Below are 70798 nucleotides of genomic sequence, written 5' to 3' on the forward strand. Positions count from 1 at the left end.
GAACCTGACCCTATGTGTCTGATTCTTGGACTGCCTGATAATAAGATAGTTAACAGAACCATAAACGTTTGTTTAATCATTTAACTTATGCTGCTAGGAAAAATATTGGATTAAAGAGAAACCACCAACAAAGAAAGATTGGCACAAAAACAACCATGCAGTGCATGCCGTTGCAATTCTTAACCTGCCTGCTACACTCCACAACAGATGCCTTCTATAAAATATGGGACCCATATTTGCGTTTTATTGGCCCTCAATTATCTACCATAGTCGGGGGCCCCGGTCCTTTTTTTCCCCCGGGGCCCCCAACTACCACCATAGGGTTCCTTGACAGAATTGATACCACTAACCTTGATGGATAGGATCAAACATTCCTTGTTTATTAACTTTATTTTAATGTACTTCTTTCTGCTGTGGGTATTAATACTATTACTGTCTTATTATCTTTATTTGTATTTAATTTTCTCTGGGTAGTTTAGATTGTCAAACACCATATGTTTATTTTATGGCCCGATGTAGGTATGTGTATCTGTGTACTTTGTTTCACAACATGTCTGAGCCAAGTTGCCTGTGTTTGTTTTGTCTAAAAAAAAAGCAAAGATATTATTGAAAAAAAAATACCTCACCTTTTCTCTCTGGCTTTTAATGTTATCTGATTTTAATTGTTTATGTATTGCTGTTGTCCATGTCTCATGTTTGTCTATATGCTATGTTCCTTGTTCTGCTTGGTGTAATTTGTTTTAACTTAAAAATGTTCCTGTAAAGTGCTTTGGTCAATTTTCTCTCTAGGTCGTCCTCCACCGTCGCTTCCAGTCATCCCGGTTATCCATACATCTGGGCAGCTCGTTGGTGCTTTGCGCTCCCACGTTGATCCTGAGTACATCCACATATGTTAATGTGGGACGTCCTCGTGACCGGTGCCCGTGTGTTGGTTCCCACAGCACTAGTTTGCTGGCTGGCAGCTCCTGGTGTCTTTGGCAGTGTCCTGCTAGTCTCATTCTCCTGGCTGCTATTTTCTTGCTCACCCTTGGCATCCCATCATACAGATTCTTGTTGGTAACATATGTACTATTGCTGATGTTAAGTACTGCACGCAACATTCTGGTGTAGCACCCGTCTAGAGACTTCTGCAGGGTTGGCTTCAGGGTCCAGCATTCACTGCTGTATAGGAGAGCAGACTCTCTACTGTTGCATAGAAGAAGCCGAGTTTGGTTTGACGGGGAGGTTGGAGTTCCATAAACTGACCATGCCGTTGCATTGAGCCGGAGGCCAACCTTGGTGTCGTCCGTGTAGTCCAGGTCTGTTAGGACTACTGCCGGGATGCCGTTTCGACCTCCTTGGTGTTATGGTGAGGCCAAGATCCTGCTCGCCTCCATCGATGGCCTTCCTTAACGCGTAGTCCAGGACTATGACGAAGAGGAAGGGGGCTAGGGTGATCCCTTGCAGTACCCCAGCCACGATGTCAAAATCCTCACTGTTGCCATCTGGGGTCACCACCTTGGCCCTTGTTCCTGCACATGGTCTCTATTGCCGGGAGTAAGTTGGGAGGGACACAGTAGGCCTCAGGATCTTCATAATCATGCCTCTGTGGATCGAATCAAATGCCTTTTTTGATTTTTTCACATTCAACACAAAATTGGTTGTGTTAAATGTGCTGTATAAATAAGGTTGATTTGATTTGATTTGATACTGCAGCACTTCTTGTCTTCTGAGAGCTCAAAGTGCTTTGCAAAGTATATTCCTCTCATTCACCCATTCAACACTGACACCAGAGGTAACTTTGGAAACTGTGACGCAATGCCAGGAGAACCGGGATCAAACCAGGAACGTTCGATTTCCAGATGTCAGTCTGTCCGTCCGTCCGTTGTCCGCCTGTCCGTCCGTCCGCCCGCCCGCCTGCGCACCTGTATCTGTCTGTTTTAGGGCTGCCACGATCATGACATTTTACGTGACAAATTGTCATCCACATAATTGCAATTAACAACATCTTTCATTGACTTATTATCTTTCATATGACAAATTAAGAAATGACCAAATCCAAAATCCATATTTAATTAGAGAACACGTCACTTCACTACATGTTAGCTTAGAGCACGATTGCGAGGATTACGCAAAATTGCTGAGATTATCTCAAATAATTGTGAGTAGGCAATTATGTAATAATTGTTCTGACAGGCCTATAGTCTGTATGTCTGTATGCGTCTATGTTGAAAGTCACAGGGGGAAATTGGTGGCAGCTCTGGCAGTGCCCCGGCCTTCCGACCAACGGTTCCAATGGCCATGTCAGGAGGACAGGATCACAGTGTGGGTCTGAGAGGAGAGGCAGCAGACGCCACAGACCTGAGAGCACAGATCCTTAGCCTACGTTGATTACCCTAAACACCAATTTGCACCGCTCTGGTTTCCGCCTCGCTTCAGTTGCAGTAGTTCTGCTGGCAACACGGGTGGGCATTATGCGCGCACGCACGCACGCACGCACGCACGCACGCACACACGCACACACACACACACACACACACACACACACACGCACACACACACTCAATGTGCTTATAATGGACCAATCAACAACACAGAATACAAAACTGCTTCAACTCGATATATCTAAATTGGAGGAAGTCAAAATAAACGAACCAGAAAAAGGCACAGCAGACGACAGCTTCAAGATAACTGATGTTTAATGCTGTTCTAAGTATAGGCTAGCATGGATTAGAGCTAAAAGTAAAACAAGTTCTGAAAAGAGCTCTTTCTTTAAAGCCATGCTCGATGTGGAAACAAGGCTTCTAAATGTAGGGCTCGGCAACATGTGTGTTCTTCTCAGATGATGTCTCTGTTATAAAATTCTTAACAGACAACATTGCTTGCTGAACCACAATAATTAAACACATAATATGTGGTGAAAGCACTTTCTTCAAAAAAAACTACTACTCTACATATTAACATAGCTCTGTATTCTCAGAGTTAATTAGTCCCTCATCTGCATCAAAGAACACAGTTACTCGTGTCCCCTGAAGCTGATTTCATAGTTTAGTTTGGGAACAGAGCACGCTTTTGCATTTTCCAGCCTTTCCCATACTGGAAATGGAACCGCAGGGCTGGGAGGAGGGCATAACCATAGCCATGCATAAGCACTTGCAACCAAATCAGAGCAAAACGCGAGTAAAGGACTTGAAAGTAAGAAAACCAGAATGTGATCCAAAGTGGCTTCATGACTGTGTCAGGTTAAAGCTTTGCACGACGAGGAAACGCTCACCAAAAATAACTGACATTCAACAGAAATGCAGAATCTAGGTAATGGCCGTGCAACACAAAACAAATCAACATACCCCGTCGTATATGTTAGGTCCACAAAATGCTTTGAATGCAACTTGAGAGGAAGTCAAGCTTTAATGTGAGAGGGTAATTATCTCCTGGAAGAAGGGAGGTATAATTCTGATTTGTTTGCTCTTTATTGGGCCTTCAGGCCTTTGGTCGCAGCATTCATGGTTAGTTTAATGGATCCTCCTCCCGCTGCTCTGACTTATTTTCACATGCTGTTATTTGCCGCGCAGAGTCAATTCATAATGTTCAAAACCCAAACAAAACAAATCCCTTGATTGATGAAAGCATTACAGTTAAATCCCCATCCCACCGCACCAAATTGCAGTTTTGTGGCTGTGCAGTGTGCATGTGATGTGTCTGGCTATGGTGGCATGTCAGATCTTTCACTCACAGAGCCATAGAGACTGTTTCCACCAATGAGCTCTTCACTAACTGAAAAGGATTTGTGATTCATTCAACAACGGATCCAAATCCGGGAGAAAATAAATTATTATATAGTCAAACTTCGTTAGTATTATTACAATTATTTCACTTTAGTTTATTACCAATTTATCAGTTCACACACACACACACACACACACACACACACACACACACACACACACACACACACACACACACACACACACACACACACACACACACACACACACACACACACACACACACACACACACACACACACACACACACACACACACACACACTCAATGGAGTTCAATGGAAATAAGCTCTAGAGCTTTGTTGTGTTTTGTCCTTTAGACAGATGTTCATATTATGCATTTTTGTCAACAAAAACGTCAATCAATCAATAAAAGCATATAGCAGAGAAACGGAAATGCAGGCTAGGTTGTCTACAGACAACTTGAGGGTTAGTCCTATTCAAGACTTTTCAAAAATGGCTGAGCTACAAGTCACATGGTGCGTTGTGAGCTTGTAAATGGGCTATTTTGGACAAATTTGTCTATAACAACCCAAAATGCGAGGTTGAAAGTGGTTTAAAGACAAGACTATTGTCAATTATACAACAGGTAATTTTGAGGAAGAAATCTGATTGGTTAAAACAGCTTTCTAATAGTGCTTAAACTACGATAATGGCACGGCTAATCAAAACAAAGAATTCACCCGTGCTTTTCTCTCAGAGCGCAGCAGACTCGGTGGCTAGGCTAGCTAGTTTCTTGGGACATTTGTGGTCGTAGTGGCTGTCATAACTGTATAATTACAATATTACACTTGAGTGTGTTCTTTATCGTCATTAATGCACTTCTGCGGTGCCGTAAGGAACTCACCAGCAATGGCGATAAAGAACACATTGGGTTCTCAACGTTTTTGGCTGGGGACCCCCAGAAATGCTTTGGCCATATCTCGTGACCCCTGCCCCCCCCCCCCCCCCTCCCTAAACTGACTGCAAAAATAACCTTAATAATAGAGAAAATACATCATAAATGAATAATGAAACCAGATATAATCATTAAGGACATTTATGCATGCACTATGTGTACTATATAAACTATAAATTCCCATTTGACAGCCATTCAGTTGCAAAGAAATATTTTTTTATATAATTTGGGGACCCCCCAAAATAATTTGGCGACCCCCTGTTGGGTCGCAACCCATGGGTTGAGAACCCCTGCTATAAGGTGTGGTCCATTAAAGCAACAGGAACTAGTAAGTAAACTATAACCTTACTAACTACTACTACAGCAGAAACAGTAATACAACAAATAATACAATACAAGTAATACAACAAACAAAACAAACACAAACAACTATTCCAAAATGCTAAATGTGGAATAAGATGATCTTAAACATCGCAAACAGTAAGATTTAACCTTACAGTAGATCGCCTCTTCCAAAGAAAAAGAAGCCTAGCTCTCTTTTACATACTCTCTTCGTCTCACTCTCTCCCTCTTTTCACCCACGCAGAGTCGCAGACACACAAACACGAGCACCATCTGCATCGGAGTGAGACCGGCGCCTTCCGCACGGCTGTGCCGGCTCCTCCAGGCAGTGTGATTATACTGTAGCGTAGCTGCATCCAGGTGAACCAGAGGTAAAACACCATCCATGCTCCCCTTATGTGTCATGTGAGATGAGTTGACAAATGACACAAAGCCCGGGGACTTCCTAGTCAAATTGTTACCCCACCCATAGCGTCATACAGTAATTAGCATTGGCACAGGTGAGAGACGTGTTGTGTTCATCAGGATGATTGACCTTCTTTCTTGTTTTTACACCTGAGACACTGGACTGGAGTGTCTCAGGTGTGTTTTGATGAGCTCCACTCATCAAAACAAATAAGAATGAAATGAATGTAAATTGAAATAGGCATAACATAATTTTATGGGCACGTTTAAATGAAAAAAGATACACTATTTTTACAGATATGTAGGGACATTTCAGCTACAAAACTGTATATTGATGTTTAAAGTTTCAATAAGAAATAATGCCAGATGTAAAATGGTGGTCTGATGAGCCCAAAAACATATGGTGCCCAGCTATGAAGAAATCACATTTACTTAAAGATTATTGCCACACACACACACACACACACACACACACACACACACACACACACACACACACACACACACACACACACACACACACACACACACACACACACACACACACACACACACACACACACACACACACACACACACACACACACACACACACACACACACACACACAAAATCAATGTCATGTTCTGCTGAAGTGAAACCGTTTAGGGGCGTCTAGAATTGAGTAACTAGTCCAAAGCGTGACATAGCATCACATTGTATTTCCTGTGTTTTTGTGCACTTGACACTATTTGTAAAGAGAGAGGCCGATTAGCCGAACTCTTTTGGAGCAGTTTGCTTGTGGTTTGAAAAAGGATTGGTGCCTATATTGACTCAATTAGGGCCAATGAAGGTGTGAGACAGCATTTGTTTTCCTGCAAGTCTCAACACCCCGGAGACCCTGAACTCTGCCAGGCCAAGAGAATAATTACAGGCTCATTTGGAGTTGGCACTGCTATCAAACAAGCACTAGGTGTAATTACTGTGCTGCGGTTAAGAGATCCAGAGTGTGCTTGTCTATTTCTCATATCTCCCTCTAATTCCCCCATGGAAAAAATAAATGTACGGGTAAAAGGTTGCTCTGTACAAACCACATTATTTTAATGGTCAAAAGAGACGTAGTACCGTGCTTGTTCCAGCAATGACACAAGACAAGACAATAGTAACTTTATGTATAATGACACTGTGTTTCCAGTTCACTTCAGAGCATCAATGGTTCAACAAATGAAAACTATAACTGATGACGTATACATCTGTTATGTATTTCTAAGGGATACATAGCCCTAATTATGATAATTTAGTATCCATATGATAAGTAGGAAAGGACTGTATAAAGGACTGTATAAACTAATAACCATCATTTTTAAACATACCCAATAGTATGGTAATACTAATAAATTGGTCAATTAGAGCTGTCTGGGCTAGGGTGACCATATTTGATTGACAAAAGGGGCCTGTATGCTCAAACTCAGAATGCAATATTTTGTTTTCAAGAGTGTTGCTGCGCATAAACGTCTGTAGCATTACAAATTAAATACAAAGAAAACCCTTACTATTAGATTACTTCCCATTATTTCCCATTCCAAGTGCATTTGTCCTATACTGTAGTATGTAATGCCAGCGCCGCTATGCTAAAGCCCCCTCAGGTACATTTTCAGTAATGGTGGGTAGATTTTGTTGAGCTGATCATTTTGAAAGTAGCTCTCACTTTTTAGCAAAAGGCCGATGCACACCTCAGAAGGCTAGTGACAGGTGCGTAGGGCAATAAAGCATACTTAAAAAGGTTATCTTTGAAAAACAAAGAAGGGTCCCGCACACTGCCAGAAACTTGCCAAAAATGTTGCTCTTTATTGGTCAACGTCCTGATGAAGGTCAAATAGACCGAAACGTTGACCAATAAAGAGCAACATTTTTGGCAAGTTTCTATCTTTTTTCAAAGATAACCTTTGAAAGTAGCTCTCACGTCATAAAAGTGTGGTCACCCCTGCTGTACACATTCATGTACACACACAGAACGGGCACCATAGGCATTTTGAACATGGAGGACAATTATAACTTTAAAACACACCTGTGACAGCATGTTCCAACAGAACAGAACATGATAAACGTAAACTGTACGTAAGAGAGCTGACAGCAGGGAAATTTGGTAGTGAATATTGAACATTTTGATATTTTAGTGCTCAACAGATATTTGTCGGTACTTGAGTGGGGACACCCAGATTGAAACTGTGCTGTACAGACCAATACTGCACTTGTAAATGTATACAAAATACAAGGACAACATAACTGACCAAAGGAATAAAGGCTGCCAGGTACCTCAAACAGTTGGTACAGTGACTGACCACACATGCTCCTTGTGAGTTGCAACTTGCGAGGACCTCAAATCAGACTCTCAGCATCATATAAATGTTTAAAAAAATCACACTCTCTCATTAGCAGGCAACAGTGCAGGACTCTCTCTCTCTCTGTTTCTGGCATAACAGCGCCCCTACTGGTAGTAATAGTCATACTGGTGCTCATTAACGTCACATACATAGGCGGACACATAGGTGAACCAACACATAGGTGAACACGGACATTGCTGTTCCTTGGAGTGGTTGCATGATTGCATCTCTCTCTCTCTCTCTCTCTCTCTCATTAGCAGGCAACAGTGCAGCACGTGCAGCACTATCTCTCTCTCTGTTTCTGGCACAACAGCGCCCCTACTGTTACTAATAGTCATACTGGTGCTCATTAACACATACATAGGCGGACACATAGGTGAACCAACACATAGGTGAACACGGACATTGCTGTTCCTTGGAGTGGTTGCACCACTCAAAAATCTAACTAATCTGTCACAATAAATCCTCTACCTGTGTCTATTGGGCTATTAACTGATACTTCTGTGATCACTCGATAGTACCAACACCTGGTGGTGCAGAGAGCTGCTTTCCAAGGAGCACTTTTTCTAGTTTTCTTTCATTTCACAGGCGGCATGGTTACGTTTGGGAACCCATGATCTAACACAATTTCATCCCAATGAGTCATCATAGCCAATGGACTATACACACCAGAGCCGGTACAGTCCTTTCATTCTCACTGTATTTTGTTCCTCCCTTTTAATGTTTCTCAGCTAAATGAACCCCCTGTCAATCAGTGATGTGAAATGGAACAGTGTACTACAATAAGCAGATTAGTATCAAATGGGTTAAGCTTATTAGACGTAAAACGACCCTGGCCCTTTAAACTTTACCTCACCTTCATCTGAATCCATGACAAATTCCACAACACAGCTTGCTATAATAGATCATGGGTCTTCAACAGGGGGTCCAGGACCCCTAGGAAGTCATCAGAGTTACTACAGAGGGGCCACAACATCTCTGTGTGAGAGGAACTTATTTTATTTAACTGCTTTAACCCTAGCATTCATATTCTGGGACTGGGAGGAACATTTGCATGCAAAATACCAGATCTACAAGCTCACAATGCGATGCATTGCTATCACACTTGTGTGAAGTGAGCGGTGCTCTTATCATCATACATCATCAAACATCACATTCCGTGATCATACGGTCAAACACTCAAACTGGCCATTCATTGTCAATGGCATTCGATGTTTTGTTAAAGGGGGGATGTCACGGCCCGAGATTAACATTGCTGATAAGGTACATCACGTGGTCTGAATGAAAACGATTTCAAACGGCACGTGACTATATCTCAGGCTCTGACGTGACCTAGCATCTAGGCAAGCTGAGTGGCTAGCGCACTAAAGGCTACTAGTTTTGAGGTAACCTTTTGCGCCATACTAGGTGAAAGTATCATAAAAAAATACATTTTTTCGCTCGGAAATCTTCGTTACAATGACATTGAGTTGACGTGTACGTTTTAGGGTAAACTGTTGCATAATCGCAATTTCGTGTGACGAGTTCCATGTTCTCCGTCCTCCCCCCGCTGACATGGCCTCAAACACGGCTAAGTGCTGAACAGGGCTCCGTGCTGGAGCCCTGGAGCTTCACAGGTTAGCGCCACAGCGCCGGGCTAACCTGAGCCCTCTCTCTCAAACACACCGATATGGGGGGGCGGTCTCTCTCTCTCTCACACACACGTCTTGCATCAGCGCTCTTCACCAAAAAACGAGGCAGAGGGCCTGACAGAAATGGTTATAAAACATTTTAGACTATAATGAGTAAAAGTCAAAGTATAACAGAGTTAACCAGAATACCTTAGAATGAATTTGACAGCACACAAGGAAGACAGCACACAAGCATATAACTTATAATTTTCCATCAGATATATTACCCATTATACCGGGAGAGAAGATGGTAGTCCGGACAGCGTTTCACAAAGATCTCTCACCATGTCCAAAATGAACATGGTTAATATAGCATATCGTAATCAATACACAGACAAACGTGTCGAACAACAAGGTCAAAAAACATATTTGTTTACAAACTACTTTTGGTCAAATTGTGCGATCCCGATCTGACGTCATAATCCAAGATGCTAATTTTAATAGCCTTATTACCTCCCGAGGGCCGTGTCATCCCCCCTTTAAGACAAATTATTGTTTGTGTTTACACAAACCCTCAAAGCTGGAGGCCCATAGGAGGGGATAGCGCCCCTCAAAAATTACGCAATTACTGTCGACCGCTACAAACTTTCAAATCTCAGCCTCTCTGTAAAACATTGAAATGAAATACTAAAGTCAGGTTATAACTGGCCGTCTATGGTGACGTAATTTTGATATGTTTCAATATTGGTTAGCTATAACAGGTAACGTATGTATAAGTTGTAGGTTGAAAAGTACTATACTCCTCTGCGTCATCAGTGCCCATACCCGAGGCGGGGGTTGGCGATAGGGCCTTTCTGTGTGGAGTTTGCATGTTCTCCCCGTGTCCCCTAGGGTAGATACCCTCACAAAAACATGCCGTAATCCTGGTCTCTAAAACTACCTCCCCCTGGCCAGCCGGGGCGCCTGATGGAGGGGAAAGGAACTGGTCGGAATAACGTGTCCCTTCCACGTGCTACGTCCGGCCGGGGAAACTCCCCTCTGTCAGGTGAAAAGAAGCAGCTTGGACTCCTCATGCATAGAAGGAGGCATGAGGTCAGTCCGCTGCCCCCCCAGCTTGCGCAAGTAATGAGGTAGAAACCGATAGCCATGGCCATGGACGGTCAACCACCTGACCACACTGATCTTCTGAACTAGGCCTACTCGGGAACCATGCAAATAGGGAATGCATGCCCTACCCTGTTGGGCAATACCTGTTGTACCCGTTGTAACCGACTCTCTGTCTGTGTCCCTTTTGTTCATATATATGGAGATCTCTATATCTGTTCCTTGTCCCTTTCATGCCCATATATGGATATCTCTATATCTGTCTGTCCTTGCGCATTATGTGGAGATCCCCGATGTTATCGGTGTATGGGCATTTATTATATTATGGGCATATGGGGGAGGTCGTCAGTTCTGGTCCTTGTGCAGTGGTAAACGTCTGTGGAGAATGTGTGGAGAATTTCTGAAGAGAGCAAACTGCGTCGGAACAGCAGGCTTCAGAATGCCACTGTGTAATCTGTACAGTATGTACAGAGATTCCCTGTATTCAGTCAAAGAGACCGCGATCCTTATAATACTGCTTGTGTGTGTGTGTGTGTGTGTGTGTGTGTGTGTGTGTGTGTTGCATAAAATGAAATATCACTTCCCATTATCACTGAATAGGAATGACTCAGGCAGTTGAAGAGTTGAAAAGTCACTCACTCATTCCTGCTCTGAACAAACAGGTGGTGGTTGGTGTGCTCAATCAAAAAAAAGAGTGCATAGCCCACACACATTCTCATCAAATTGTCCCACAGAGATCACATGATGCTAAGCAGGCCCTGTTTATCACACCACTCCAACCACAATAATACACAGGGATTTTGAGCCAATAATCACAATTCATCAGCATGCTACTGCCAGAGATATCAGCTTTTTAATCACAACTTGGGCAATTTTAACTCAATCAATTCCAGTTAGGAGTAAGACCAAGGTATAGCATTTTAGGGTTGTAATTGTAGTACCAGACTGTATGTAAGCATGTATACTGTATACTGTACACAGCGCAACCCAGCTCAGTCCAGTAATCAACACACAAACACACACAACATACACAACATTCACATGCATTTGAGTTGGCCTACCTATAGGTTCATAGAAGGAAAAAAAGGATTCCTCAGGGTATAACAGGACATTTTTGGGATGCAGATTTGTGTTCATTATTACTAAAGAATACTGCATTCTTTAACATTTTGACATCTTGATTCAAAAAATCTAATCAAATGCACCTCGAGTGGCATTATTAACTATACTTTGTGTTTTTTCTTTGGTAAATGTGTAAATCTAGAAAAACATAAAGGATTTCAGCCTGGCTGATCTACAAACTCACAACGTGTCACATGGAGATGCATTGTGAGTGAAGTTCTGTGACCATTATAATCATTGGATTTGAGTACGGTGAGAGCCTGCGACTGGGGCCTTTTCTGTACGCTTTGATTCACATCCTGTTTTCACTGATTGAAATGGAGTGCAAAACCAGTGTTCATATATTTGATGAAGCCTGAGTATTTAACATTTAAGGGCACTTTGTAGACCACAATAGACCATGACTCGTCAGTAATTCTGCATGCCATTTCGTTGCAACAAGAGAGTAACCATACTACTTAATCATGCCATTTTCCCTACATAGAAGTGGTCAAAAGCAAGCATGTTGTACAGTGTGCCTACACAGAAGCGCCGTGTTTCTTAATTTTACAGTAATTTACATCAGATCTGTGCTATTTTGGGTTCTTTCCAGAGTCTCTTAAGTGCTGTATACCTCTTTTATTTTTTGCTGACAACAGCGTTTTCAGAACAAGCCCTATAAAGCAAAACCGACTTGTTTCAGAAAGTGTCGCCATGCACAATATCCTGGGGCCCCTCCATGTAAACAATGCATTGAACCGCAGGTCAACAGGCTTGGCAGTGTGGTCGGGAGGTAGAGAGCTGCCACAGTCTGCCAGGCTCCCTCTCAGACCACAGCTCTGATTAAAAGGCCCGTTTAACTGCTAATCACCTCCTGAAGAGCCATTCATCTACAACACTGTAAAACAACTCGCATTAAACCGCCTGTTTACTGGTTCAAAACCATGGCAGTGGGATTTCACAATATTATATACTGTACTATATATACTGGGCGTCATGGCGACTAAACCAGATAGTACTGTTCGTACTTGAAGCACGTACAGATCTAATTACCTAATGGGACTAGTGGTGTACATCTGCACCACCTCTCTCCTGTAATATTTGTAATAATGCTGGAATTCAAATGCAAATCATATATAACGTCACCGTCTGGACGTGAAAATAGATGATCTACACGTTGTGAATTTGTAGATCTGCTATTTTCACTCTTGTACGGCAAAGATAATCTGCTTAGCGATATATATTTGTTGCGACCGAAAGTCGCAATTACTACAAAAACGTGCAATTCCCATCAGTGAATCACTCAAAATCCCCATACATGGGAAAGCCCCCATATATGGTGCCCAGGTCTCGTGACATCACTGTGACATCTGGGGCTGTATTTTGCGTGTTTCAAGTACCAGGTCTTATTACTTAACTTGAGTAAACTAAAGACCTGGAGGCGTGATCAATGCCATTTGGCTATTCTGAGTGGCCAAAGAGCATTGATCACGCCTCCAGGTCTTTAGTCAAGTTAAGTAATAAGACCTGGTTCTTAAGACACGCAAAATACAGCCCCAATCTGCTGTCGCAATTAAATCCATATGGAAGCCCATTATGGAATGTCAGAACAGGTTCTGACATTCTATATGTTGATCCTTCACCATCCGTCCTTCCTCTTTGATGTCTCCCTTTTGACTGATACCTGTCCATTCAAATTCTAGACGGGCCTGCCCCAAAGTTATTAGTGCAGCCGCTCCCGAAAACTAGAGTTCTCAACAGGCCCGGAAATTAAGGCCCGGGCCTTCATCAAACGCTGTACACTCAAGAGAATGTCCCCGCTACCACCCAAAGATCTCCATATATGGAGCTGACCTGTTCTGACATTCCATATGTTGATCTGACCTCATCAAACCATGTACACTCAAGACATGCTCCTTATATGTTGATCTCACCCCCCGTGCCAAAGTGGTGAAAGTGCCAGCGCTCGCCCAGCAGTCTGCCTTCAACAAGGCGGATGCGTGCATGCACGCACGCACGCTGGTATGTATGCATTTAATGTTCTTTTTTGTCACGTCAACTGTATTATGTGGTGCAGATGAGGCTGCTGTGTTGCGAGGCACATTTAAGTGATAACTGATAAAGTAATGCTGTATCAGATTACTATGTTGATGCAAATGCATCGCATAATGGCATTACTTTGTTAGAAATAGTTTGCGCAGTGCTCAAACAATAGTGAAGTTAGTCTATCATATTTAATCCAAGCTGGGAAAGGTGACCATTTTTTAAAACAGGCTGGGAAAACCCAGCTGTGCCATTTCTGTTGTTCATGAACCTTAAGAAAGCAATTAGTTTGAAAGCGCACCTTGTCATCAAACTTGTCCAAAATGACAGGCTGCAGGTACAGGTGAAACAGGTATGATTATAGGTATGTTAGTATGTGCTAGGTGAGGCGGCTCACACCTAATGAGGAAGATAATCACCTGGCTGACCAAGGCTAGGGCAAGGTAAAAACAACACCGCTTTCAACGTTTAGCAACCTGTTGGAACACTCAATACCAATTAAGGATATAGCAAGTTATATTCCGTGGTTAAATAAATATCTTCTGAAAGTGTTATAAATACAGTGTATGGGGTCAGTGTTAGGCTAACACTGCAAGCACTTTTTCAGCTTGTGTTGTTCTGATTAAGCAACAGTTGTGTTATGATCAGTGAGCTACAGGGTATCAAGGGTAAAGCAACTGGCCTCCAAACCAGAGGCAATGAAGCCAATCAATGAAAACAACCTGAAACTGCACAATAATTAACAAACTAAATTGTCCATGGTATAACAGCAATTATTTTACACTATAGCCACATGTTGTACCCAAGTTGTTAATACAAAAACCAGGGAGCTTCAAACCTCTGGAGAACCTTAGTGAACTTTTAGGCCAACAGAAATTATGTTTACCGATATATATGTTAGCTTCTCACAATTGGAAGATCTCGACTTTGCAGATGACTTGGCAGTTGCAAGAGAAAAATCGTCTGAACACTTTTGCAAAGCAAGTAGGTCTGAAGATCAACCAGAAGAAGACAGAACTGATGGTGCTCAACATCCCAAACCCCACACCAGTACACATAGAAGGAATAAACCACCCACAATAGAACATTTCACATACTTAGGCAGTGTAGTAAGTCATGATGGAGGCGCAGGTAGCGACATCACAAGCAGGATCAGCAAGGCCAGAAACACCTTACAGAGGCTTAACAACGTCTGGAAGTCGGCACAGTACAGCACCAACACCAACACCAAACTTAGACTGTACCAGAGCTGTGTCCTGTCTACCCTGCTATACGGTTCTGAATGTTGGAGAACGACAGAAAATGATCTACACAAACTGTCAACCTTCCACAACGCGTCTTCACAGTGCCCATACCCGAAGGCGGGGTTGGCATGTTCTCCCCGTGTCCCCTAGGGTAGGTACCCTCACAAAAAACATGCAGTAATCCTGGTCACTAAACTGCCTCCCCTTGGCCAGCCGAGGGCGCCTGATGGAGGGAAAAGGAACTGGTTGGAATAACGTGTTCCTTCCACGCTACATCCAACCAGGGAAACTCCCCCCTGTCAGGTGTAAAGGAGCAACTTGGACACTCAGGCATTCAAGTCTGTTGCTCTCCCCTTGTCCCCCATATATGTGGACTAGGTTGGTGGAGGGTGTGTAGAGCCCAGGATCACATTAGATGATTGACACAGGGGTGAAAAATGGGTTACAAAAATATATATATAAAAAAAAGACCCTGCATCACACCTGGGGATCTATAAAGACGCTGGCCCAGGACAGACTGAAGTGGGGATCCTTTGTTGCTGCCCTACATGCCAGCCGGCATAAAGGGCAGTAAGTAAGTAAGTAATGTCTTTAGTATCTAGCAGAATGCCTAGAGGCAATAACTCAATTCCTCTTGACTTGGTTTTGTTCCAGTTTTTTGTTGTTACTATAAAATCTACTACTGAAAATAACTGTTATGTAATATAATTAAGCAATATTACACTCGAGCTGGGTATTCTTTATAGTCATTAATGCACGCCTAAAGGTATCGCAGAAGTGCATTAATGACACCCTCGAGTGTAATATTGCAATTATACAACAGTTACCCTTAAAACAAAATAACAAAAATAATATGTATTGCCAGATGTAGCCACTATGACCACAATTGTCCCAAGAAACTAGCTAGCCTAGCCACGAGTCTGCTGCGCTCTGGGAGAAAAGTACGGCTGAATTCTTTGTTTTGATTAGCCGTTCCAATATTGTGGTTAAAGTTTGGCTAGAAAGCCGTTTCAACCAATCAGATTGCTTCCTCGAAATTAACTGTTGTATAATGTAGATTAAGGAGACCTCGACACATCATGGATTATCTGTGAGCAACATATACTTATTTCATATTGGAACTGAGATTAACTTTGGCTAAATGAAGTTACTTTCATTGTATGGCAATATTGTTTTATTTACACTATGCTACTACCCTCAGCACACTTCCAATGTGTGCAATAATTAATATATATGTATTTAACTACATGCATAGCTATGCCAGAATCCACAGTTTACTGTACATTGTATCTATACAATCTATAATTTTTTTGTTTGTTGTTGTAAACGGAGCTATTGAGTTACGAAACTCCCATAGACTAGCATTGTAAACAAAGAATATTCATTATATTAAATATTCAGTCATTTATTGCCAAAACCAATTTACATGGAATTTGTTTCAGTGTGCTCAGAGATAACAAAAAGAACAGGACAGAACAATGAGGAAGTAACGCTTAACATGGGTTGAAAAATAGTTCCAAACACTACTCTATAGTTCCATGTTGAATCCTCATGGGATCAATGGGTAATATTGGGTATTGATGAAGAACGTGCAAATCTCATGAATCTCTTTTTTCAGCGAGTCTGGTTGTAAATAACAGAAATGTTTCTAAACTGTTGCTTAGTGTACTGCACCAACCTCACGAATACAAATGCCATGCATAGGAAAACATACTGTACTGTAGTAGAAATAAGTCTGATTCTTCATAAAGATAGTCACAGAAGGAGAGGGGGGGGGGCATGACCATCATGTAGTAAGAGAAGATACATGATAATCTGTCTGTAGAAAGAAAAGATAGTCTATCTAGAGTGTAACCAAATGACAACCACCACAAGAAGTGTTGATAACAAAAGAGATGGTGCCCTCTGATGGACATAGATGGGAGGTTATTTTTTTTTCTCTTTCTCCAGAAAAAGGTAAGTCTTATTTTGTACGCAAACACTGAAAATCTTCATTTCTGTCCATGACATCAACAATGGTATCAACTATGTTGATTAAGAACAACGATTTGAAAATGTGTGTATAAATATATTGTGGACTCTGGTCCTAACACCATAACAACAATCACAGCTTTTGTTTAGTGTACAGACACATGGCCTACAATCAAGCAATTATTTGTGAGGTCTAAGCTGTGCGTGCTGGGCAAACCAAAACAAGAATAAACTTAACCCAAGCACTAATGTTAAATAATGTACTCCGTAACTTCATCCATCCTCATAAGGACAGGTAGAAATGAGGATGCGTTATCCACAGCAAGTCAGTCATTAAATCGGGTTACTGGCCTGCTTCAGCGAGGTCAGTCGCGCCCTGATACACCTGTTCTCCTGTAGCACCTTAGAGATGGTTTGAAGAACGGCAAGCTTGGCCTGTCCAAGATATGAGATGGAGAGATTGGGAGAGAGAGGGACAGAGAGGTATCGTTGGTACAGTAAACATATAATAAGAACAACAACAAGCTTTATTTATAGGGCACTTATCCAACATATAATTAACAAAATGTCTGTCTGTCTGTAAAACTGTCGCTGCTGGCTGGACCAATCGCTCTGAATTTTCACACAGGCATTGACCATTATGGAGGTCTTAAGGAGGTTGCACACTGGACATGTGTTTCGGAAAACCGACGGAGAAACGCAGCGAAAACGCGCTCGGTGTGTGGGGACCTTTAGCGAAGCCCTTTTTTCAATTTAACAAATGTAACACTGTTAAATGTATTAGTGAATTCAAATTTCCCATCGACTTATATGGGAAAATGTGAAAACTCACATTCAAGTATTTTTCTCTCAGAAACCGCAAGGGCTACAGTTACAACACTTGGAGGGGAGGTGGATCATCCTATTTTGTTACAGAAACATATTGGCTTGGATGAACTTCTCCATCAAATGGTTCTCAAATTACCTTTCAGGGAGAACACAGGCAGTTGTTGCGGATGGTTCTAAATCCAACTGCCTTGCAATTAGTAAAGGTGTAAGTAAAGGTCCATACTGGGTTAATTTTCTTTATATATTAATAATATGATTACTCCCTCACTGCACTGTGATGTTCACTACTATGCGGACAACACCACTTTATATAGCATAGGCACACCAATTGAACTGGCCATTGCAAACCTGCAGACTGCATTTGACATGTTCCAATTGTCTCTCTAACAACCCATAAGCTGATCCTTAACTCAAGCAAAACTAAATGTACGCTTTTTACAAGGTCCCCCATGAACCCTCTCATAGGTATTCAGACATCTAAAGTTGAACAAATCGAGTTTGTCACCTCCTATAAATATCTGGTTAGATGTAAAGCTCTGTGGAACATCTAACAAAGAAACTAAAGAGAAAATGTGGGTTTCCTTTATAGAAACAAGGCATGTTTCTCTTTCTCTAACAGAACAAAACATTGTTCAAGCTATAGTTATGTCTGTTTTTGATTATGGAGACGTGCTATACATGCTTACTTCATTATCCGTATTGAAGCTTATTTTCGATGCGAGGAAAACTTAAGGGTAGGCTACCACCACGGCACTGCTTACAGTACAGCGGCTGACCGGCAACAATTGCATGTTCTACCTGTGTCCCCTAGGGTAGGTACCCTCACAAAAACATGCAGTAATCCTGGTCTCTAAACTACCTCCCCCTGGCCAGCCGGGGCGCCTGATGGAGGAGAAAGGAACTGGTCGGAATAACGTGTTCCTTCCATGCACTCTCCCCTGTCAGGTGAAAAGAAGCAGCTTGGACTCCTTATGCATAGAAGGAAGCATGAGGTCAGTCCGCTGCCCCCCCCCCAGGTTGGCAGAGGAAGTGTAGCGCCCAGGATTACATTAGATAATTGACACTGGGTGAAAAAATGGGCTACAAAATTGTGGGATAAAAATGTATACAAAATTAAAAAAAGAAATACAATACATACATCAATAATATGATCTATTAAATCACATTACCCACACTGTACATAATTTGGTGTTCATATATTCGAACAGGTATTAAAGGTATATTCAGTGATTTCACTTAATTCAAATATCACTTATTTTTTGTTTTGTTGTGACAATCCTCCCTACTATAGAGTGTGCTGGCCATATAAGGAGTTCCTCCCTGTCCCCAGTTAACCCCTGGGGGTCAAAAAACCTTAGGTTTCGTTTTTGACTCTCTATCCTCATTGGACGAAAGGCTGGGTCCCACAGCCAAAAACGAAACCTAAGGTTTTTTGAGTGAAATCACTGAATATACCTTTAAAGGACTAGTCAAAACAAATTTACTAGAGATTAGCATACCGAACACCTGCTGTACATCGCACCGCCGATCCGACCATTATGTCCGAGCCATAGTGTCGGGGCTTTGTCAGAGTACCCGTTGTGCCTGTCTGTGTGTGTCCGTTTTGACTTGGGCTTTGACTTTTTACAGGGGCCAGTTCCGAATTGCAGCCACCTGTCAGTGATCTTTTGCGGTGTAGTGTATCTTGTAGGCCCATTGCACATCGCTGTACTCTATCCTCTACCCTGAGCCATCCCACCCTGGCAAAATGAGTTAGTGACTTAACAGTAGATGTAAGGTAAGGCCAAGCAGTAGCAGTAGCCGGCCCGCCTGTCGGCCAGTCCCCCCTTAAGACAATTTAAATACAGGATAGGATACTTTAAATAAAATGTGAAAAAAATTAAATAAGAATGAACAATAGAATTTCAATATCTAAATGACATAAAAAGGGCCTTCAACAAAACAAAAGCAAGCAATAAAGCAAACAATGTATGATGTACATGCGAATGATGCGACTGTATGTGTGTACCTTTTCGTGTTTCATTTTGTTTGATGGCGTGTCGCTGCTTCCCTGGGAGAACGTGTAGACATCATCAACCAGAGAGGTCGAACTGGAACCTGGAAATACAAGATGATTGATGCGTTTCAACTCTGGAGCATGAATATGTGGAGGTAACTCATATTAGGCAGTAGACTGCAATGGCCAGCCATACTGCCTCAGAGCCTTATAAAGCTGTTCTGATGGCTGCATTGGCCAGTGCCATGCAGCGTTTTCACCGTTCATACCATCAGACACCATCAGAGCTTCAGATGAACTGTACAGCAACACTGAGTTGGAAAATTCTATACTTTTGTTTTATTATTTTCTGTTCTGGCAACTGCTCACCTGTCATAGTTACACCACATGCATGCAAATGTTTGCTCGAATAAATCTGATCTGGGCACCTTACTATATAGGCAATTCCTATGTATTGTCTATAGACATCATAAATCCATATTTAGTGTCTATCCACACTTTTCATGGGCTGTGTGTGCTCCAGTTCCTGTTGATTTCATTGGATATCATTGGTCATCTGACCAGTTTCATTGGCTTTCATTGGATCAAATCGACAGGAACTGGAGCACACACAGCCCAGGAAAAGTGTGGATAATGTTCACAGGTTACTAAGTCTATTGTGTACTTCTTGTAATATATCAAGCTATGTCAGTAAGCCACTGGTCACAAGGTTCTGTTTAATAAAAAATAAAAAAATAATTCAAAATAAAAGTAAACTGATATTTTAAAAATAAGACAATCTTGGTAACACTTGATAACTTGGTAATTTGAGAGACAACTTGTTGTGAGTGTGACTGAGATGGGCATTGGGCATGTTTTGTTTTGGGGGGGGGGGGGGTTTGGGGGGGGGGGGGGGGTCAACTAGATCAACTATGATCTAGTAGCCTGCCTACATGCAGTTTGTAAATGTTGACACATGGAATTATAAATCTCCTGTTTTTTTTTTGTCATCATTGAATGACTGATATATTGACTGAAACAAAGAGAAGATTTATAGGGTAACAAAGAGCGACCTCTGCAGTCAGTTAGTCACATAGCTAGCTTGATAGGTCATCAATTCTGGTGGAGCACCACCAGGCAGCCACCACAGACTGTAAACTTGTCTAATCATCACTCACCCTGGCTGGAGCTGGACTGTGAAGTATTCTGTGACTGTGGTCCCGCTCCTCCGCCTCGACAGACAGACATCGTCTTCTTCTTCTCCCTTGTTGTCAGCACCGGACTTTTTTGTGTTTTGTCGTCATTTTTCCTTTTCTTGGGCGGTGGCTGAGTCGTTTTGACCCTTTGGTTTGACGAGCCTTTTCTAACTTCACCTTCACTTTGAGTTTGAAACTTCTCCGTCATTGTGACTTTCCTATATTTGCCGGTTGATGGCGGCAGTTCGATGACATACTCTTTGACAGGTGTACGGCAACTTTGGGACCCAAACCGTGGCACAAAAACCGCTTTGAGCTTAAGTTTGGAGTTAGACATTTTCTTCCCGTTGTACTGGTTGTCTTTTATTTTCAATGTCAATATCTGTTTCTTCTTTCTCATACAGCTGGAGCTGGTCCTTCTTGATTTTAGCTGCTAGGTGCTGACATGGGTGCTGCTGATGATTGATTGACGGAGGCAAATGAAAGCAGATCCCATCGCCTGGAGGGAAGACCATGCACGTGCGCAGTGATTTGCTGTAGTTTGACATGGATGACACCTGATTGGTGACCTTGCGTTGCTAGGGAACAGCTAGCTTGGGTCCACGTTATTTCCTTAATACTGAGTGATATTCACCAGAATGTTTATGTTGTAAAGTTAGCCTCAGATTTAGACTCTCGTAGATGTCGGAACTTCCGACAGAATCGGCCACAAACGGAATTCCACAGAGCCATAGATGGCTCATTGCACAAGCAAGCACCCAGGCCTCTCATCAGAATAAGCACCTTATATTTTGCATTTGTGTATGTTCGGAGAATCGGAGGCCTAGATAGGTCCCCAAATGGAAAACCCCCTTTAGAAAATGACCCTGGCTGTAGGCATTCTTGAGGAAAAGTACTTACTTATTTATTATAAATCCAGCGTGGTAGGATGGTGTCTGTCTCACCCATTGTCGTGCTATGTGATTTGATTGTGCAGCCTTTTATGGCAATAACCGACTTGTGTTTTTTTTCCTCGTCCAGATAGGGCTAGATAGTGCAGAGTGGATAAGATTATGGGGAGGGTCGGCCTGGGCCGTGGCTCAGTGGTCCATCCTGGGCCGTGGCTCAGTGGTCCTGGGCCGTGGCTCAGTGGTCCTGGGCCGTGGCTCAGTGGTCCTGGGCCGTGGCTCAGTGGTCCTGGGCCGTGGCTCAGTGGTCCTGGGCCGTGGCTCAGTGGTCCAGGCACCTTGGCTGGTAATCCAGTCTGGCAGTTCGACTCCCGATCCCACGGCCTTTACTGAATGTCACCCCCCCATCTCTCTCCCCATTTCCTGTCAGCCTACTGTCTATCCCTCCATAAAAATATTAAATAAAGGTGAAAGCCACAAAAAGAAAATTAACCTGACTCCGCCAGATGAGGCAGTAGAGTCCCCATCTGGCGAACATCATTTTCTGTTCATATAATACGTGTGTGCGTGTGCGTGTAGCCAGCCAGCAGGTGGCACTAAAGACAACTGCTATGAACCAGGGGTTTTCTGAAGGTATTGTATTTGGTCCCTGACAATGCATTTAGTATAGCAAAGTGAAGATTTTCTATTTTCTTCAACGGAACAGTGCACTAAACTTGTGGTGGTGTGTCAATGTCAGTTACTGGGAAGTCTGAGGTTAATAAATTCCACAGAAAAGGGAGTTAGAATCTCAAGAAGGCTAAGTGTACTATCTTGCCTGATTGAGTCATTAGGAAATTTGCCCATATAATCTGCATGTGTCTGCTCTATCAGTAGATTCAGTACTGTATATCAAGTTAACCCAAGTTTAATGGAAGGTTGGATAAAGTAAGAGAATGGCATATTTTAAAACATTTTCCCAAGGACCACATGCAGGCCTATTATGCCATGGACCACTAGTACGGGGTGACAGTGGCTCAGGGCTAGTCTCCTTGAGCAAGACTCTGAACCTCGAATTGTTTCCGGTGTGCAGGTTGGTCCATCTGTCGGTGTGTGAAGGAGTGAATGTAATGCACAATCTATGTAAAACGTTTTGGATAAAAGCGCTATATAAATGCACCATTTACTAGTAGTCCGTAACAGTGGTATGTATAGACATGGGATGCTTTGCAAGTGTTACAAAAGCACTAATCAATCCATATCCCATTCCCATCCCAACACAACAGTGATCACCAGGTTGATTCTTAGTCAGGGTGGTGGTCCCTGGTTCACAATCAATTGAAAACCCCTGCCTGCTATAAACCTTTCATCAACATGTCTTCAATGTCTTGAATTAAGGATAGTGATTCACAAAATACTATACAGTATTTTCAAGTGATCAGTGATGTTCTCACAGGGACAACCTCAAATGGCTTGATTAACCCATTTTGACCTGAGGAAGATTCTTAAAACAATTTCATGTCAAGGACTCCCAAAAATATGTAATTGGCCGCAGACCCCCATTTGAAAATATGTTGTTCCAGTGACCCCCCAGAAGCAAAGATTTGAGTTAAAAACATTTGCTCTGAAAGAATATATTCAAAGATTTGCGCCAGTTTCAATTTAAAAAACAAACACAGGGTTACTTCATAAAGATCTCATGAATTCTCATGAATGAAAGCGGCACCAAAATGAACTGTCTTAAACACGTACTTTCTTGTTTAACAAATGATCTACAAGGCATTGTAATGAGATTGTAGATCACCTATTTTTGAAAATGTTGCGGGAAGAGAACGGCCCGGACAGTTAGCTCAACCGTCTGGGCACCTAGGCTGCTGAGCCGGGCCTGGCGCCGTGCCACGGGTTCAGCTCCCGATCCCGACGGCAATATCAATAAAGGCAAAGCAAATCTTAAAAAAAATAATAATAATACAGCAGAACTTTAGACATGTTCAGTATGGTAAAGCCTTGAGACAGTGATCAACAGGCAAGCAATGAATTTCAAGTGCATTAGGCCATGAATTCTTCCTCACAGTTGTTTTATTCGTTCAACATCTCACATTACAAATACTTCAAATGTATGCATACAGTTATAAATAGTTGGCTGCAAATGAATATATGACATTAGATCTTTGTTTTACTTCAATACTACAAACCAACTATAAAAACTGACGTCTGTATTATAGCGTAACTCAAATCAGGAAGAAAATATAAAAAAAAATAAACTTATAAATGTGAAATGACTTAATAAAAATCAAAATGATAGGTAAAAAAAAAGTTAATAAATACAACCTTCCCAGCATACAATTAAAAACTATTGAAATTTTGCAATCAAGTAATACTAACAGACATATTCAATATTCTTTTCATCTGAAAATGTGAAGCACATTACATCAATTAGAAAAACTAGACACGTCAACAAGTTTAACACATCACCCCAAAAATATAACAGAAATCTGATCAAAATGATAGTTATACATATTTCAATTGAAAATATAGCAAATGCTAAATCATCAACCTAGTATTTACAATGTTTTCAATCACAGTAGCATGGTAGTAGCAAAATAAGTAAATTAAGCACAAAACTAATGTTTAAAAATAAAATTCAGTTATAAATTAGTAGAAAGATCTGTTTTTTTTTATCTCGCAGACACCAGCATGAATTATAGGAAAACAAACTATGTTTACATGATTGTATGATATATTTTTTTGTTTGTTTCTTTTGTTTTTCTTTCGTGGATTAAAATGAGTTAAACTGCAGAGTCTCGTTTCTGGAAAGAATAAGTATTGCACATAATGGCTCGAAGTTACTTGCAACATTAATCACATTCAGGTCTATGTCCCAAAGCATGCCACATCACAAGGGGGGGGGGGGGGGGGGTCAAGTGATGTCCTACTGAGTGTGTCCTGTACAATAATATGACCGTATGTGAGGAAGGCAGACAATAATGTAAAGAGGCTACAGTACAAAAGAGGTGGATCTTAACGAGAAGGAAATTTTAAGAAAGGAAAAAAAAAAAAGAAAAAAAAAAAGGAGATCTAGTGCATTACATTAGGTCCTGCATTAACACTAGCCAGGTTATTTTTGTAATATATCATGCATGCCAAGAATAACTAGAACTTAGCAGTCCCAGAAGAAAGTGAATCTAAATATTTAACCAGCTTGTCATTCATTCCTGGTGATACAAGGGAAGATTCCACAATGGACCGAAGCCAAAACATTTACCCTATAAGATTCTTTGACTACATCTAGAAGCGGAATATCAGAATACATTTTCAAGACTATCAAAATCAGTTTAGAAAAGTCTTGTCATGCCTTAGGGTCCTGCAATTATGTTTATTAGGACAGGAGAGAATCTGTATACGACTGGCTAACGTTAGCCTTTTTTTTTATTATCTTTTTTTCTTTTTTCTTTTTTTTCTACAGAATCACGTCAATGAACCGGACAGATTGAGATTTACCAGCACTTAAATATATAAAAGCTAAATTGAAAATTATATTAATATCATTCATTTTTATTTTTAAATTAAGTTTACCATAAATGCAGATCTCTTAGTAACAAAGGTACAAAATTATTTTTCACCAAGTGAAAAAAATGAGGTATTGCAAAAGGAGTTCTCCCATCTGTGAAAAATGTGCCTAAAATGACTATTGAAAAAAATATTTAGAAAAGTAGTGCATAATAAATGTATATATGTTCATGACAAAATAATCAGCTATAAAACACTGTACAAAAATCAGCAGGCCATGTATAAAATAATATCTTTATCTCTGTGACAGCAAATTCTTCAAAGAGTGTCCAGCTACTACCATCACCAACCACACCACACCTGTGACAGACGCTCCAGTCATAGAAGAGTGCAGTGGTACAAAATGAGGACAGCTCAGGGCGACTGGACTGTGCATTCCCATTCGTTTGTACTACATTAGCATTTTAGCTTCCAGTGCTAATATCCCTGACATTATAAAGTGAGCAAATACTACTGCCAATACCTGAGCCCTGAGGGCCATGCCTTAAATCATCTGAAACCTACAATCCAAACTCCAAACAACGCCAGCCATCCTTCCGCCTCCATCTGACAAGAGGACACACCATCATCCCGGCATCCCTCAGATCAACATTTGCGTTTGATCACTTGCTTATTTTTTTAGGCCAGTCTTTGGTTTTGCCCTTTCTGGTTACAAAGTGTCAATTTTGTTTTAAACCAAGACCTACAAAGTCACGCCAGCAATCTATAAACGCATGCCAGACAGAGGAGAGATTTTGTTTTGCCACGCAGCGCGATGATATACTCTGAGCGGCCTGAAATTTTTATTATGTCTAACCATCTGTAATAGTGTTTCCCCACTCTCTATCAATTCAACCAGTTGCACTCAACCTTTGGTTAGCGATACAGTTGTTCTCTAAACCTGCATGCGAAAAGCAACAAAATGCACTCTTTTCCTCCCTAACGCAACTTCCTTAAGTCATTATACTGGTTCAGGTACGACAAACCTCACTCAAATTTTATGTTACTCTTGACAACAAATGTAAGCAGCTTTACCAGCTAATAATGCAAGAAAACAAAGTACAGTCAAGTCAGAAAACATCTAATTCCAAATCTAATGCATCCATATATTCATGCATACTTTAACTTAAAAATTCCAAAACATAAATGGGATTCCACTATTTTTCTTAGCGTTTACTTTTTTTCTTTAGAAGGCCCAATTTAAAAATAATTAAATAAAATAAAATTAAGCTTTAAAGATTTTTTTTTAACTTAAAGGAACCAGCAAAAAGAAAAAGTGCATTTATTTTCTATATCATAGCCCTATCCTAAGTACCCCCACCCCCCCTTCCCACATTCTCTCCCTCCCATCCCCCTCCCCCTCTCTCTCTCTCTCCTTAGTTCCAGCGGAAGGAGATGTGTCTGGGCCGGTCACCGCCCTCTTTCACCAGGGGTTTGTGGAACTCACGGCCGGCTCGGGAGTGGATGGCAGCCCAGCAGTATTCACAGTAGTACTGCAGGCAGGTCACGTTGGCGCAGAAGAACGGAGCAAACTTCCCCCCACAGCGGGTGCCCTGGCATTCATCACAGAGCTGGTCATCCAGGACATATGGCTTCACTTCCACCTGGGGAGGGAGGAGCCAAGACAAGGAAGAGTTGAGGATATATATATATATATATATATATGTGACGGTACAGAGGAAGTATCAACCCCTTAGCCCGAATTTACCTTGTCGTACTATGGCATTTGCCTAGCGAAAATAGGCAATCTACAAGGTCACAACGCGTGATGCAATAGGCAAATCTGCAATCGTGCGTTGTGTGATGCTTGTAGATCTGCTATTTCTGCCACACAACAGCAGCGGCCTTCTTCAGAACTTTCACCCGTGACATGCCCAAAATAGGGATGCCAGGTTTAAAGTGGAAGGGCTGAGTAAGGGGTCTCACAATTTACCCGGGTGGACATGGTTTAGCAGGAGGTAGAAGTGCGCACTTCTGAACATTAAGGTAGGCGGGCGACTGGCATGGTGACAGTGAAGACTCAAGACGCTTGGGCCAAGTAAGCCGTCAGGCGAGCGAATACTGACACAGGGCAGACGTTGGCCCTGCACATCGACAAGCACACAAATGCCCGGATCTCAATAAAATGTTTTGGAAGTTTGCTTATTTATTTATAGTCCGACACCAACATGGCCACTCAGTCTGCAGTTTTCTACCCATGCATGTTTGCAATTAAATGGGATCAGGGATAGCCGTATGGACAGTAAAGTGAGTGTAGTTTGACCGGGAAGCAGATGGATGGCTCGATGACTGAACCATAGCATGTGCGCAGAGAGTAGAGTGAGTGCTCTGGACTGAACACTGAATTTTTTTAAATAAATTAATAAATGTGATTAATATTAATGAATGTGAATATCTTCTTAACACCCTTATGTGCATGTCGTTTCAGACACGAAAGACTACCGCCCATGAGTGATAAATACATGTTGGATAAGCATGATTTCTTCAGATATCTTCAACTAAGGGATTACTAAGGAAATCAAAGGGAGGCCCTCAATAGAAGTGAATGGTATAGTGCAAATTAAATTAAATATATACAAGGGGAAAAAGATTCGAATTATATCAGCAATCCATCTAATAATTTAGCGATCGCTGTCTGTGTATCTGTCCGCTTCCGGGTCACCAGTGAAATGCATGTTGGGGCAGCTTCCGGGTCACCAGTGAAATGCATGTTGGGAGGGACACAGATTAATACTGGGACACACTTTTCAGCGTAACAGACCTACACGGGGAAAAACACTCGGACGGGGCAATTTAACGTGAACACCCGCGCTGTTTCTACACCACACTGAACATCATTTGCTGTTCATATATTCAGAACGGGTAAGGACTAGTATATACAATTTTGATGAGTAGCAGTCACTCAACGGAATATATTAAAAAGAAGCAGAATTAAACATAGAAATTGCAGAAAGACTACCGCCCGAACACCGGTTGATGGTGGGCATCAACTCACCCGTTTATCAATCTCCCCGTGCTGCAGCTGAACGAATCGAGCACTGATGGCTGCAATGTAGCTCTGCTGATTGGAGAAGGCCACTCGACCCGCCCCTTTCGGATACTTAAGCTCTGGATCCGTGTCAATTCCTGCATAGCATACACCTCCATACAGACGGTCCATGATCATAGCAAGTTCCACTGGAATGACAAAACACAAGCATTATGGCAACTGACAACACGCATCCATGACATGGGTGAAGCCCCCTTCCAGCGGTTGACATGAGGGTTACCACTACCTGCACGCAGAGGACGAGGGACACCCCCAACAAAGATTGTCTTCCTCGGGTCCAGAGGCTGAGAGCCGTCCATTACAAAGTCACTGTCGTTCAAGTTCCAGGGCCGAATCTGGACCTGCAGAACAAAAACACAGAACCACAAAACTCATTTATTCATCTCACTCAAGTCGCTCCGCTTCTACAGTGAGCATAGTTTACATTTCAGACGGATAACTCCCGAATAGATTGAACATGAGAATACAAGTGTGCATATAACATTTTATCTTGGCGTTCGGCTCTGCTACATTTTTCTCCCCGCTCGGCACAATTACACAACCATCAGTAAGCATTAAGAGCAGGGAGATAGATATAGAACAACAACACCCCCCATGGGGAACAGAAAAGCAGAGCCCACCGGTGGTGCTGGGGTGGTGGCGGGAGCAAACAGTGCATAACACCACCAGGAAGTATGCAGATGAAGGAACGCAGGAAGAATCCAGACTTAAGTGAGCTTAAATACCCCACCCAATTAGTCAGCCGATTGCCATGTCAGCAAATGACATGTGGGTATTGCATAACACTGAATGAGCCCCTCAAGTATATCTGACTGAACTAACTCTGCAAGCTACGCATCATTGTGAGCATGGAAGGAGTAGGTTTATTTAGTAATTATCTTTTGTTCAAATTGAAAGTAATTTCACCATATTCACATGACAGCCATTTTGCTATTAAGTTAATGCAATGCCAGCCCAAGAGGGTGACATTTCTTCCCAACCCGCAAATATGACATGAGCAAAATGGTCGCTGTGTGAATATAGTCAATTCACTAATATGTGTATAGATGACATAATCTTAGTTTGTGAACAGACCAAATGTGCATGCTAATTTACCGTCAGGTAAATTAGCAAAAGTACCACCCGCCACTTGAGTAATTACACATACTTATGGAACATTCTTATTAGCATAATACCATGGCCCAACAAGAACACCAGCGTGCTCTCAGAGGATGGTGGAAAGATGAGTGCATGCTATTCCCAACGCAAAACCCCACCCCCAATCACTGTGATTGGCTGAGGCACAGAGAGTGTGGGTGACTTAATTGTTTCACCTATGGCGCGGTAAGCCATCAGCTGCTCACTCGCTCGCTCGTCTAGCAGCTCGCTCTGGCGTGCATCATAACCTCACCAAGTGATGTAAAAACCCATGCATTTGTTGTAAAACCTTGGCCCATACACAGGGCCGTTGCATTAAATAAAAATGAGCGACAAAAAGAAAAGAAACCGACCTGGGAATCGCATACACTGGAGAGAGAGAAGTGAGAGAACCTGTCTGGACATGCCTTCACAGGAGTCGGCATGAGAGAACAAGGGGGTGGAGTTGGTCACGGTAGAGATTAGAGAATTAATAGCCCAATTCATAGACGCTAATGAATTATGGGGACGGACGTCTCCACTACATGCATCTGCCCATGGAAATATTGACCATGTCAGTTAGTAGGTTTTGGGAATGAATACATTGCAGCACTATGAAAGGCAAAAGTCCACATACATTGTCTGTTTCCCCGTTTAACACTTAAGCTCTTTAAATGTATTTCTCTCATAGCCTGTATCTGCTTAAGCTTAATAAAATAAGTCAAATACATATGCTTCTAATGAATCAATACGTTGAATAATGATTATAAATTCCTTATTATGAAACACTGAATTAGTTTGTAGAGTAAGAACAAATTAAATGTGCATAAATTGCTTGTAGCACTAGCCTATGCAGTGTTTAATCATTTGAGCCCTATATAATATGAATAGTAGATAGAAAATAGATGATCGAAGCTCACAGCACTCCATTTACTGTGGGGGGGGCGGGGGGGGGGGGGGAGGGTTTGAAAGCTTGAAAGAATTTGAAATTGTCCAAAACATGGACACCAGGATTAAAGTGGTTCAGCACAGAGTGAATGAGGCCCAATGTTACTAAACTACCACGGCAGCCATTTTAGGTGCAAGACAGCGGGAAGAAATTTGAGTCACGTTATTTCAACGCATCGATTTTAAAATAACAGTATCAGTTTCCAGACACAGGTACACAGCCAAATCCGCACTTACGGATTAACACTTTACAGGTTCATTTGTACATGCTCAGCATTAAATGAACACGTTTGTTGGCTGGCATCTAGGGCTATACTAGCATACAGAATGATACTCACAGGCTTGTCTTTGATGGTTGGGCTGGAGACACACAGGTAGAGCTTGCCATCCTCCTCAATGCAGGCATCAATCAGAGCCTGAACAGAGCTCTCATCTTGAAACAGCAAGAACGCATAACCTATAGGGAGGTGAGAGTTTGAGAAGACGATATATGACTTGCACTCTCATCCTCAATATTTTATGGACTCAATATGCGACGGCACAGCAACTCACCCTTAGGAGGAAAATAGGACTTGCTCTCCGCCTTGTGTGGCCAGTCCACAAACAAATGTCCAAATCGGCGGAAACTGGCAGTGATTTCATCTGATTGAGGCAAGAAATAAATTACTGTATGTTATTACCATGCAATCAGTTGTCACAAATCACTTACTAAAATACTATTACCATTCAAATTGATCATCGTTGGCTGACCAATGCCTCTTTATGAAGCTCCCAATGGAGAACATTTGTACGCTTTTCAGAAAACAGTTTAGGTGGTTTTAAAATCAGCCTCAGGTCTAAATAGACTACTGTCCAATCGGGCGTACAGGCTCCTTCAAATAACTTTGACGCCAGCCACCATGGATAAATAGGAAGACCTCCAACAACTGTATATGAGCTGGTAACTGTCTAAACTATGTACTGCACCCATCTCAAACACTCACCCTGACAACGTTGTAGAGATCATATCATCATATTATATAAAGTGGGGCACAAAATACTGTAGGTATGCATTTGGATTTTGGAGCTTGATTGCACATGGTTCAAAATACTATACCAGGGTATGTTCAAATTTTGGAGAGTCAATTAAAAAAATAAAATACTACTCTACTGTCTATTATTATTATATGTTGATCGGATCCTTCCCCAACCATCCTTCCTCTTCGATGTCTCCCTTTTGACTGATATCTGTCCATTCAAACTGTAGACGGGCCTGCCCCAAAGTCATTAGTGCAGCCGCGCCCGGCAGCCAGCAAAAACTAGAGTTCGCAACAGGCCCGAAAATCTTGGCCCGGCCCTACCTGGGCCCTCATCAAATCCTGTACACTCAAGAGAATGTCCCCACTACATTCCATGATATGTTGCACATCGTTTTAGCCTAGTACAATGACCCGGCACACTGCGGTCATACTATATAAATAAATGTATTTGGTGTCAATATTCATTGTCATCCTGACTTCTAAATGTCTAAATCTCTTGAACTGTTCAGTCATTTGGAAAATTGGCGATATACAATGTTGTCTCTTTTGCATGCAAACATGTTTGGGAGTCAGGGAATGCTAGTCCATTGATTTGCATGACTGCATCACCGTTTAGAGACAGAGCAGACATCATCATTCCATTAAGGTTACAGTAGTGTATGTGAAGTATGAATACGAGCCTGTACCTTCATCTATATCTGGGGGAAGCCCGCCCACAAACACCTTGCGCGAGTATCGCTCCACGCGCTCCCCATTGAGATGGGGGAAGCAGTGGGCGGAGCCGAGGCCAGCGAGACCCTGGTCGCCTGAGTCCTCTTCTCCAAAGGAGCGCTCATCCTCCAGGGGGAACAGAGAGGAATGGCCTGGTGGGGGGAGAGAGACAGTTACACATTGGCTCACTACTACCAGGGTTCCAACAACTTAGTAAGACCTCATTGGTTTGAAAATCAACGACAAAGGCATTTCTACACACAAACAAAATCTCAACATCAAGAAAGTACATACATGAGCAGGCAATGATTTAATTTTGATGCAACAGAATTAGAATCATTATCACTTCTACCTCTTGACAAGAAACCCTTAAAAAGACATACATCTAGTCTCTCGAGTCAGACAACTCTTCCACAATCTTCGAATGCTAGAAGTCTCGAACTTGGGGGGGCATGCGTTACTCCGACGTACCAATAGTCCGACATCCGTGGCCGGTGAAGACTCACCCGTGGCTTCTGCGTGTGGTTAGGTTTAGGTTAGGGTGTCGGACTATTGCGTGTCGGACTGTTAGTACGTCGGACCAAAGATATGCACCCCTTTAACTTTGCAACATGAAGTTGTCAACTATCAGTCATATATTTCTGAATTTCAATTTCTGCCAAGTAGCAAGCTAGATAGGCTTCGACAAATTTGATTTAAAGTAGGAATTATTTATGCGACTGCAAAAGGTGAAACAGAAGTGTGGGTGGGGCAGGTCATCCATTTTATTTTGCAGCATACACCAACCGAACAAGAAACGTAGTCATTTGATTGACCTGCCGAAGAAAACTAAGCTTCGTCAGTGCCTTGCCCATGGGCTGGTTAGAAATATTAGATGTGCAAGAAGAACTGCCTAACCAAACAACACCTCCCAATGCGCTCGCAATTCGTTTATATCAAAGCATAGCGCAAATTCACCGGCACCTCCCGTCTTCCCCTTGACCCCTTCTTCCCAATAAACAAAAACTTTCAAATTTTGAGTTGGCAATAAAGTTGTTAAATTTCCGATTCCGACTAAACGCGGTGGCGGGTCTACTGTTCAGAACACAATGCGGAGCCACATCGAGCATAAAACCGGGAAACCCTGCCCGAACAGAAAACAGTTTGCCGTCGTTTGTAGTATGCTGCAGCCTTTAGGCGGAAGCATTTGAAGATTGTGTGGGCCAACAGTCTGTCTCTAGAGACTTAGGCATATTACAGACCCAGCAGAACAAGGAGGTCAAAACAACATTTGAAGGCAGAATAAGCAGTGACAATCAACAAATCAGCAGACAAACACACACACAGGCCAAACCAGTCAGCATGTGAGGTGTGGTGGCCGCTTTGCAAATAGCATTACAGAAAAAAAAACAAGACAAGCACATTTACAAGCTTTACCTCGTCGTCTGCCATAACTCCTAGCTGCGTGTAAAACAACACAAAACACTATTTGACAACAGGGACTTTGTTGTTTTTAAGATACAAGAGATTATAAATCAACACTACACTATTACAAATATGTTTAGGCATGTAATTTACATACCATTCATGGGTAAAGGGCCGTCTCCACCCTGGTGAGAGAAACCGTAGCGACCTAGATGAAGCAACATAAGAAATTTGAAACAGAGGGCAACACAATCTTGCACAGTCTTATGCAATCAGAGACCCCACCCCGAGAGCCAATAATCCATTTCTTCCCTGAAATCCAAGCAGCTCAATAACCAACTAAGATTATGTTGAAATGGATGGGTGTGATGTACTCTTTGTATGTCTGGGATAATGGACAATAGCTGTACAAATTACAGTAAGTGTGTTTAGAATCAGGATATGAATATAAAATCCAGTAATTCATCCGAAGATCATGACACTGCACCCTGAAAGTAGCAAACATCCTATATGTAGTGGTAGAATGAATGAAATGTGTAAAATCACCCTGGAAATAACTGCATGACTTGCTTTTAACCTTGACAAATGGTGGTCACATGAGTAGGTTCTTGATTACATACAGTAGGAATTTCAGCAGCTACATTACTGTCATGACGGAGTCATACAGTAAATGACTGGCAGCAAATCATCATCGACGTGATCAGGAGAGACCAGTTGCACTCATTAAATTGCTTGTATCAACAGGCCTAGATTAGCATTCTTTAAGACTCTAGATTTAGCAGGATGTTTTCCTGTGACAAGAAAATATTTTTTGTTCTAACTGGAGAGTCTGTGTGTGTGTGTGTGTGTGTGTGGGGGGGGGGGGGGGGTAATATCACAAGTTAAAACAGAGTACAGAAGTGTACTGTGTGTGCACTCCCACCACTCTCAGAGCATCTTAACTAAGGCTTCATTGTGCATTAGCGTAAAAGGCTGATTCAGCATGATATCCTTGCCGAACTGACATCAAATAATCAGTCTCCATTACAGAGACCGTATGCATACAATGAAGTCCGCATCTCGGAACAAACCCATGAATATTAAAGGTAGGTTTCTGATTCCCCCGTTCTTTCCGTGGCATTGCCCGCCCGCATTCACAGTACCTACGGTGGTGGAATCGGAATACACATCCCATCATTGCTTTGCTTTTTTTAAGTGTGGGAACCAACCAACCTTTCAAGGAATCCTGCTCAGCCCTCATAATGTCAATCAATGAGTTCTCCAGAGAATGCATACTGAAACCATCAAAGGAGCGCGTTCTCTCCTGCTGGAGAAGAGGAAGACAACGATTAGCCTTTGCTGTTCCCACTCGTTACAGAAAGGAGGGGGAAAAAAAGGAACAGACACAGATTACTGATGCCAATAGTGGATGAAAAAGCTAAAAAGAAACATCAACTTATCCTTTAACCACTTTCAACCCATTTGTGGCATTTGTCATTATAGGCAAGTATTTTCAAAATTAACTGATGTGTTGTGAGCAGCATACACCAAAGAATATAAGGCTTAAATGGTTAAACGGAGACATAGTGTGTGTGTGTGTCTCTCTCAATCACCAAAACATCTTGGGTTATATATGTAGAAACCTGGATGTTACAGCAAGTTAAAGCATTGTCCATCATCTGTATTTGTTGCTTCTATGTTCAACCACATTTAAACAAACGTCAAATACAATTCTGCTAACATCTAATAAAACAAGTCCTGGTACTTTTTTCCACAGTCGCCGCCTGCCGGCGGCAGTGTTAGGATTACACAGATATTGATTACGTATTGATTTTTGTTGTGCTAAAGAACTTCCGTCGGCCATTTCCCCTTCCCAGAATTTCATTGTTTTTATTTATTCATTTATTGGCAGAATTGACTGTTTGCATTCATTTGTGTCAGTGGTTTTCAACCCATTTCATATCAAGGTCCATTATTGGTATGGCATTTGAGCCACTTACCATTTGATGATGAGATTTAGCTGCTCAGACCCAAGAATATTTTGTTATTGTTGGATAATTTTGTCAACAGGCAAACGTTGATAAATTAAATAAATCCTTCTCTAATTGTGTAGACTTCTTGTAAATTAATGCAGAATGATGTTTAACAATAATTCAACTCTTGAGCATAAAATGAAACCAAATGAACCCCAAAAAAGGGTCCATTTCACACTCTCGAGTTAAAGATCTATAAGGTCTATTTGGTTACCAACTTCCCATCATTTAGCTGGGGACCACCTGGCAGATCCTCAAGGACCACTGGCTGAAAACCACTGATGTTTTGGCAAAACATGATTCATGTCAAGTGAATGGAGTCACTTCTGGTTTCACAGAAGCAACAAATGAAGATGAACAACAATATTTGGACTGCATTGTGCCCATGATGTAACTAGGTATTAAACTATACAATCCAAGGTCCTACAACAGAAAAACATATACATGGCACGGTTTTAACATATTTAAAGATGTTTGGGGCTGTTATCAAAGATAACAATTATTCTATATTCTCTAATTGTTCTCCAATTCTTGTAAATTAATTAATGCAGATGTATAACAATAATGTAACTCGAGAGTGTAAAATAAAACTATTTTACGCTCTCAAGAGTTAAAGATCTATATGGGTCCATTTGGTTACCAACTCCATAATTTAGCTGGGGACCACCTGGAACCCCCCAAGGACCACTGGTTGAAAACCACTGATATAGTAGATGCCATGTGATCAGAAGTCTAGTTTCACAAAATGATATTGAAAAACAGCCTCATTGTATATATATACATACAATAAGTTTCAATTTGCCACGGTTCAGATCAGATGATCCATTTACTGCATCCCATTCTGCACAAACTCACAAAGGCTACTTTGTTGACTTTGATACAAACATTAACTTGGGATTGGTGAGTGGAGTCTCTCTGCAACCTAAGGGCACATTGGTGGTTGTTGCTTTCTTGGAAATGTACACTTAAAAAAAACCCAGCCTGCTGTGATGAGCTCACCTGGAAAGGGTAAACACCATCGTTGCGGCTCATACTGTCCTCCATCCAAGCTTTGTGGTTGAAACCGGAGTTGTTTCTGGGGTATTTCTGAGAGGGGACCTAAAGAACAGTTTCACACATGAGTTTCTTGCATATCAACTCGCTGTATTCATGGGTCAATGCTAATACTATGGCCTACTGGGATTATTCGTCCAGTCTAAATGAGGAATGACAATCTCGTTTACCTGGTTGTTCGGGAAGGACTTCTTCAGTGGGGAAATGGAATTCAGTGCTGCCACACCTCCATTGAGCCCCCTGCGAAACTCCCGAACACCTTGTGTGCCTCCCCAGCCACCATAGCCCCCGCCACCAGGGCTCCAGGAAGTGGATGTCGGGGTGGAGGGGCTCTGGTAACTTCCCCAGGGCGACGGGGGCTTGCTCTGGGCAGGAGCAAGGTGGGGCAGCTGGGTGAAGGCTCCAGAGCGATGGGGGTGTTGGGGGAATGAAGGCTGGGGAGGGTGAGGGCTGGCGGGGGAGCGTCGGTGTTGCGGCGGGATCCCTTGATTGTGTGGGTGGTAGTGTTGCGGGTGAGGAGGAGGAGGGTGGTGCTGGGAGACCGGTCCTATCTGTGGGGAGAAACTGCCTGCCCCGGCCCCAAAACCAGGCCCGGCATGGTGGGAGAAGTTCTGGAACAGCATAGGGGGCCCGTTGGCGTTGGAGCCAGCAGGGCCGAAGAATCCTCCGACATCCTCCCCCACCACGGGGGATGGGTTAGACGGCACCGCGGGGGACCAGTTGTTGAAGCTGGTCAAGGAGGAGGAGGAAGAAGTGGACTGAGCACAGCTGGTACCCATACCCAGGCTGTCCTGGTAATCAAAGCCACCCAACACTGGAGATTCCATCCTTAGCTTCTCCTTCCCACTACTGCTCTCCAGGGAACCCTTCTCCAGGGAGCCGTCATCGGGCAGTGACCCGTCAAGCTCCCCAAGGCCTCCGGCGGCCTCCTGCTGACCAGGTGAGAGAGCCTGAGGCTGGGCCTGGGCCGGAGACTTCTCCTGCATGTCCTGGAGGTCCAAGGCCTTGGACTTGTCTGATTCCAGGATCTCATCTTGCATGTTAGTGTGTTGGGCTACAGCCGGAAACAGCCAAGCACTGCCCCCATTGGTGGAGCAGGTGTTGTTTATGAAGGATGGGGGGCTGGGGGGGTTCGGGGGCTGGGGTTGGAGGTGAGGAGGGATCCTTACGGGGAAAGCAGATTTGTTACCACTGCTGTTCTTCACCAGGACTCCGAACCCGTAGTCCCCCATTTATGAAACCCAGTAAATCCTCACTTGACTTTTGTCTTTTACTGTCTTCTTTATTCTGAAAAGTAGGTAAAGAGGACAGCAAGGAGGAGTAGGAGTGGGGTAAGAGAAAATAAAAAAGGGCTGTTACAGCACAATATGATTTGGCCTCAAAAAACCAGCTTTACCAATTTGCAATGACTTTGCAAAGGCTGCACCCAGCCTGGTCTTGTGATGGAATCAATTAGATTAAATCATTGATTCGCTTTTAGCCGTTCATGGGAGGCCTTAGTAACGTTAAGATATACGGTTTTACACCACGGAGGAAAAAAACACCCAACCCAACCTAGCCAGCAGGCAGCTAACAACCTGGGCTAGTAAAGCCGACGTCTCCAAAGGTCGTTCTGCGACTAGCACTAAAGCTAACAGCTGCTCCGCCAACCTTCCTCGCATGTGTCCTATTAATCACACAACGCATTGCAATGGTCATTTTTAAAGCCCCCCCGTGCACTGCACCGTGCGTGTACGCGACGCACGACTGAAGCACGGACACCTACCGTGTGGAAATCTGGCTTTTTCTGCAATGACCTCCTCGTACGCCGACCATTTAAATAGTGGAAAATGCTGATGACGTCTCTTCTTGTCTGTTCAGAATCTAGGGTAGTTCCCTAGCTCATACGAGGACTAGGCCGGGGATCGGATCACCACCACCGCCAGCAGCCCCGACCGACAGACTAGACTGCAGCAGATAGATCCACTACACCCCGGAATGGATCTGCAAACCATCTGCTATGGGGGGTGGGGGGCGATCAAACGTTAATGTTACTCAAATATTAAACGGGGTGACGCGAACATTATCAACGATCGGCGACGACAGGGCTGACGGAGGAATTCTACTACAAACCTGGCTGCGATCTAAGTTGTGAAATGGTGCATGGCTCTTTAAACGACCTCGTCGGTTTCGTGTCCTGTATGTTCAATGTCACACAGCCCTGACGATCCTTGTCATCATCATTTACAGTCGTCCCCCCCACCACCACCACCACCACCGACCGACCGAACCCGCAACAACCCAAACCCTGCACAGACGACAGACCTTATAATAATATCGTGTAAATATAATCTCGGTGGTAATCGATGGTGTCGTGCGATAGCTACCTTTTTAGTTTGGTGACATGACCTTTTTTATCGTTTGGATGATGTTGTTGCCATGTCTCTTTTTAGCTTTTCTCCGTTTTCTGCATTTCCTCACAGCAGCAGCAGAGCCGGTGTGTAAATGGTCTCTTCTCCTCCCCTAGTTGACAGCTGTGGGCCAGTCGGGAGACACTTCCGTCTCCAAGCCCCGCCCCCCTCTCCCAGTAAACCACCAGCCACAGCGCTGCCAGGGTTTCCCTTTCCCTTTAACACATGAACGCCGTCTGATTGGACGCTTGTTGAGAGACCACACCCCATTGAAAAAAAACGAGTTTATACTTTAGTTGCGCGCCGGTGTCGCTCGAACCGAAAATAGCCAGATCTGCAAGCTCACAAAGCGTCGCTGCCGCGACGCCTTGTGAGTTTGTAGATCTAGCTATTTTCGGCTGCGCCGCGCGCGACACCAACACCCAACTAAAGTATAAATCGTCACCCTTTAAAGAATCTTTTCAATGAATGCCGGCACATGTATTCAAGAGGTTCCTCTCTTCCCAAATAAGGATCGATGGACGTCTGGAGAGAACGATGGAAGGAGGTTTTGTATTGTGCAAATATACATGATCTTTAAGGTACTTAAAGGCATTTGTTTAACCCCTCATGAGGGAGCCTGAGATGATACCCCCCGCAGGAGTTTAAAATAACTGATTAAATAATGTGATGCATATGCAACACATTATTTAATAATAATGTGATGCATATCATTTTAAATCTCTGACACTCCAATGTTTGCAGCCCTGATATATATTATATAGATTGTGTGTGTGTGTGTGTGTGTGTGTGTGTGTGTCCGTGTGTGTGTGTGTGTGTGTGTGTGTGTGTGTGTGTGTGTGTGTGTGTGTGTGTGTGTGTGTGTGTGTGTGTGTGTGTGTGTGTGTGTGTGTGTGTGTGTGTGTGTGTGTGTGTGTGTGTGTGTGTGTACACATGCATATCATTTTGGAGGAAGATATTTTAGCCAGTGCAGATGAGATCATTTGAAAAGCAAATGTTCTACCCAGTACCCACACCCCCTCTGCAGTTGCTAGAACCTTATCTGTTGTGTCATCAGACCTCAAGGACAAGATTCTCTGTACTAGCAGAGAACACTGGATGGATGGATGGATGGATGAATAGATAGACAGACACACATACACCCCCTGCCACACGCACACATGAATGCATGCATAGTTGCATACTGGACACTTGCAGTACCTTTTAATAGTATCAAAATTAGCTACATTCCCCAGCTTTGTGGCTAGCTACACATTAATATCATGATGTAGCACAGTAGCTTTGTGTATAAGTTCACCTTTTTTTCCCCACCAGTAGGCCTACTTTATTGTCAGCTCACACTGAAATGTGTCTTGCGAGTCTTGCATACAAAGGCGAGCAGCCTTGTATGCAACACATACTGTCACACATTTGTATAACACGGAAAACAAAATGACATAAAAACAAAGACAAGAGCAATGTCCACAGCTTGGCTTATAGCTTGACAAAAGTCACATCACTACATTATCAGTGGCACATCAACATAAAATGGCGTTGAGGCATTGTAGTGCAGTTTGTCCATTACAATTATGCCTTCCATTTGTAGCTTTTAAATGGTAAATGGTGCACTTCTATCAAACGCGCTTTACATAGATTGTGCATTACATTCACCCATCCATACACATTCATACGCTGATGGTGGCGGAGGAAACCATGCAAGGCACCAACCTGCCAGGGGTGGAGTGGACACAGGACGTAGGCCTACCAGGCATACCGGTATGCCCGGTGGGCCGACCCTCTAGTGCAGGGGTTTTCAACTGATTGTGAACCAGGGACTGACTTACCACCACCACCACCACCACCACCCTGACTTAGAATCAACCTGGGGACCACTATTGTGTTGGGTGGGGATATGGGCTAAGATTAGTGCTTTTGTAAGTTAACACTATGCTATGCATGCATCCCATGTGTATACATCCCACTGTTTCTCAACTGTTGACTACTACTAGTAAAATGTCCTAATAATAATGACTCAACCAGACAATCCGGTGCACACCCCTTCTTGAGATTCTAAGGGCCGATTCATACTCCTATTTTAGAGCCGAATAAAAGTCGGTTCGGCGCTGTAGAGCCTACAATTTGACGTCATTTGAGGTTCGGGGGGGCGGGTACCGTCCTAAAGTCGGCTCTTCGGTGCTACTGAAAATTTCTGACGAGCCAAAATCATTTCGGCACTACAGCGCCGAAACAGCGGTAAAATAGGAGTATGAATCGGCCCTAACTCTTTTTTTCTGTTGAATTTCTTGAACTCCAACTTGTCAGTAAATTACTACATGGATGGACTCATCATAGGTCACCAGGTCATTCACTTCCCCCTTCTTGAGATTCTAACTCCCGTTTTCTGTCTCATAGGAGGGCTGTGGGCACTTCAGAAACCGTCTTCCAGTGACATCATCGATGGGGAATACAAGCTAATAAAAACTGCAGGCTTTCTAGTCCTGAAAAGTTGCAATGCGAAAATGGAAGCCATCGTTCTCACAATAATGAAAATCTAAACATTCATCATCTAATGATGATGTCACTGGAAGACGGTTTCTAAACTGCCCACAGCCCTTCTATGAGACACAGACTGAGTAGAAAAAAATCGTGCCATTTTATCATGATTATTAGTGAGGACCTATTATATGAAGATAGGTTGAAAAGTTAACACTGGTGCTCCGCAGGGGACTATCTTATCACCCTTACCTTTCTCCTTATACACAAATTTATTCCAGTTAGACCAGGATATGTTTCATTTGTTCAAGTATGCGGATGATATGGCCCTGGTTGCCTTACTGAAGAAGGGGGACACAGCAAGGGAGGAAGCATATAGACAGTGTGTCATCTCTTCAGAACTGGTGTGACAAAAAACTAAATAACTTCATAACATCATTCATGAAAAGGAACATGTGCAGTCCATTACAATTAGTGGACAAATAGTGGAGGTAGTAGATTTTTTTTAAATATTTAGGCATATTGATAGCAAACTCAATTTCAGTGAAAATACTGACCAGATTTAAAAAACTTATAACCAACGCCTCCACCTACTACGCAAGCTCAACTCCTTTAGAGTGAGTAAGCATATCATGGAAACAGTCTATAAGAACCTGATAGAGGGAATCTTGACTTTTAACATGGCAATGTGGTATGGCAATCTTAATGTAAGAAGAAGCAAGCTGCAGCGAATAGTGAACCTATTGCCTCAAAAATCATTGGGAAGAGACAGAAACAATGAAGTTGTATCTACAAGGAAGTACTTCGGAGAAAAAAAAGCTGTCAAGATAGCAAATGACCCCTTTCATCCACTCTGCAGGGAGTTAGAATTACTTCCCTCTGGTACAAAGTACCAAAAGCTAACCGTAACATCTTTAAAATATCCTTCATTTCTAATGCCATTAAGGCACTACATTATACCATGTCTCTAGATTTGTTTTGCATTTACCACTGTTGTCCTGCATTTTTGCCATGAAGATAATTGTGTAAGTGTTGTTGCTGTTGTTGTTTACTAGTAAGAGACCACACCAACTGCTCAAGGTTAGGAGTATTTATTGCACAAGTGAGATGTAGGTGTATTGATGAGGAGCCCGAGGAGGGCGAGACTCAGGATGGGGGCGTAGTCTCGGGAGCCTGACGACCGCCGTGCTCTGCTCGGGAGCGGTCAGTCGCCTTGGCTCGGACGCTTGGCTGTGAGACTAGGGACGCAGGTGAACTTGGTGAGGAGGTAGAGAATGGGCGTGATCAGGTTGAGCAGTGGGTGGTCTCCACTCCTCAACCCGCGTTGAACACAACTTAATTTATAGAGCGGAGCGTTCATTATCCAGAAATAACAGCGTATATCTATTCTACGTCCGAGCATAGACATGGTAACGCCCCGCCTGCCTCTGATTGGCCTACCGACACTGCCCGTCTTGCCCCCGCGGTCTCACCAAAGCGTCCTCCGAGACACAAGGTTACTCTGTGGTGGGAAATAATAATAAGTGCAAGAGAATGGCAGCGTGGCCTGAGCGACAGTAAATTGTAAGTTTTATTTTTGTAGAAGAGGCAAACTAATATTGTTTATGTCGTTTGCTTAGTTTGCCTCTTCTACAAAAATAAAAGTTAGTGTTGCACATGCCAAGCTGTCATTCTCTTTTGTTATTATATATCGTACTTGTATTATTTATTTATTTCCCACCAAGGAGTAACCTCGCGCAGCAGACTATCCAGCTTGTATCCTCCACCTCGGAGGAAACTCTGGTAAGCCCGGCAGTGTCGGTCGGTGGCCAATCAGAGGCAGGCGTTACCATGTCTATGCTCGGACGTAGAATAGATATACGGGAAATAACAGACCGATGAATTCAGCGATTGACCAATCAGAATCAAGCATTCAACCAAGCAATGTAATAAATGAAACTAACTAACTAACTAACTTCTAGCTGTTACCTTTCATGAACAATAATTAGTAGCTTAGCTGCATGGCTAAATTTTTTTAAGAAGCTTGCCCAGCTGCATTCATATTCATGCTTTCATATTACAGTATGCAAAAACATGTAAATAATACATGTCCATGTACAGTACATGCATAGTGCATACTATATAATGTATCTATAGACATTCATAGATTGAGTGTGGGAGTGAGAGAGATAGAGAAAGGGAGAATTAAGGGAGAGAGAGAGACTGACAACCATTTATTGGACAGCACTAAACTGAGCCCAGAGCAGAGCACTGCACACAGCAATCTCATTAAAATAAGCTGCTGCTATTTTCAGCTCGTAATCGAGCTGGAGAGCTTGATTAATCTGGCCTTGGTCAGATCTCAACCCCCTCAATTCGTTGACCACCATAAGGTACCCCCTCCAACCCTTCCACCACATTTATAACAAATACACACACTTTGAAGGTATTGCTGTGTGTTAATAGCTAAATGCCATGAATCTAATCTACCTCATGCTGTCACCATACCTGTCTAATATACCGGTCATTTATTATCCCAATTATATCCCATATATCTTAACCACTTTAGCTCTATTCAATTGTCTTTGCTGATCTACAAGTTCACAACATGTCTTATCATGACGCTCTGCGAGCTTGTAAATCTATTTTTTTGTTATTTCTTTTGAAATAACGAAAAGATTATCATTTAGGAAATGCAATACAAAAGGGATATTTCCCTCAAGACCCAAAAGAATTGTTCTGCAACCCTACAATGGATCCTGACCCATTGTTTGGGAAACACTGATGTACGCTAACCTCCTCAGCTGGTGTCTCTGCCCTGCAGTCCCTACGGCAGACCCCACCCATTCTATAGCATGTCTCACTCCACCCCAGTCCGCTGTGCTGCTGGTCCTGTTGGGGTGGTTTAACTGCACAATGAGTTTCAGTGTTGCCATGTCCACTTATTATAAGCGACATTGGGCTCATTCTTTTTCTCCTTTTCTGTAAAGTCGCTTGTAAATATTGGCGGCTACGGATTGCATTTATTGAGGGGCTTCGTTGCTTATTTGGGCATGCTTCCTAATGTCGTTTAAAACAGTGGTTGTCAAACGTTTTCACGTATTTGGTACCAGGGACCACCATACAAGAGTTGTGCAGTTAAAATGTTTCAAATTTAAAATAATTATATATTTTGTTCAAGATTTTCTTTCTAAATAGTAGATCGGCTATTTTCAAATACCAGGTAGGTGATGGGTTTGAAGTGGTAATTTCTTTTGGATGCTATATTAACTCATTTGGCTGGGGACCCTGCGTGCGTGTGTGCGTGATCATACAGCATAGTTGCTTCTTTTGGGATTGTTTTCATAGACCTGACTGCTTGTTTCTTTTGCAAAATTTGGCAACACTGGTGAGTTTCCTTATATTCTTTCTCTTTGCATAACCGACTACCGATCCAGGTGTCAGTCTCAGGTGTTAGACAAATGAAGGCACAATTGTGTGTTCAGTGGTCCATCCGTGTCACTGGAAGCACAAACTTGAAAATGGGGTCAGACAGATTATGACATTTACATTGTGTTATCATTACTTACTAGTACTACTATAGTTGTATAAGAGATTGCTGCATTTTGCAGGTTTCAAATAAAGCAAACCCTTTCTTTGTTACTCCCTTTCTTGGTTTCTCTATCTCACTGTCACTTAATTCCCGTTCCTTTTTTTTAGATCATCCTGTATGAGGGGGAAGTTAACCCAGCAAGCACGGCCAGGACATGGACAAATTAGTGATTGGGGCCAGATCAAGTCAAATCAAGACCAGTCAGATCTGGCCCAGAATATCACCTGATTCAACCAACATCAATTCTGCCCAGTGCCCACTATAAAGACGGACGTCTTGGATGAATCAGAGAGAGAACGATCGAGGCCAGATCAACTTAAGGGGGTGCATACTTAGTTTAGACTAGGTTTAGGTGTGCTGCCCCGTGGGAGGTTAGGTTTAGGGTGAGGGTTTGAGATAGGTTGTAGTTGTAGGACTAATGACTGGTCTAACCAATGACTATAGTCCAACTTAAGTAATTTACTAGTCAGATCTGGCCCAGAATAAGCTATGTTATTTCAACTTGACGTCCTGGAAATGATGTAAAGATCATCCCCATATGGGCTGTGATCTGGCCTATACTAGTCCTGAATGTCACCAGAGGACGTCATCATAACATAATTTGGCCTGCAAGGCTATACTTTGTCTGCATCACAGATTCTTCAACAATCTGTAAGATATTGTGTGTGTGTGTGTGTGTGTGTGTGTGTGTGTGTGTGTGTGTGTGTGTGTGTGTGTGTGTGTGTGTGTGTGTGTGTGTGTGTGTGTGTGTGTGTGTGTGTGTGTGTGTGTGTGTTTGATGAGGGTTATCTACCTTGCTCTGTGAGCTGCTGACTGCTGAGTCCAGTGGATCTGATCTGACCCAGCCAGGCCTACTGTTGAGGCCCAGAGTAACCTGAGCAGAATGTCAACACAGAATCTCTTTGATGTCAGCTGTGTCCTGTGTCAGCGGTTCCTCCTAAGTGCAAGTTGCAACACGCTATGTGCTCCCCATGGAAACTAAGGTGGTGCAATAGAAGTTCCTCTCTATATTAGACACACAGTAATATTGAGCTAAACAAGTAAACAGAATAATCTAACATCAGTGTTCAAAGGTATACATACATACATACATAGAGTATACATACATACATACATACATACATACATATATACATACGGTCTAGCCTAACTTGGACTCAGGGGGGTGGACGCCTCTGCCTTGCATTATTGCATAGTCCCCAGTGAATAGGCAGTTAGCCCTTCACTGGTAACCCTATTTTTGAATTATCTTTAAATATATGAAGGTATTGTGGGCTGGGCTTTTTACAAAAAAGCCCCCTTTTAAATACATACACACATACATACATACCTACATACATACATTTCAGAAGTTTTAGCAGTTTTTAAGGACCCACTTTTAGGCCAGTGCACCAGAGCAAGCTCTTGCCTTTTTTTAAACCCTACCCATTTTAACCAAATACATACATACATACATGCACGCACGCACATATATATATATACATACACAATTACACATTACACACACACTCACACACACACACACACACACACATATACACACACATACAGTAAGGACGTGAATACATCTTGTGAGGGTCCAGCAGAGCATGCATTCATTCCCTGCTGATGGTTCTTAAATGATTAATTCCCGGAGTCATTAATTAATCACTTCACGCCAGATCACCTGGAGAGGTCACAAAGCACCTGCAGCTCTCAACATCTCAGGTTTCTTCTCACAGAGACACAGAGCCCAATGCTGCCACTAAACACAGACCTGATTACTGTTGATACCTTATTGATGCAGTCTCTGTTGCCATATCAACCTGCTAGCAGTACCCTTCATACAATAGGTGAGTTGTAGGTCAGCCATAAGCTGCTGCTGTAGTCACTCAGCACAGACATGTTACATTGTTTAATATTATGACTATAATACAGTCAGTTATTTTTACAAGGTGTGGTAGCGATATCTATCTATCTATCTATCTATCTATCTATCTATCTATCTATCTATCTATCTATCTATCTATCTATCTATCTATCTATCTATCTATCTATCTATCTATCCATCCATCCATCCATCCATCCATCCATCCATCCATCCATCCATCCATCCATCCATCCATCCATCCATCCATCCATCCATCCATCCATCCATCCATCCATCCATCCATCCATCCATCCATCCATCCATCCATCCATCCATCCATCCATCCATCCATCCATCCATCCATCCATCCATCCATCCATCCATCCACCATCACCCCACCCCTCTCTCTCTCTCTCAATCATACATTCAGGCAGAAGCCTCAAATTCGGTGTCAATGAGTGGGGAGACAGTACCACCCAGTGGTCATTTGACATCGCTACACATGAGGAGTGGTTGGCAGTCAAAGGTGTCCTGTATTGTTATAGGTTGTGCAGGGCAGCAGTAACTGCATGACTGCAGCAGTAGCAATATTGATCTGATCTTCAGTTTATTCGATAGATTATGGCATAATAATTAGTAGAGTTTGGTCCAAGGTAGTGATCAGATATTATACTGCATGTAGCCTATATTAGTATGTCAACCTTTAGACAAATGGAAAACCAGTAACCACAAGGATGTGTGTGTTTCATTTGGACAATCCAATTAGTCCTCAGTAAATAAACCTTTCGGAGTGTAAGTAGGAACAACATTTAGACATCTTCTCTGCAAACCAGGGCACTGCATGTCTACATGTTTAGCATGGCAATATACACCGTTGGGGCAGCAGCTCATAAAAACGGACACCCTCAACGGATCGGAAGAATTACACACACAATCCAGAGCCACTGACGTAAACGTTTAAGCCCTTCAATGCGGTGGATATTTCCAGTCCTTGAAACTTTAAACACATTAATTGTCAGGATGGAGGTGGAAAGTCAAATGAGAATGGGTGTCTCTTAACCTGTGTATACCTGAGATGGCTGGGCCTTCTCTGTTAACCATGCTACAGATGAGAGGCCTGCTTATGCAATAGACTGCAGTGGTGAAAAGTAACTAAGTACATTTACTCTAGTACTGTACTTAAGTAACATTTTGAGGTACTTTTACTATACTGGAGTATTTGCAATTTACAATACTTTTACTTCTACATCTCGGAACCAAACATTGTACTTTTACTCCACTACATTTATTTGAAAACTAGTTACTAGTTACTTTGTAGATTTTGATTATTATTACAAAACATATATTAATGATAGATCTTCTCTGATATAAAAGGTTATTGGTGTGTGTGTGTGTGTGTGTGTGTGTGTGTGTGTGTGTGTGTGTGTGTGCGTGTGTGTGTGTGTGTGTGTGCGTGTGCGTGTGCGTGTGCGTGTGTGTGTGTGTGTGTGTGTGTCAGTGTGTGTGTGTGTGTTCATTGCTAACCATCTTTTGCTGGTGGTTTGTTGAACATTTTAAGTATTAAAATGCTATGATGAAAGACACAAGTTGTACAGAATACAGACAAAAAAATGTTTTAATGATTAGAAGATACATATGACTTCATGAGTCCAAACATTTTACAACAAGTACTGTATGCCCAATGTCTTACAGGTGAGTTACAACATCGTAGACCATGTTCTGTATCCGAAACCGGTGAAAGAAGGGAAGTCCATGTGCATAGAAGAAGGTAAAGAAGTAATGCAGCAATGGAATACCGAAAATACAGATTACATGGATAGTTTAATTCCCTCTGAACACAAAAACAAAAGAAAAAAATTGTCATTCAAGCCACTACAGTATTACATTAAACCTAATGATAGAACGCTGAACAGATTGTTGATTTACAAACTTACAGTACATTCTCAATAGGATTAGCTTATGTCTTGTAAATTGTGGTGGGACGTCAAAGGAATCCCAGCTTTCAAAACTGAATATACAGGTAGAACAGAAAGATTACATCAGACGGCCTTAACTGATGGTTCCGACCTCCGGGGGTTCCTAAAAATCTCCCTGTGATCGGAAGAAAAGCCTTGTTAAAACCTTATCATACTGTGTATATATACTATACAAGAAAACAAAGTGAAAACATCTTAGTGGAGCCCCAAAAAAAAAGGAAAAGAAAAAAGTGAGCGCATCTCCAGAGTTGGTTTTGCCTGCTCCGAGTGCTTTACAACATTTAGTGTGATGTGCTTTCAAATCGTCTCCTGAAGCTACAAAGCATGTGACTGGCCTGATATGGTCAGATGCCCTCGTCTGTGGGCCTGGAAGAGAAGCGGGAGGAGGAAGAGAAAGACGGAGCGAGTCACCATCGAGTGGAGCTCTCTCTCTCTGCATCTGGTGTCCTCTGCCTCTTTCTGTGGCAGGCTCTTGGCTGAGGCCCAGAGGAATTCTCTGGTGGCCTTGGTAAATATAACATTTAGAATAACAGCTCCAAAGCCCCTGTGTGTAGACTTAACCCAGTTCCTGGGCCCTTGCTGTGCTGCCTGCGGGCGGCTCTAGTGGGGGTGGGTGGGGGGGGCGTGGAGGAGCATGCCTTCTTGTCTCTCCTGACCTAGGTAAGAGATCCGGAGAAATAAAGGCTAATTTAGAGAAGGCCGGGGATCGGATCGGGCATCTTTCTTTGGCCACAGGGACACTAGAACAGAGTTGCAAAGGCTGTTCCTGGAGAAGAGTTCAAGCTGGAGCAAGTGGGGAAACAGTGTTCCATTCCCGCACGGTGTAAGTTGATTAAGCTGAAACAATCACGGCGCTGCAAATAATCAGGCATGTGGCGTGTTTAAGGTCCTGTCCGGAGCTTCAACTCGAAGATCCCATGACAGCAGCTCCGCTGACCTTGTTTCAACTCTGAACCTTCAGCTAGCAGCACAGCCCAGGAATCCAACTGACAGTTATGCCAAAGTGCAAGATCATGGCTCAAAATTAACGTAAAAAAATGTTCTGCGTTTATTGAATTCTTGATTTAAAATCTCCCCCCCTACCCAACAGTATCGTCCATTAACTTGAAAATCACAGAGAAAAGGTCACTGTGGACACCAACAAGTTTAGGCACCATGATGTGTGTGATATCTGAAAGAAGATGGCGGATTTGTGAATGTGTCTTGTTTACACCAAACTTTGTACTACGACTATGCATTATCTCTTTGCTGCAATAGACTGGTAGCAAGCAATTGAAAAGAGGAAACCATGTCTTTAAACAGAATTCACATATTACTGTGTTACTGGGCAATACAATCAATATTTTTGACCATGAACAACTCTCAACTAACGCTACGGATACCGCAGATGACAATAGCATTACTCCACAATGTCAAGAAAGTTCCCGAAGCAGTTCCATTAACAATGTATGTGCTGTTGACTTTTTAGACTCAGAGTGGTAGTTGGGGATTTAAAAAACAAATGGCTTAAATTTAATAGCAGTATTAACAGTAATTAGACAGAGCATGTATCCAGATACAGTACCTGCAGAACTAACCATGGCAGTAGTGCCATGTGTATGTAACTACACCTTGAAATCCTGTGTTAATTTAAAGCAAATTATAATCTTTCAACATAATCTCCATATATAGTATGGGTCCTCACTAATGCTCACTATACTAAACTGCGTTTTAGAGGTGGACTATAGATGGTTTGAAAATATTCCTTCCAATCATCGGTCGCTAAAAAAAGGTTTTCAAACTCCTTGTTGAGATAGATAAAATGCATCAATATGTGGATCGTCTTTTAGAGTGGAGTTTCTCTTGATGAATGTACAATTAAGTTTGTTGGCTTCTTGGCGATAAAAAAAAACCCTCATGCACTGCAAGTCATATGTGCCAGAACTGGACTTCAAACCTGTACAATTTGTATTTAATAATCAAGTATCTAGAATTATAATACACATTCCCACTTGGAAACAACTAACGTTGTGCTGTATGTTACATATCTACACGACCAATGGTTGATGGGTGCAACGACAGAGAGCACACCATACACTATATCATATATAGCATATCAGCATTGCATATGGTAGCTATATTTATACATGTTTATATAAATATAGATAAGTATATTTCTATGTACATTTTGATATTTAAACATTGCATAAAGAATAAAATAAATAATACAAACATAATCAAATCCTACAATAAGTATGGTTTTGAGAAATGCTATATTAGAACCAAAATAGACCTACTGATAATCATGGTAACAATTATTACTATTCAATAATGAACGAAAACAAAACAAACAAACAAAAATAAAATGTGGCCATACAATGTGGAGTAACTGTACATACTGTACATATTGTACACCACATTTACCCTGCAAGTTGACCATTTGGGACCGCTGGAATGACTGGAGACCAGGAATACAGACAGACCTTCTGTCCTTCTGCTCAGTCTGTCCGGAAAGTAAGTATTGTAAGTTGTGTGTGTGTGTGTGTGTGTGTGTGTGTGTGTGTGTGTGTGTGTGTGTGTGTGTGTGTGTGTGTGTGTGTGTGTGTGTGTGCGGTGCAGTGCGCACACGCGGGTGAACAAACATGCGCGAATGAATGTGTGTTTTAACCACTTAAACCCTATTTTTTATATACAGTATAGTTTTTAAAATGATGATTGATCTTTTTTGCCTATAATGAATGACATGCCCGAAATAGCAAAGCCAGGTTGAAAGTGGTTAAATGAATGTGTGTGGCCGGTGTATGCTTGGTCGCACACACGTGTTCACACACACACACACACACACACTCACGCACGCACGCACGCGCATACTGTAGTGATCCTGTGAATGCTGTGTGCGGGGGGGGGTCAAAGGTTGTCGGGCTCATTGTGGAGGGTTTCGTTTTGTTTTCACCTCCGGATGTCGGCTTCGGGGTCCTCCTGCTCGGCCACCACCCCGGCCTCGGGGCTCTGACGCCGCGGCCCGCCCTGACTGCGGTTGCGGTGATGGGCGGCGTTGAAACCGCCCTTGCCGGGCTTGTCTTTGTCGCCTTGCCGAGGGGGTCGAACGTGCTCGGGCTCGTGGTGGGAAGGCGGCGGCGGGGGTCCCGGGCGGCGAGGGTCAGAAGCGGGCCCCGCGGGAGACGGGGTGAGGGAGGAACACAGGCTCAGGCTGTCGCACAGGGCCCCCCAGTTCTGCTCGCATTGCAGCCGCACGCTCCGGATCAGCGCCTCCTTCACCTCCTCGCCGCAGCTCAGCAGGATGTTTACTAGCTCCACGTACGGACTGGACGGAGAGAGAGAGAGACGCAGGTCGCATTCAGTGACGGGTCAGTTCATCATGTTGATGACTGTTGCAATTTAAACACTTTCTGGGCAAAATATTTTTGTCAGGTGAAACCTGACTAATCAAATCTCATGAAATGTAAGCGACCTAGTCATACTGACGTGATTGACGAATGCACAACGGACGGACAGCGCTTGTTTTTTTGTTTTTTTTAAGATATTTTTTTGCGGCTTACGCCTTTTATTGATTTTTGAAGGGACAGACAGTAGGCTGACAGGAAACGGGAGAGAGATGGGGGGATGACATGCAGTAAAGGCCGTGTCGGGTCCGGGAGTCGAACCCGCGGCACACTGCGACTGGATTACCAGTCCGGTGCCCAGACCGTTACGCTACGGCCTGGGCCCGGACAGCGCTTGTTTATCATTAATATGACTATGTCATCATTTCAGAAACATACACGGTACTAAAATAATAATAATAAAGTGCCTGTTTCACCTGACATGTATGACTATGTCATAAATTCTTGTTTTAAAATATGTTTTAAGATTTTCACAACAATCTACAAAAAGATCTTGCAGACTATTTTTCTTTTTGAAGATTTTTTTTTACTTTATTTAAAAAATGTAATAGCAGATCTACATGCTCATAACGCATCACATTATCGTGACAATAAAGTGCAAATAGATGGAAGAGTAGGACAAGCTAAAACACGGCACGACAACGCCAAAGACTGCATGGTCATATTAGTCATATTATGGTCAATTTGCAATTTGGTTTGGGTTGGTTGATATTTTATTACCTTGGTCCTGGGTCTGTTTATCATAACGTGTTATACCCGAGTAGATCCGAGAACACCACTGTAACATCTCGGAACTGATCGGATTTTAGATTTAAAAAAAAATCAGATTTTATTGTATTGGCTATTAAAAAATAGCAGATATATAAGCTCATACAAGCTTGCACATCTGCTATTTTTTAACATTTTTGTGAGAACTGCTGATTTAGGATATAGAATCGGCCTCAACCATTTTGTGCGGGAACCCCTTTTGGTGTTTTAAACATTATGTTATAATTTAGCTATTGAAAAATAGCAGATCTACAAGCTCATAGCGCGCCACTTGGCGCTACGAGCTTGTAGGTCTGCTATTTTTGAAAAATGTGGCGCAAATCTTTGAATATATATTGTTTCAAAGTGAATGTTTTGAACTAAGATCTAAATGGGTTAATGGGTTATGGTTCGAGTCGATCCTTTTGGACAAGTGAAGAGCTCTAGTTGAGGCAACATGAACACAGAGATGGTGCGAGAGGACTTGACTTGCGGGAGAACATTGAATGTGCAACAAAGATGCAAAGACACATTAGAGATGTAGGTGGCGTAGAGACTGCGGACCTGGTGGTCACTTACCCTTTGGGAAAGAGGTCTTGGAAGTGGATCATCTCTACCATCACGGCAACATTCTCCTTAGCGGCGGAACAGAGGTTGTGCTTGATGTAACACTCCCGTTGTAGCTGAAACACCATTTCCTTGATGGACACGCACTTCCTACTTATACAGCTGAACTTGTGGCGAAGGCCGTGGGCCATGCACTTAAGGGCATCCTTGATGAAAGATTTCCCCTGTGTACGCACAAGCGCATGCACACACACACACACACACACACACACACACACACACACACACACACACACACACACACACACACAGGTATAGTATAGGGCCTCAAATAAGAGTGAACTGAATGCGAGTTGAACCTGACAAAGCATTGTATTGATGTTGTTTTTCCCGTAGTCGGGAAGTACAGTTTAAACTGTGATGAGTTTTTTGAGTAATCCTCCCCTAGTTCTTCGGAGCACACCGCTCCAATGACTGTATGTCTGTTTGGGGTATGAACAGCTGCAATACCACTGGGTGACCTAAAGTGGCACTGTTGAGCAGCCTAAAGGGCCTTTCACATTGAGCACTATAACTATAGAAATTAAAGTATAACTAGCAATAAAACTGTACCGTACCATACCGTACAGAGTACAGTACAGTAACTATCACAATACAAGTATAGTTGCACCGCTCAGTTCATAGGGGTGTGATTGTTTTTTCCCATAACCCTGTCTGAAGTAGCCTCATATGGTCAGACCATTTCACCACATGAGAGTCAGCATGTCCGTTTTTTCACAGAGAAAACGTTCAGAACAGGAAACTCTCTGACTGGCAGGCTGATTTTTTGTGATAGGGGGCGGTCCTTAACCACTTTTAACCAGCGTGTTACTTTTAGTGTTTTATTGCTTTTAATTCTCGTCTTTTATTCGTTATTTTTCCCTAATAAAGTTGTCATTTTCTATGTTCTCTCCCCTGGCCCCCCTCACATGTAAAGCATCTTTGGGTACTTATATATCCCATATATTATTATTATTATTATTATTATGTTTGATATCTAGTCTCGTGTTGCCAGATGATGGTAGATCTCTGACTATCAATACATTATCTAAATGTATTACGAGAACAGCTGCGATAACGGCTGCAGAATTAGTTCTGCAAAGATTTATTTCTCGGAACGTCCGATTGTTTCCACCCAGGGGGGGGGGGGGGGGGGGGGGATTGCCCTTTCGTTGAGAAGTGGATGTTTGTTTTTCACCACAGGTTTGAATCCAGGTGATGACATAATGGCTGAGAAAGTGCAGCTGTTGTAAGACTGTACCGTGCGTGTAACGCAAACGATATAGGGGCACTACTAAAGTATGTGTTTAATTACGTTGACAAATATTCTGTCACTCAATCAAATCAGATAAATTCAAGCCGTGGAGTATGTGGGCCTGACAAACATCTTGAGACTCAGTCAGGCCTGGCTCAGTGAGGCAGAACCACAGTCTCTTGCACCCGTATGAAAGAAGAGCTGCTTGGGCCCGTGGCCAGCTGGCTACCCGTGACCCTAGCTGCACACCTTCCAGGCCAACGAGACTCCATGGTTCTGACCTCCATGAGAGAGAAAAAGAGATTGTGAAGAGTGAATGTATACAGTTTTTGAGTGTGTACACTGTAGAATGTCTATTTACACTGTATCTTTATAGGTTCTGCAGGGGGGAAATGCCACAAATGTACAGTATATTATACGCTAAGACACATAGACCTAAGACTACCGAAGAACATTTTCGGTAGATAAAATAGAGGATCTGTATAAGGCTGCGCCTGTGCTTACTCAGAATCATAGACGACCCAGCCAAGGAGTTCTTGATCCCTCTGCAGTCAGGAAGGCTGTATCAGTCTATTAAGTCCAGAACAAGCTGGCTCTGTGAAAGCTTCTATCCTAGCATTGTGTCCACCCTTTATGTGACACCAGAATCGTATACTTGATTTGTCACATCACTGGTTTGCAGGTGTAAAGAAGTGGGTGAATTTCATCGTATCGCTGTCTTTGTATAATGCTTTTGGCATAATGCTTGTTATATTATCTTAAATTCCTTCTTGTATTCCCTCCCACTAACATCTACATTGTAACAACTACTGGACCATGAAGTACCAGGTTGGTCCATTGTTCTATAGGTGTACGTGACATGCAGTTATATGCATAATATGTGTTTGCTCTGCCTCACACACACAAAACATATAGACGTGTACACACACACACACACACACACACACACACACACACACACACACACACACACACACACACACACACACACACACAGTACGTTACCTGGGAGTCAAACTTGCCAGCGTTGTGCAGGAAGGTCATGCAGATTTCCTGTAGCCCTCGTATCTCACAGGAGTTATTCTCAAAGCACTCAAACACACCGCAGCCAACATCCCCTGCGCTCACCAGGCAATGTTGGATCTCAGCTGCAAAGAGAGAATATGCATTGCAAAATTCATTGAACTTGGGAGTGTAAACCTTGACCCATAGGAATCAATTTGTCACACGGGAACGGTGCTCATCACCCTCTGAAGACACATGGGTGTGTTGTCACCATTAGTATGTTACAGCATTCATTGAGAGGAGACAGAAACTATGCTACAGTATAGCGCTGTGTTTGTTGACGCAGAGAGAGAGAGAGAGAGAGAGAGAGAGAGAGAGAGAGAGAGAGAGACAGATGTGTCTTGCCTGTCTTCGTGGTGAGCCGCCATCTGTCACAGATGCACCTAGCAGGAGAGAGGGGGAGACAGAACTCTGGCTTCCTGAGCAGAGGGGTTTCTGCAGAGGAACACTTGGTGATAGAGATACAGTATTACTGTGTCATTCTGCGCCAGATTCCGTCTGCACCGCCTAACATTGAACAAGGAGGATGGTGCATTGCAGATACAGCCCTAGACTAAACTGTGGAGGAGAATACAAACGCTGGAATTCCTGTCAAATTCTTTATGAAATGTGCATCAACAAGTCTCTCATTACAGCAGTGGAACAGTGCTAGATGGTACAGTGAAGATCTTTGTCGACAGCAGGCACTTCGAAGCGGGGAAATATGCATAATGCTCCAGTGCGTGAGAACCTATTTATTTTAGGACTGTGTGAAACAGTAGGGAGGACTCTCAGTTGCAATAACAGAACAGAGAAGATGTTGGTATGTAGCAATGTGACAATGTAACTAACATATGATGCTGCCCGAGTGTAGAATGGCACAGTGCCGTCTAGCTTTCTGCTGTAGCCAATGGAATACAGGAATAAAACAAATGATAGAGGACCAAAATGAATAACAGAGAGAGACTCCTTTTCAACCCCAAATTGTAGTTTGACAGTATGCATTAGGAAACGTGTCATCCAAGGATGTTAGTATGTCCCCTGACAAAGCCTTTTTAAGTTAAAACATGAGATTTTTGCACTGTTGGCCTATATATAGGCTACAAGTCAGACATGTCTTGTGAAATCGGCTGCTTGTGAAAAATATTAATGTTTTAATTGAATGCTGATGCTGACTCAAGTCTGACATAATGCCATGACTGATATTACTGAGAAATTGAGAGTGCTGAGAAAGAATATAGAACAGGGTAGTGTATTTCTGTAATAAATCGACTCCACGTGCAACAGCCATGGGTGAGAAGAAGTTATTGGTTTGACTTGGTCAAAGAATATATAGGGATTGTCTGTGATTTAGTTGAGATATTACGGTTGTCAACAAAGGGCCTCTGTTGGGGGCAGTAGTGAAAGGAGGGAGGGAGGGATGAGGGGCTTAGACACCGACTAGAACTCAGTGGTGGAAAGTAGTAAGTACATTTACTCAAGTACTGTACTCAAGTACAATTTTGACGTATTTTTTACTTTACTGAAGTATTTCCAATTTCCAGTAGCCTATTATGCTTCTATTCCACTATATCTCAGAGGCAAATATTATACTTTTACTCCACTGCAGTTATTTGACAACTTACTTTGTAGATTTTGATTAGTATAAAACATACATTAACCTGCACTCAGCCTATATTTAAACTTAATTGGCTGTTTGAAAATAGCTGATACAAGTTCTGAAGTTCTTTTAACACAGTCTTTTACTTGTAACTGAGTATTTCTACATTGTGTTGTATTGCTACTTTTACTTGAGTAAAAATGGCTGAGTAGTACTACCCATACTTCTTCCATCACTGTATAGGCACTGAGTTGAACTTTAGTAAGCAGGAAAAGTGAGCCGCTGTCGGCGGTGCTTGTGTTGGCATCACGGGAATGTGCTTGGATCGTACGAGCTGGCCGCAACGTGCATTGAATTACACAGAGGTGTTACCAGGGACTCTGCTGTGAAAAAAAACTGCCTTGGAGTTGGAGTTGGAGTTGTCCCCCTGACTGTATTGGCGTGGAAACAGATTATAACGCTGCTCTTAATCATTACGCACAGCGGGTCGGAGTCATTTCACTTTTAAAATCTCAGTGTGGGGAATTAAGCTGCAGCCAGGAATACTTACTGGTGCTTTGGGTATAGCCTCACGCACGCTACGCACATTTTGTTGTCTTAATGGCACGCCCCCCCCCCCCCCCCCACCAGACTACAACACATTATCGTGCACTGCACAGTGCACACTGCACACTGTAGGCTACAACATAAAGTTCCATTTGAATTCGTTTCAATGCATGTATGAACTGAGGAGGTGGGCTAATGGCATCTAGGCCACAATACACAGAACAGATCGAAGCACATTTTATTTCCACAAATCTACTCACATACATTTCTATAGGCTAGCTCACATGCGGCAGCGCGTAAACGCGCGCACGCACACACGCACGCGCACGCACACACACACACACACACACACACACACACACACACACACACCTAGATGCGTTACCGTATACATTACCTATTGCAGTTCTATTAATAGTTTACTAACATATTGGATTTCTGTCTGTGAGTATTTACAAGATATCGCCTTTCCAGTTAATCGAATAGGGGGCAGGCCTAATATATGTGCGCAATTTTGTCCGATATGTTTAGGCCTACTTCCATAGTAAATAACGCGCATATTAAGACCAGTATTTAAGTTTAGAACGGCAAAATCGGTCGAACGTGTTTCCCCTGCCTGCACAGTATAATGCTGCCACAGGAACACGTGTGTGTGTGTGAGTGTGTGTGTGTGTGTGTGTGTGTGTGTGTGTGTGTGTGTGTGTGTGTGTGTGTGTGTGTGTGTGTGTGTGTGTGTGTGTGTGTGTGTATGAACACAAACACCTACAGACAGCAGGCTACACGCACACACGTAGGCTACACGCTACACACACACACACACACACACACACACACACACACACCACACGCGACCCATATTATACTGTACCCCCCCATGCCATGCATGCATAGAGAGTAACAAACCTCCTGTCCTCCTCTCTTACCTGTATTCTGCAGAGAGAGGCGTCCTTTCTGGCTGGCGGGCTTCTCCGGGGGGCTGTCATGAATGTCGATATTATCCGATCCCACTACTTGCTCAAAAACTGACAAAACCAACAACAGCGCTATCACCAATTTGACCAACATTCTGCCTTCTCTCTCTCTCTCTCTCCCTCTCTCCTCCAAAAGTGTCCCTTCGATTGTCAACGAATTCAAATCTGTAGTGTCTCTTTCTTGAGTTGTGTCAGTGTGTGTGTGTGTGTGTGTGTGTGTGTGTGTGTGTGTGTGTGTGTGTGTGTGTGCGTGCGTGTGACGCGTGTGTGTGTGTGTGTGTGTGTGTGTGTGTGTGTGTGTGTGTGTGTGTGTGTGTGTGTGTGACTGTGTGTGTGTGTGTGTGTGTTTGCGTGCGCGCGTGTGTGTGTGTGGACAGAGTGTGAGTGCGTGTGTGTGTGTGCGTGCGTGTATGTGTGTGTGTTGGGGGTGCTCAATAAAACGGTGCGTCTGGTGTGATCGGAGCGGCTGTGCTGTAGTAGTGAGCGGTAGCAGCGGCAGGGATGCTGCCTATATCTCTCCCTGCCCGCCGGGTGTCAATTTAGATGAAGGACTTAAGCAGGTGTTGTCAGTCGGGGCTCCGCGACCAATCACAGAGGCAGACATCCACGTCCAAGGTTTAGGGGAGTGTCCAGTGAAAGTCCCCCTTTTTTTCTTTCCTCCCTTCTCCACAAATCTGGAGCAGTAACGAAATATTCACAAGAAGAAGAAGAAGAAGCCCCGTGATTTATTATTTACAAGCCCTGCTGGCCCCTGCATATGATATCCATGGAATTATCAAGCCATGCGCTTAATGCGCTTAATAGATGTCAGCAATTATGTCCCATGCAAGAAGTCCTTTAGCTCCTCCTAGCAGAGGATGTCTGTCTGTTGTATCTCCCGTATCGTACTACGTTGCTTTACATCATAAACGACCCATTATGCTACAATAATAATGTAGCTGCTTGCTTTCATTGTTGACTAAGTTAGATTGGATGCGTTTCATAGCAGCTGCGTGGATGGAGCAATTGTTTTACGGGAAATGGGTGAAGAGTCAGGAAGAAGTCTGTTGTTCGCACAAGCGAGCATCAGGGGGTCCGCTACACACACAATGCACACTTTAGTTCCAGACAATGAGGTTAGCTAAACCAGCATTACATGATCTAAGAATAGCGGACCAACATTTGGCAGAGAGTGACGATGACTGCCTGTGTGTGTACGTGTGTGTACGTGTGTGTGTGTGTGTGTGTGTGTGTGTGTGTGTGTGTGTGTGTGTGTGTGTGTGTGTGTGTGTGTGTGTGTGTGTGTGTGTGTGTGTGTGTCTCTCTCTTCTTCTTTTTTCAAGAACAATGAGGATTCCAGTGTGGAGTGACATGAAAAGGAAGAGAACAATCTAAACGTTGATCCGGCAGGTATAGCCTCTATAGTGAGTGAGAGGACACGAGATGGTTGGACTGGTAATGAGCGGCTGAGATTGCATCACATCAGAAGCCCCCTCGCACACATACACACACACACTCTGACACAGGGAAACAATCCGCGTGTAAGTGCATGTGCTGTTGTGCGTGTGTCATGTGTGAGAGGCACTGAGCTCTCGCGCGCAAGCGCCCATGCAAATGAGCAGGAGTGTGTTAAGGAGGTCACACAGACAGACAAGAAAGAGCAATGCTTAAAAAAAAGAAACAAAAGGAAGAAAAAAGACAAGAGCAATGGTCTGTTTATTACTGTTTAGTTATTATACAATTAATTATCTTCCTGCTATATGTTGTCACATTAACTCGAGGCTTTTATGATCGATTTGCGAGATGACATGTATTTATCCTGAAACATAACATATCCTGTTTCTTGAGGCACTATAGTGACTATTGTTCTTGTATCTTTGTGATTATTTATTACCTTGTAAGGCTCTGGATAAGAGCATAAATTGTAGCCTAAATAGTCTGTACTCCTTTAGGAATAATATAGGCTATTAACGCTATTTTAAGGGAGCTTTTTGTCCGAATTTGATTGAATGTGTAGGGCCTACCACATTACGAGAATGAATTAATAACAGAATAAGACGGGTTTATTGTCATCATCATGAGATTTAAATCTCCCCATCACACTAAATGAAGTTACACACGGTGGAATGAATCCTGGAGACGTCTATAAGTGAAACAGAGGGGCATTTTAAAGTTCCTAGAATCTCTAACCAGACTCAAACATGGCGCACACCATGGTGTGGAGAGCTGCGCGTTTTCAGTGTTGCGCGCCAGTTCATTCTACCGCAAATTGGAATCTCCTACTGAATTCACGTCTGTTAAAAGCTACCCACGCTGCGAACACACCCTCGCTGCGGTCCAATCACAGAGCCCCATACAGCAGAGACACCACAGTGCGTGTGGCTGCCGCTGCTGCTGCCCACTGACAGACTGACTGAACGCCGTGGACACTGACTGGCATGCAGCGACGACCGTGCCGACTGCCGAGTGTTCAAAAAAGGGGGAAACGGTCAGCGACAAACTAGTGACAGTGACAGTAACAGGCGACGCCGTATATCAATGAAAAGCAGAACAGATTCGTGACAGCGACACGTCTTCATTTTTAACACAATCACTGTGTTCGCCTATCGGGGTATGATGCTTTTTGCTTGATTGATTTATCACGCAAATGTCAACGTCAAAAGATGTTAAACACGTGGACGGAACAATTAGCTCAATTAACAGTCAGCTCCAAAGTCAGAGATTCGAGAATACCGGTAACTTGCCTTATCATAAATGCCATGTAAGGGCAATAAGCGCAAACTCGCGAGCATTATAACAAAGCCTCCATTCAGAGCTGTGTAGCCTACTGCGTTTATGACAAACACTTAAATATCTGAACACCGTGTAAAGCTGTCACTATGCTTGATCACTGCGAGCGGCGCGCGCCATGCGTGTGTGCGTGCGCGCGCGCGCGCGCGTGTGTGTGTGTGTCGGAGAGACTCCTGGTCAAACATGGCTATTACAGTCTTGTCAAGTCTACTTGAGTTAAAGTAATCTACTGGAGTATAATTGCTTTTAAAAGCAGGCATACAAATTACAAAGTAATGACATTTTCCAAAAAAAAGAATAAAAGATTTTCTGAAATCTTCAAAAATAAAAAATAATATTGAAAATAGCAGATCAGCAATAAAATAGCAGATCTACAAGCTGACTGCAGATCGGCTATTTTCACTGTGCTTAATTCATAATTCATAACTTCCCAGAATTGTATTAGGCTAGCATAAAAGTAGCCTACAATATTTGTCTTGCAAATAGGCCTACTTGCAAGTAAAGGACAGATACAAATATTTATTACTTTGTTCTACTTAAGTACAGTACTGAGCTAAATGTATTATTTTGTTACTTGTCCATCACTGGCGAGGGAGGGAGGCAATCGATGAGAGTCCAGTCGATGCTGCACGGCAGTTGCGTGACCAATAAGAGCTGTGTTTTCTGTCTGTGTTGTTTAAAAAATGTGCATGACGGCTTTGTGTCCTTTGGGTGACACTCTCCAGAAAATAGACGTGGTATGCTTTGACAGCAAGTTGACATTCATCCATTGTGACTGGTGAATTGTAAACATACAGAAAACAGACATGTGTTCTGAGTTCCCCCCCACAGCCCCCCCTGGAGGGCCCTGGCAGATAATCAACCTATGAAACCACAACAGAGAGGACTGCAGGCCGGGGCAGGACGGGGGGGGGGGGGGGGGGGGTGGGTGGTTGCAGGGGATGGTTGGTCACTCCATGCGAGAATCAAGGCTTCTGTAATTGCAATTAATTCAGCAAGCAAGCCTAACATGCTATGTTTGCCGCTCTGTTTATGGGACGGCTCATGGCTGATGCTAGTCTGACAGCACTGGGGCTTTGGACAAAAGAGGAAGCATGGAAATAGAACATGTGTGCGCATGTTTTTGTTTTTTGTGTGTGTGTGTGTGTGTGTGTGTGTGTGTGTGTGTGTGTGTGTGTGTGTGTGTGTGTGTGTGTGTGTGTGTGTGTGTGTGTGTGTGTGTGTGTGTGTGTGTGTGTGTGTGTTTGTGCGTGCGTGTGTTATGGAGGCCGAGATAGATAAAGAGAGATACAGAGAGAGAGAGAGAGAGAGAGAGAGAGGCAGAGGGTAGAGAGTAAAAAGCCAAAACATGTGATGCAGAAGAGAGTGGAGAAGACTGTATTTAAGTCTTTGAGATACCTGGAAATGTCATCTTAGCAAATTTGAGAAGGGAATGAGAAGGGACAGCAACGTGTTCAGCTTGTCACTGACTGTCTTGTGGACATGACAAGTAGAAGCAAATGTGAGTGATGCTGCGCATGTGCTTACAACTGTCTGTTCACAGTCATGCACGGGTGTTTGCATATGTCAAATTTTCCGCCGCATATCTGTGTAGCATTACATATCTCCTTCTATTTTGTGCACATGTTAAAGTAGCCTAACTAAACTAAACATGCACATGATTGGATGTTTCAGACAGTATAGAATTGCAAAACTACACACCCTTTCTCTCCTTTTTAATGCACCTCCCTGGTCTTTTAACTCATCTGACTCGTGAAAAGAGAGGTTTTTACTGGCCTGGGTCAGCCAGCCAACTCTGGGCTGCGATTCCAAACGGGTGTGAATAAAGCCTTTACCTCGCAGACCCCTCACTTAGCTGGCCTCAAACAATGTGCTATTATAGAGTGTGGTCCGTATGAATTATATTGCCACAGCGCTGGTGGATAATAAAGTCCTCCATCTCATTACTGTCTATATAAGGCTGCAGCACAAAGGAGTGATTGAGTGATAAGGGGAGAAAGATAGGCCAAGGCTGCCCATGTGGGACCTCACCTTGGCTGGTCCACGCTCCACGAGGGCAGAGGTGATGTCATCCTGGCCAGAGACTCAGGGGTCGAGCCCTCTGATAGGTGGACATGCTTGGACAAAGGAGAGCAGCTTGGACACAAAGGCCTCATTTAATGAGTGTGAGACATGGGACGACAAGCGGACTCCGTGGGTGGTGGAACATAGTGTCATAGCTGCTGAAAAGACTTGTGAGCAATTAACCACATGGACCCTGGCGTCGACATTCTGGGGGGGGGGGGCGAACATTATTTTCGCAGATCTATAAACTCACTACGCATCGCAGCAGCTATTGTCAGTAAAGAGATTTGGTGTAGAGGTTAAAAAAGCACAGGATCTAATATAGACCCCTGAGGGAGTCAAGTAAGTATACACCGTAAATTTGTGAGATTATTATGGAAAAGACAAAATGAAGCAAATGCATATAGTCTCCTGAATGAATGCAATGTCTTGTGTGTGTGAACATTTTGTTTGCTGCCGATTTCCTTGAATTCACTTCACTACATGTCCAAGTATTAAGTGGATTCAAGGAACACGTACACCATATTATGGTGTGTCTGATTCGGACAATATTGGAGCCTGGGATGTTATATTTATCCTGATAAGCAGCCCCAACAATAGTGCGATATAATATGACACACTTACTCCTCATTAGAAATGAAGGGCCCTTTGTGGTGTCCTGACCATGTCCTGTTCCTGATCATTAAAACTTGTCCCCTGCGCTTGGCTTGTTTACCCTCTATTAATTACCAGTCTGTTAATTACCAGTTGAGTGTGTGGCCCATGACCCACATTCAGAGTCAGGTCAACCAATCCAGAGGGGATAATTGACAATATTCAGAGAACTGCACGTAGAGAAGAGTGTTAAGAGTGGGTACACATTTGTCCCTGGCTCATTAGATTGTGTTAGAGGACAAGCTAGCTAACAGTATTCTCACAGTGAGACAATGCTCTGTTCCATGAAAAACAATAAGAAACGTGGGCCGTGGCGGGTCACTCTATTTTGAGTTTATTATAAGGCAATTGATTATCCATATATTCTCATTCACATAAAACACATAAAGCTCAATTGCCATAGAAATATTACCATTGCATGTAAGAGTAAGACGTCATCTGAGCCAGCTCCCGCACATACTAAGTCGTACAAAGCCTGTTGCTGTCAACTCAGCCTCAGCGGCATTCATATTCGATAGGATTGGAATCAGTACTTATATTCTACTTGGGTTGATGACAGAGTACGTACAGCATCTTGCAATGGGTCTGGTGCACAAGATTCGATACACTACCAAGATACCCATGTACCTGTCTAAATACTTCCTTAATGTCAATGAAGTCCACACCCACAACATCCGAGGGAGCTCAACAAACCATGTGCAACCCAGATTCTGCACTAACAAGGGACTAAATTAATTTCGCTCCTATATGCCACCAACAGTCATTAAGACATGCGAATCCCTTGACTTCTTCAAAACCGCTCTCAAAGGGCACCTACGGACGGCTGCAATTCGAAACTGGCCCCCGTATACCCCCCAACCCACCCCTTTTTTCCCCCTCACCCTATGTTTTTCCCTTTTTGCCTCTATGATTTCCTGTTTTTGGCTATAGAAGTGTATATTTGTATGTCTCAAAATGTTTTGATGAATTGAAAACGGTTGGCCCTATTGTAATGTAATGCTTGTAAAGTGTCGTCCACTCACAGTTAACAGTTTTTGTATTGAGTTGTGCTTGAAATGTACTGTAATTCTGCAAACCGTTAATAAATACTTCAATCAATCAATCAATTGGAAACTGCACTGTATTTAGGTTTTAAGCAACATGGTCCACATATGGAACGTTGTAGATATGCAACATTTTGGAGTTTAATCAACGTTCAAGGTAGTTTGCAGTGGACAAAATGCTGTACCAATGTTTTATCTGGCAACTTGCTTCATTTCACACTCCTACAGTTACACATTCACACCTGGGAACTATCTGAGATGATGAGAATGACTTACACAAGTCTACCTTTCTCTAAAGAAAGAATAAATAAAACCAAAATGTCAGCAAACTGGTGCAGGGGGAACCAACACACGGGCATCGATCACATCTACCTACGTTGTGTATACTATGTATGGAGGATCAAGGTGACTGGTGGTGGAAATTATTCACACAAGTGTGATCATAATTCTTTCATTTAGAAGAAAAATTTCAGACCCGTCTGAAGTGAGCTGTACTGTACTGTACTGTACTGTACTGTACTGTACTGTACTGTACTGTACTGTACTGTACTGTACTGTACTGTACTGTACTGTACTGTACAAGCCCTCCTCCCTGGCCTGTGTGTGTCTGTCTGTGTGGCTGTGCAACAGTGACACTTGGTGGTGAACAAACGCTATAACGCAATTATCGTGTTCTGACACATGTAGCCAGGGACACAGGGACAGACAGACCCAGGGACCCACACATAGCTGTCTACTCAACAACAACCCTAAAAAAAAAACAATCAAGATAAAACCTTTTTTTTTATAGCACTATAAATAAAGCAGGCGATATATTTAGAATAATTGAAGGTAATTAGCCGGCTTGTGAGTTATATAGGGGTTAGGTTTGGAGTTGGACTGAACCGAGATGTCAGAGATGCTTGGGAGCCTCAGGGATTGACATGCGGTTGCAATTGTAGAATGTTTTGGGATGTTTTCTACAGTTCAGGATAATTGATTCTTCACACTCATACAGTTACATCACAATCTGAACCGGAAGCTGCTCAGTACAACCACAGCAGGGGCCACTGAAGCAGCACAATTGGAGCAGTTGAAGTTGAATCACTTTCAACCTGGCGTCCGAACTGTAGGCATGCGATTATAGGTGAAAACTATTCAAAAATGTTTTAACATTTTCACAATTCTTCCACCATCAATCAATCAATCAATCAATCAATCAATCAATTAATCAAAAAGGTTCAAGTCACTCGTCCAACCTTTAGGTCACCGCCGACTAAAATATGTGAAAGAAATTAATAAAGCACGTAGATAATAATGTACTATGCAGAGAATGTGTGTAACGTTTCAATGTGTGCTCATGTAGGGGGTTGTCAGGTGAGGTGTTTTGGTGTGTTGTGTGAGCGCGCATCCGTGTAGGCGTGCATGTGTGAGGTGTGTGTGGTGGTAGTGCATAAGGGGGGAAAGACGATAAGATTACTGGCCTATTGTCGTGGGCCAGGAGAGCACTTTACTTCCAACCGGCATAAAGTGATGAGCGGCTCTGAAGAGCCGGTAGAGCGGACACATGGAAAAGATTCTCAGTTTGATCCCCAGCTCCCCCATGGTTAGTGTTGAAGTATCCTTGAGCGAATGGGAGAACGTAGGGCACATTATAAAGCACTTTGGATAAAGGTGCTATAAAAATGCAGATCCAAAACGACAGGTGGTAGCTGGGGTGGAGGAGGGTGAGCAGCAAAAGTTGAAGCAGACAGCAGCGCAGCAGTGTCAGTGTGCAGCAGCAACAAGCAAGCAGATTGAGCAGTGCAAACTTCCAGTTTAAATAGCCGGTATGAAGATGGAATGAGTGTATGATTGGATGAGTGAATCATGTGAATGCAACCATGATGCTGTCTGACGGAATTATGCTAATGCAATATAACTAGCGCACATCTACAGGTGGTCTCCCTACTCTTGAGAAATGTAGACCCAGGTTAAGCGCCTACAGGTGACAAGGAATACGCTCACCTGAAAACACATATAACACAGTAGAACGATATAACGGTCTCTGCCTGGTATTCCTAAGCGTAACCTCAGTAAACTATACCAAGGTTAAACCTAACCTTATTCCTAACCTTAACCTCAGTAAAACGGTGCCAAAACCGAACCCTATTCCTAAACTTAGCCACAGGAAAACTATGCCTAACCCTATATACCCACTGTATTTCTAACCCTTTCCTTAGTAAAACAGACACGCATGCGCCTGGGTGACGGACGACTGCTGGGCGCGCGCTGGCGCTTTGGCATGGGGGGGTCAGATCAACATAGGGAATGAATTCTGTTACTGGCCATATATGGAGCATGTCTTGAGTGTACAGGGTTTGATGAGGTCAGATCAACATAATGGAATGTCAGATCAGGTGAGCTCCATATATGGAAATCTAAGGGTTTGAGGTCAGATGTAGAGTTGCTGACCTGCTCCATATATGCAGATTTAGGTGATGATCCAGTCTTCTCCTTGTATGGCTATCCAAGGTCACTGTCGTGATCTTCATATATGGAGACGGCCATATATGAGACGTGACGTGTCACGAGGCGTGATGGACTGACGGCCATATATGGAGGCGTGACTGACTGACTGACGGGTCGGCGGATTTACAGATTTTCATAGTAATCTAATAACAAATAACAAATACAAGAATTCAGGAACCGGCCCCACTGAGCAGTCTGCGTGAGGTTGGCGGAAATAATGGAGGTGAGCACTCCAGTTACCTCGACAGTATAGTACTACATGAACCTCAAAAACACAATTTCTTCCCTGCAGGCCAAGTGGGGATTGCTAGAGCTTTATATGCGGTCTCTCTCACACATGAGGCCCAGCTTCGAATCCTGTGTATATAGCGCATAACAGTTACGGATTACAGCTTTAAATGACTACAGAGAACTTTGCTGTGTGTGTTGCTGCCTGCTGACCCATTATGCAGTATATAGTTTGTTGCTTGCTGACTTGGGCTGGGAAAAAAGGTGTTCTACAACGCGCCACGATCTGCTATTTGTGTGGAGCGACACAGTTGCACATTGAAGCATAACTTTGTGCTTGTGTGCTGTACCCTGGCGTGTCCCCCCAAACCCCCCCCCCCCCCCTCCCCCACCCCGTCGAGAATGCATCCGGTGGATAATATCCCCTAGTGGCTCTACTCTGTACATGTCGTCTCTCCGCTCCTTTCTTGCAGGACGGATGTGGTATGTTTCTCAAACAATGTCCCAGAGTTCCCTCATACGCCTGGACAAGGACATAGTATGAGGTCAGCAGGAAGGACTCAGTGCTGCAAACGGTCAATCTTCAAGCTGCAATCGGAAAATGTCATGTCCTATACCTGGGATTTGAACCCGCGCATCCCCACTATGCATGAGACCAAACCGGTCATTTAAGAGGGGATCCCTCTTAAAGTGCTCAATAGAAGTGTAGTTATACTGCTAGTTATACTGTACTTCATTGACTGGAGTCCGCCTGGGGTCCATTCACTTCTTCCATGATCTACAGTACCCCTTGTCTTCAAGCTCACAACAGCTTATAGATCTGCTATTTTCACCCAATGTTTTGCCCCACGATAGGGACGCTATCTGGTTTGTGTGGTTATACTCAAGTTAACTCAACCATACAGATTGGTTAAAATAAGCTTTTATTCATTAAAATGAGTTCCGCATTGCAGCAGCTATAAGATGAAACACACAATCGTTTTATAGCCAATTGGTCATCGGACCATAGAAGGACCATGCGTGGGGGAACAATGATATCTCTGTTCGGCTGCTCATTAGGAATGTGTTTGTTTGATGTGGTTTGGGGTTTTTTGGGAACGTGGTTCCTTACACTGGCGTCAATGTTTACAACAAACAGGGTTGGACCGTGATGATACCTGTCTATAAAGAATAAAGAGTCTCATTGTGCCGCACTTGGACAACCATATGCTTCTATTTTTTATTTTATTTCATTTGGAATAAAAACAACCCCCCCCCCCCACCCCCAAAAAAAAAAACTATCAAGATAAAACTATTTCTTGATAGTGCTATAAATAAAGCAAGGCGATATATTTAGAATAATTGAGGGTAATTAGCCAGCTTGTGAGTTAGCGGTTCTGGTAGGGATCAAACCGACATGTCGGAGATGCTTGGGAGCCTCAGTGACATGAGGTTACAATTGTAGGATGTTTTGGGATATTTGTTGTTTACGACGTGTGCTCTACAGTTAGGGGTAATTGATTGCTGTGATGGGGTGTGTTGGAACATGCAGTATTTTTCCGCAAGGCCAGCGGCTGAGAAAGGGGTGTGTGTGTGTGTGTGTGTGTGTGTGTGTGTGTGAGCGCGCGCGCGTGTGTGTGTTTGGGGGGTGGGGGGGGGGGGGGGGGGGGGAGTGTGAGAGTGTGAGTGGCAACGTTGCTCCAGCATATGAAAAGCCTTCTAGGAGCGTCAAACCTTCCCAAGAATTCCTGGAATTCTGCCTCCTAGTTATGACATCCGCGGAGTAGGGGCACGCACACACACGCGCAGGTACACACACACACACACACACGCACGCAGGCACACACACACACGCACGCACGCACGCACGCACACACACACACACACACACACACACACACACACACACACACACACACACACACACAAATGGAATACAGTTCAACTTGGCGTTAAAGGCTTTGCTTTAGAAGATGATCCCTGAATTTTGTCAAAGCAAGCATACTAACTAAGCAAAATCAGGGAACGTTAGCAAAACCCCCATAGGGACACATAAGCAATACATTGACATTGGCTTAAACCAGCAGACATTGACATTTGAACAGCAGATACAATCCTGAGTGTTTTAGCCTAAGCCAGGCTCTGATCAAAAGGTGGAGGCTGGGGTGGAGGAGCTAAGCAGTTTGTTGGTTCGGTTTTTTTCTTGACCACAAATTTTACAATGTTATTTAGATAACATTCATGCTGTCTAAATAACATTGCTTACTCTGCTTACTCTGATCTCCTACTTGTAGTCGCTCTAGATAAACGCCTAAATGTCTAATGTAAGTTGTAATTCCGTAAAGAGCTTGTAGATCTGCTATTCTGTGCTCGTGTAAAATGCATCAAAATGTTTAGAATGATTTTTAATCTTCGCCTATAAGGACATGTCCAAAATAGGGATGCCAGGTTGAACGTGGTGAATTAAAGGATGTATTTCTGCCACCCATGTTCCTGATGTTAATGTTCCTGATGAAACAGTGGGTGGCATGACTCGGCGAGTTGTGGATCTTGTGTTTACTCTGTGCTGTACATTTTGTTCCAGAGGGACA

At 43.0% G+C, this 70798-nt stretch overlaps 3 protein-coding genes across 6 annotated transcripts; all 3 read right to left on the minus strand.

Annotated features, from left to right (window-relative positions):
• Window positions 1-17153: 17153 nt before the first annotated feature.
• LOC310873898 (uncharacterized protein) lies at window positions 17154-21176 on the minus strand. The gene is made up of 3 exons (XM_083786471.1): window positions 20826-21176; window positions 19681-19769; window positions 17154-17279 (listed from the first exon to the last, which is right to left on the minus strand). The coding sequence occupies exons 1-3, from the start codon at window positions 21049-21051 to the stop codon at window positions 17178-17180; spliced, it is 417 nt and encodes a 138-aa protein (XP_083642597.1). The 5' UTR covers window positions 21052-21176; the 3' UTR covers window positions 17154-17177.
• Window positions 21177-26620: 5444 nt separating this feature from the next.
• Window positions 26621-39075, minus strand: LOC310873354 (cytoplasmic polyadenylation element-binding protein 4-like). 4 transcript variants are annotated; one of them, XM_083785720.1, is made up of 12 exons: window positions 38937-39075; window positions 36741-37857; window positions 36517-36615; window positions 34718-34808; window positions 33663-33713; window positions 33518-33541; window positions 32077-32253; window positions 30924-31013; window positions 30710-30828; window positions 28534-28648; window positions 28254-28435; window positions 26621-26862 (listed from the first exon to the last, which is right to left on the minus strand). In XM_083785720.1, exons 2-12 carry the CDS (start codon window positions 37800-37802, stop codon window positions 26635-26637), a joined length of 2238 nt encoding a protein of 745 aa, XP_083641846.1. In that variant the 5' UTR covers window positions 37803-37857; window positions 38937-39075; the 3' UTR covers window positions 26621-26634. The 4 variants fall into 4 exon arrangements, with proteins under 4 accessions (XP_083641846.1, XP_083641844.1, XP_083641845.1 ...); XM_083785718.1 differs by having other exon boundaries at window positions 34718-34811; XM_083785719.1 differs by lacking the exon at window positions 38937-39075 and adding an exon at window positions 38336-38652 and having other exon boundaries at window positions 34718-34811.
• Window positions 39076-48449: 9374 nt separating this feature from the next.
• Window positions 48450-59445, minus strand: LOC310873420 (stanniocalcin-2-like). The gene is made up of 4 exons (XM_083785791.1): window positions 58933-59445; window positions 55825-55967; window positions 53538-53749; window positions 48450-52132 (listed from the first exon to the last, which is right to left on the minus strand). The coding sequence occupies exons 1-4, from the start codon at window positions 59072-59074 to the stop codon at window positions 51757-51759; spliced, it is 873 nt and encodes a 290-aa protein (XP_083641917.1). The 5' UTR covers window positions 59075-59445; the 3' UTR covers window positions 48450-51756.
• Between the last annotated feature and the right edge of the window lie 11353 nt (window positions 59446-70798).

This window comes from Protomyctophum parallelum (assembly GCF_964188405.1).
Source record: "Protomyctophum parallelum genome assembly, chromosome: 16".
Taxonomy (NCBI): domain Eukaryota; kingdom Metazoa; phylum Chordata; class Actinopteri; order Myctophiformes; family Myctophidae; genus Protomyctophum; species Protomyctophum parallelum.

Bases quoted from the DNA above. Each gene is read 5' to 3' on its own strand.
- LOC310873420 (XM_083785791.1), bottom strand. From the start codon at position 59,074: ATGTTGGTCAAATTGGTGATAGCGCTGTTGTTGGTTTTGTCAGTTTTT. The intron at 55,968-58,932 runs GTAAGAGAGGAG...CTCTCTTTGCAG, and splicing joins CCTCTCTCTGCAGAATACAG to CTGAGATCCAACATTGCCTG. The intron at 53,750-55,824 runs GTAACGTACTGT...GTGCGTACACAG, and splicing joins CTGGCAAGTTTGACTCCCAG to GGGAAATCTTTCATCAAGGA.
- LOC310873354 (XM_083785718.1), bottom strand. From the start codon at position 37,802: ATGGGGGACTACGGGTTCGGAGTCCTGGTGAAGAACAGCAGTGGTAAC. The intron at 34,812-36,516 runs GTGAGCTCATCA...CCTCTTCTCCAG, and splicing joins ATGGTGTTTACCCTTTCCAG to CAGGAGAGAACGCGCTCCTT. The intron at 28,436-28,533 runs GTAGTGGTAACC...TTGTCATTCCAG, and splicing joins CCCTCGTCCTCTGCGTGCAG to TGGAACTTGCTATGATCATG.
- LOC310873898 (XM_083786471.1), bottom strand. From the start codon at position 21,051: ATGACGGAGAAGTTTCAAACTCAAAGTGAAGGTGAAGTTAGAAAAGGC. The intron at 19,770-20,825 runs GTGAGTGATGAT...TTGTATTTCCAG, and splicing joins ACAGTCCAGCTCCAGCCAGG to GTTCCAGTTCGACCTCTCTG. The intron at 17,280-19,680 runs GTACACACATAC...TATCTTGGACAG, and splicing joins ACAAAATGAAACACGAAAAG to GCCAAGCTTGCCGTTCTTCA.